At 37.9% G+C, this 72089-nt stretch overlaps 1 protein-coding gene across 5 annotated transcripts; it reads right to left on the reverse strand.

The window, feature by feature from the left end:
• Nucleotides 1–12066: 12066 nt before the first annotated feature.
• Nucleotides 12067–47427, reverse strand: CD36 (CD36 molecule). Of its 5 annotated transcripts, none has more exons than XM_040061218.2 (14): nucleotides 47250–47427; nucleotides 34898–35134; nucleotides 26973–27133; nucleotides 24782–24926; nucleotides 23596–23778; nucleotides 23364–23455; nucleotides 22866–22912; nucleotides 20478–20547; nucleotides 18679–18866; nucleotides 17714–17832; nucleotides 16314–16387; nucleotides 15577–15631; nucleotides 15210–15374; nucleotides 12067–14499 (listed from the first exon to the last, which is right to left on the reverse strand). In XM_040061218.2, the coding sequence occupies exons 2-13, from the start codon at nucleotides 35015–35017 to the stop codon at nucleotides 15210–15212; spliced, it is 1419 nt and encodes a 472-aa protein (XP_039917152.1). In that variant the 5' UTR covers nucleotides 35018–35134; nucleotides 47250–47427; the 3' UTR covers nucleotides 12067–14499. The 5 variants fall into 5 exon arrangements, with proteins under 5 accessions (XP_039917152.1, XP_039917151.1, XP_039917154.1 ...); XM_040061217.2 differs by lacking the exon at nucleotides 47250–47427 and adding an exon at nucleotides 42933–43082; XM_040061220.2 differs by lacking the exon at nucleotides 47250–47427 and adding an exon at nucleotides 42933–42955 and having other exon boundaries at nucleotides 34898–35131.
• Between the last annotated feature and the right edge of the window lie 24662 nt (nucleotides 47428–72089).

Here is a 72089-nt window from a genome sequence, read left to right on the forward strand (position 1 = left end):
TCTCCCCTGTGTGCAGATGACACTGATTGTGGCCAGAACGTGGGTCAAGTGGGAGTTTTGATTTAGGCGTCCAGAGAGAGAGACGCAACATACTAAAGAGACAGCTCTCCTGAAGATAGGTGCCATGATCAACACAAAAGATTCATTCCAAGATAACACCCAAAACTTTCTCTCTGGTGCTGGGCAGCCCTAAACACAGTGGATATTGTGAGTGGAGATACTTCTTTCATGTTGCACTGTGACAGTCCCAGGCCTGTCCCCTGCTCTTGGCCCTGGTCAGACACACAAATGATGGGCTTCTTGCAGGTCAGCAAGGCAAGGAAGAGGCAGGAGTCACAGGGCAGGACAGCTGAAAGGCTGCAGTGATAACTATATTGCTTGGCAGACACACATGAACAATTGTTGACCTCTCTATGTTGCTCCCAGCAACTGCTTCCTCCACCTTATCCAGCTCCCAAACCACTGCTATAAAAGAGATACACAAACTTAATGTTCTTTCTGAAAAGTAGCTCAGACTATCCACCACACCTCTGTGACCACAGCACCTGATCAAACTTGATTTTAAATTACCTAATTTAATTATAGGAAATGGCCTTTGGCCTTATGCCACTGCTTTTAAAAGAATTGCTTCAGCTCCAGTCATTATATTTATGCATGAACCACCCACTTTGATATGGAAATTGTTGCAGCCCGAAGGGATTTCATTAAGTAATTAGGGAGGAGAGCATATAATGTCATTTGCTGTAACTGGATCTACAGAGTCAATCAATAAGTGACCATATGTGCATGAGCCTGGTGCATTTCAATACCCTTAGCATCCTTGTGAAAAAGAAAAACAATGCAAGAGGGAAATCCTTTATCTGTGACACAATCTTGAAGTATAGGGTGTATTTTCATTGCTTAAAAGAACTGCACGAGCCATGCTGTCATATCAAACTGCACAAAGCTGGCAGATTTATTGTCTGCCTGAAGAAGCTCTGCAAGCAAAGAGCTTTGTGGCTCCAAGTCCAAGGCTTGACAAGCAGTGCAAGAATAAAACCTGCTTTCTATCAGAGCTTTCAGAATCAGGCAGTGTTTTGCATTTAAATTCCAAGTTCGCTACTCTTAAAGGTCAGTTTTGTTCTTGAGTCTGAAAGAAATTCATGTTATTAAGTGTTAATGCAGCTGTAAATACAGCTTTCTAGTTTATTATTATTATTATTATTTTTCTCCTGTTCTGTTGGCTAAACCCCTAGACAGCTGGTGTTTGCTAGATTGCATTCTTAGGGTGAAGAGTTTGTCCTACATACACAGAATGTGTTCATTCCTCAGGAATCAAGTGACCACACCAGAGCTAAACAATACATAAAGCATACAATTTATTTTGGACTATGATTTCTCCAGATGCTTAAATCTGGTACATTTATTAACTTTTGACTACAAACCACTGATTTTCAGTAGAAAAGTGCATAAAAGAAAGAGCAAACTCTTTTACTGGGAGCCATTATTTGGAGCTTTGCTAAATTCTTGCTGCTTTCATACCTTCTCATTTGCAGCACAATCTCTGAATGTAGAAAAAAGAAAAAGTGGATGAATTTTCATTTGCAAGAAACCCATCATTAAAGCCAACTGTCTTGAACTGACACTGACTTCACTAAAGGAAAAATTTCCATTGGCTTTTTAGAAGCTGGGATGGGCCATCTACTTGAAGGCAGAGTAGGTCATCATTGCAGCAGTTCAAGTCCGGTTTGCCGTCCAAGTCTGTGCTGTTTAAATGGCATCCATTGCAGGTGGGTTTGGGTTATACTCCTCAACTGCTCTTTGGATTGGGTGGGTGTCTGCAGGCATTATGGACCATGGCCCTGGGCTCACATTTTCGTGGCTCAGTGCAATCAAAGCAACCTGAGCCTTGGGCCTGAGGTCCAGGGGTAACTGACTTACTGTTGTTCAAGATCCACTGACATTATTAGGAGTCATAAATGTGAGCGGTGCTGCAGTGGTTGGATCTCTGTGAACATTTGGGTGTGAATGCCCTATCCGTGGGGGTTTAACCCGCAGAAGACAGAACTGCTGCACGAGGGATGTCCCTCTCCGAGTCCCACCTGCAACCACCAAGAGAAGGGACCGTGGCTTGGAAAAGGTGTAAAGGGCTTTTATCCTTCAGTAGCGCAGTTACAAAACTGCCAAGAAACCTATGACTCTTTTCCAATCCTCTTCCTAATCCTGTAATGTTCAGAAATTGATGACACCAGGAAATGCCTTTTGCAGTCAGACTGCCAGCATGAGCTGCCCATCTCAGACTCTGAAGCCCTCTGTGCCGAAATGTCGTCCCACGCTCTGATTAAACTACTGGCACACACTGAATAAATACTAATACTCCTTGTGGGAAAGACCTGGACACACGTATTTTCACTGAAACTACGGTTTCTTTGAGAAGAGGGACTGGTGGGAACTTAAAGACATTATCAGTCTTGTGTATGGGGCTGCATTATGGAAGGAAAATATAGATCATGTCCAAAAACATGTTTGAGCGTATTTTCTCCTATTGCAATCAGTTTAATTTTGTTTATTTATGACGGTGAAGTTGCTCAAGAGTATGAGGCCAGAGCTAATTAAAGGGACATGATACATTTTATCTTCCCAAATGTGTTTCAGTTGTCTCACTGCCATCTGGCTTAAAACTCCACCCCTGATTATTTGGGGACTCCAGGTAAGGTGGTGCAGGGAGCTGGAGTCATTTTCAAAGCAGTGGGTGGTTATCAAGACAGAAGAAATGGCTGAGGAGAGTGTGATGTAGCACAGGATGAGTGTTTGCAGACGGTGTAGGGGAGAGCTCCAGCCTTGTACATGGTGATGCCGTTTTACTTTTTGTTCTTGTTTATGTGGGTATGCAGCGATGATGTCATGTGTGCAGTGACTTCTGCTTCACAGTATGGCTTTTTTTGCTGGTTGTCAATGCCTGGCTGGAGGATCCCATGGCAGCCACTGCTGAGGGCTGGAGGAAGCAGAGTGACGGGACAGAAGTAGCAAAAGAGTATTTTGTGCATCAGCAGCTGTGTGTGTTCCCTCGGGAGCTAGCAGCTCGGAGATGAGTTCACGCAATGGCAGCTGCCTATGAAACCTCCTTTGGCAAAGCCCATAATGGAGAAAGTTTAATGCACATCATAAATCTGTCGGTTTAAAACACTTCCACCGCATCCTCAGACCTGAAAATGCTCTCCCTGCCCTCCAGGCACCCAGCATGAAGGCTCAGTCTTCATCAGAGAGATAAACTACCATGTGCTGAGCTTCCATCAGGGGAGACTTGCTGCAAAGCTCATTTGTGGAGCTAATTTGGATAATGGATACAAGTTTGTAAATCGTTTAAAGCACAACAACAAAAAACCTTCACGATGGTTGGTACCAGGTCCCCACAGGATTACCTCTGTGCCGAGTTCAGCTTGTATGGGTAAAGGTATTTAAAATTCATTTTTTCTTCAGCGAAAGGCAGGTGTGCCAAAAACTAATTTCAGTTAGTAGTCAAAGGTAGGGGTTTATTGTTTAAAATGTATTAAAATGTCAATGTGGTAATTATATATACGAAAAGGCCATAAGAGAAATTTTATACTAGAATAGAGTAAAAATTAGTATTAAATTCTTAAAATTGTCACCATAAACCTCTATGACATAGAGTGACAAGTGGTCACACTTACATTCAATATGCTCCTCGTACCCTCATACCAGTTGTTGGTCAGCCAACAGAAACCATAAATTTAGGATAGCCACATATGCATGTTGCAATTACAGAGAAGGAAATCAGAATAAGCCCAGCATTTGACACCTTGTCTGTTTATCAGCAGAGAGAACTTCTGATGTAACATCTTGGTCCTTATTTCTCTGCAAAATTACTCAGACTCTACTTCTGACTCTCTGTCTATATAAGCTGTTCAATTTTGAAAAATAAACTGATATACCATCATTTAAAGGACCTTTTGAGTGTTACAAGTAGTTTCACCTGGGTATTAGGATGTCATCTCACCAGTATAAGTCCATAGCCCATGATTTCTCAAGCAGAGACTTCAACATTTCTCTTTGTGTCGGTAATTATATGCAAAAATCACAAACAGATATCTGTATCATCCCTTCACGCATCCACAAAAAATCAGTCCTGGAAATCAAGGTGGTTAAACCCAAAAAACCCCCATATTTTTCCTTATTTGATGATATCTTCAATTCTAATGTGATTGAATTTCAGGGAGGACTCAAAGTTTCTCCTACATACCCTGAAATGTATCAATACTAAAAAAATTCCGTGAAATAAATATATTAAAAATTATTCTTTTGAGGGAAACAATTTTTTGAGCAATCCTTTCAATATTCTTCTTGATTTTTTTTATTTTTTTTTTTTACCAAAATAAATATAAATTTTAATTGTTTGATTTTCTAAGTAAAGGAGACTGCTATCCTATCTCCATAACTCCGTGAATTACATTTATGTTAGGTTTAACTAATTCACAGAGAGGGATAGATAAATATATTATTTCCATAAATAATGGTCACAGCTGAATAGTAATCTAATCATAGTTTCAACAAGACCTGTCCAGCTTGCTGAGGTGTTGCTTCACACCAGAGCTTTAACTATTGATTTTGACAATAAAGGTCAGAAATGGCTCATAGACTGCTTACTCTGAAAAGCCCCCAGAACATTCTGTTGACACATTTTTGAAGGCAGGCTGATGGTCAAGTTTGAAAAGTACTTTTTTTGCTTTGGTTTTGGTTGTTTTTTATTCCAGTCATTCATGACTGTGATCATGGGTATCTTATTAATTAGATATTGTTGTCATATGTTTTCCCAACCTATAACTATCTAGTCATTTATTTTTTGTAAATATGTAAATATGTTTGTTCTTCCCATAAACAAAAAATAACCTCCTTTCTCTGCAACCAAACATGTTCTGCAGTAAAGGCAATATAACATTTAATGGTTAGAGCCTTTATTTGCAACAGAATATCTGAGAGGGGACATTGAATCCATATTTAAGCAAATATCTTAAACACAAAATTACATAAATCCATATAGAGCCATTTTTTTACATGACAGAATTTCTAGCAAAACTGAGATAAAATGCCTGTGATCATGGTCAGGTGTCCTTATAGCCCCAGGAAGGAGGGAAAATCAGAGCAGGTGAGTTTTCTGGCTGAAGTAAAAGAGGAAAAGGGAAAGCTGATGCTCTGATGGTGTGGTAAGGGCTATATAATACCTGCTTCATGTGGAAATGCTGCACATCCACACTTTGTGAGGCAGTGATGAGATGCACATTTTTTTATGCTCTGTATTAATGTTAAATAAGGAGGTCATCAGAAGGTTCAGCGCACCCAAAGTGTATCCACCCAAAACCCGTGCAGGGTGAACTGTTCTGGACGGGATATTCCAGGATACATGGAGAATTTCGGGCTGCCTAGATATTGCATTGCCATCTAGTGAACATCACTGAGACTGCATGGTGAAGCCGGCAAGTTGAGATTCCCAGCACTAAAAAAATGGAAAAAGAAGCAGAGGTTTCAGAAATGTTTGGTTGGACGATCATTATGCAATGGCAGAAAGAAAGTCTTATTAGAACAACCCAGTCTCCTTTCTTATTTTTCTAAAGGAGCACGAATCAGTTTTGTGACGGCACAGTAGGAGAAATTTGAAACTGTTGGCTCTTTTATTTTCTTCTCCTGGATGTTGGAGAACTCAGGGAAGAGTCCTCGATACTCCCTCCCTATAAATACAGAAAGGAAAAGCTGCAGGTGTCGCTTGCACAGTGTTTCCTCTTTCAGCTCAGTATTTGCTCGAAAATCGAATGCAAATATGGAACTCTCATTTCTCATGCAAATTTTTTCACTGTTTGCCTTTGGGATTGCTCCACAGTTTGCACATTACTCCCACACTGCGACCGTGACTCAGGGGGTTGTAAAGCATCGGTCTCTGCCACTTCTGCCGGGCCTGTGACATTCCCAAGCTTTGCTGCATGGAGGCATGGGGACCATCATGGCTGGACATCAGATGCCTGCCAGAGCCAGTCTATCCCTACCTGCCCCAGCTGGGCAGGGGAGAGGAAATACAAGGAAAGTCAAGGTAAGGACTGGAAGAGATCAGTCACCAGTTACTGTCCAGGGCAAAACAAACCTAACTCGGGGAAACGAGTTCAAATTAAATGAAACCAATTGAATCAGAGCAGGGAAATCAGAAATAAACCCAAATCTTAGAAATACCTGTCCCTCACCCCTCCCCTCTTACTGACCATAACTTTATTCCCAACTGTCTACTTCCATCCTGCAAGTGGCACAGGGGGACAGGGAGTGGAGGTTGTGGTCAGTTCCTCCCACATTGCCTCTGCTGCCTCTTCCTCCTTGGGGGAAGGACTCCTCAAAGTCTTCTCCTGCTCCATGGTGGGCTCCATCCCGTGGGAGACAGTCCTCCAGAGTTCTCCAATGTGGTCCTTCCCACAGGCTGCAGTTCTTCATGAACGGCTCCAGCATGTATCCCTCCTGCAGACTGAAGTCCCTCAGGAACACAATGCTACACCCTGGCACAGGGTCAAAAGTCCTGCCAGCAAACCTGCTCCACCGTGGGCTTCCCACAATGCCACAGCCTCCTTCGGGCATCCATGTGCTCCAGCATGGGTTCTTCTAGACTGCAGGTGGATCTCTGCTCCCTCATGGTCCTCCCTGGGCTGCAGAGGCACAGCTGCCTCACCAGGGGCTGCAGGGGAATCTGCTCTGGCACCTGCCACTCCTTCTGTGCTCACCTGGGTGTCTGCAGGGCTTTTTCTCTCAGATATTCTCACTTATCTCTCCAGCTGCAATTTCTTCTGTACAGCAAATTTCCCCCCTTCTTTACCATGTTATCATAGAGGCACTACCACTATTGCTGATGGGTTGGGCCTTGGCCAGCAGTGAGTCCATCTTGTCGCCAACTGGCTCTATCGTATATGGGGGACAAAAATACTCAATAATTTCAAAGCCATAAAATGTGCCTTTTTGTATCTAACCGTGACATTCAGGGTTTCAGGCTGCAAGAGAGCATTTCTTCCAAAACACTCTTTTGGAATTTGCAAGTAATGACTGTGAAAAATAAACAAAAAACAAAAAAATGTTAGAAGAGATTAACAAGAGAAGTTAATGGAAAGCCGCTCCTGAATTATTTAGTTGGGTGTTCTTGTAATTAATTTCTTTTGCTTAGAAAGAGGTTTATGGGTGGTACCGTAAAAGGGCTAAGGTGTGAATAAAGAACAGCAGAGGATTTAAGTTTTAAATACCTGACCCCATACCAGTGAATAATGTAACTTGGTTGCTCATCAAGGGAGGATTGGGGACCTGAGATGAGGATAGGCAAGGCCAGTTTTCTCAGAGACACTCTGCCAAAGCCAGATGTATAGTCTCAGTGACTAACCTACGTGACTTCTGTGGCCTCCTGAACTACTGTTTAAAAACCCAGTCCTGAAAAATGCAGATGTAGAAAAGGACTGTAAAATTATCTAGCAAGACTTCTCACAGGACATCCTCTGGCATATATCACATGAGTGATAAGTGGTATGACATGGACTTGATGGGAGAACCATGGCTTCCTAAACCAGATACTAATAAAAATTGAGTTGTCCTGAGATATATTGCATTTATATAGGAATGCAACTGAGACTATTCTGAGCATTCCTGCTTTCCATGGTTGATTTGCACATGTTAAGCGCACACCCACACTTGGTAGGGTATCAGTAGTGAGCAGTTTGGGGCTGGTGGGCTGCAAATTCACCAGTGATATAAGGTTCATGGTGTCCCAACCTGTGCAGGGCCCAAGGTTTGCTGTGATTAACTTTCTAGTTCTTCTTGTGAAGCTTTTCACCCTGCCTTTCATTTTATAGTTATCAGCCTACACATCCCTACCTTCATCTGCAGTTGTTCTCCCTGTCCTAATCTCCCAGAGTGCTATTACCCTCCTTATTTTGCAAGGGGGTACTCAAGAATTGCTGATGTCCTGTTCAGTTGGGTTTTGTCCAAAGTCATTTCCATCACCATACGAGATGACCTTCATTCTTCCCCACCTCTACATTTCATTCCTCACTTCATAATTTTCACTTTAAAGCCACATATTAGGGTGAAAGTAGAGCATAGTGGATGAGTTGCTGAGATAGACAATTAGCATTTTCCAGTAATGTTCACACACAAGGCTCAGCAACCAATTAGAGCCACAAAATCTGTTCCACACTGAAGCACATCTCAGCCAGCTCTTTTAGCACAATGTGGGAGGGAAAGCAATGGCACAATAACAAGCTAACATATAACTGCAGTTGCTTGGAAAATAGTATTTACAGGCAATGCTTTACTAGAAAAGATGTCCTGAAAAAGATATTCATCTGAAGGGAGCCCTGTCATTTCTGGTAGCCCCACCACCTCCTATACTTCTTTGGGTTTTGTTTTGGAAGAGTTGTTATTACATTTTCTGTATACTATGAGCTATGGACACCACAAATACATCTTTGTGCCTGTAAACTTATTTCATCATCCTTTGTACAATACTGAGAACTTCTTGTATCTAAGAGTTGATGTCCAAATAGGTGAATTTAACCACTTGTCAAAAATTTAAACACTCATAAAACTATGTAACAGGTCTGTCAGATCTGATTGCTCAGACGTAGTTGCCTAAACTGTCTCTTCTGTGTGCTGCATTAGAGAGATTGAAACACAAAGTCAAATGTACCAATTCAAGGTAGAAGCACTCATGAATGATTTAAACTGATATCTGTTTGATTTGTTCCGTCTCAATCCTTTGTGAGAATGTTAATAAAATTCAAATTTCAGATTTAGTGAATAATGAGATATTAAATATTATGGAATAATGGTTTTCATTTGCTATCTGGGAGGCTTTGATGTGGTGTGATTTAACCTCTACTACCACAGCTAGGGCGGCTGACCATTCACATTGCTGAAGTTGTGAAGTAAGGCTTGAAGGACTCTCTTACCAGATGAATTTGAGTTAAATACACACTTGAAGGTTTTCAGAGTAGCATGAGGCATTGCCATGCTAAACCATCTGTGTATATTTGCCTTTCTTTAGTTTGGTGTAAAATTTCAGGGACCACCAGCCTCTTCACTCAGGAACTCCAGACAGAACATCCCCTTTGGGGGTGAAGGCAGCCTTAAATAGAAGTACTTAAATATTTTGGTATTTGGTGTTCCAACACCTAGGGGGTGCTTGGCTCCAGAAAGGGATTCAGGTGAAACACAGGGTAAAATCTGGCTTTTCATCTGGATTCATAAAATCTGCTGTTCCAAAATCAAAAAAACTGATCCACCTTTCTCCTTCCTTGAGGAGAAGATGCTTTAGCACTTTTGCTAAGAGGTTCTGCACCGTGATAAAAAGAGGGGATCGAGAGTTTCTTGTCCTAGGTTTTTGACTACTTCTGATTCTAACTCAGTAAGAATTAAAACTAGCAAAATGAGTCCTCTATCTCTCAACCAGTATCCAAACAAAGCAAAAACCCCCTTTGTCTTTGTGTATTAAAAATCATCTTCCTCTAGGACGTTAGCTCCATGTAAAGGAATAACCTCATCCATAGCATATTCTTCATCTGAGTTAGTGTAATCCAAATGGATTCACATCAGAGTAGGAGCTTTTGAAATGCTTATATTCCACATTCTGGCTGATGCCTCTGGCCATTAACCTACTCCTATTGCTAGAAAAATCGTGTAAGTCTGTTAGACTTGTTCAGGATTGTACCAAGATGACATGTATGCACATCCATTCAGCAAAGCAAGTTATGCTCCTGGGAGCTCAGGAAAGTCTTTGTCTGCTGCCTGGAAGATTAGATGCCTACTGGAATAGATTTCCTGAATTAAGCTCTTTACTGCACTGACCTGTCGTTGAATTAAAGTATATATTTTGCCAGAAGTTCTTTCTTAATGCATTCCCATTGCTCATAGGAAAAATGGAAGTAATTAGTGGCTTCTGGTTACCTTTTTCTCCTTGTTTTCTGTCAGTGTGTCTCTGTGAATGTCAGCAGTGTTCTTCATTTTCTCCTGCTGAAGACAACCAGACTGATCTTGTCAAGACTGCAGAATAAAATGTAGCTCCTGCCACAACACAGGAGGGGGTTTGTGGAGGGGGTGCTTTCATTGTAGTGATAACTTCTGGTTTTGCAAAACAGACCCAGTATCTGGCCAGTATAATGATAGTTATACCTGTGGAGTGAATGTAGAGAAAAGGAAATGCTTCCACATTTCTGATAAAAACACAAGAAATGTTTGTACCCAAGAGCACCTGCACCTCCAACAGGCTTTTACCTTCTGCTGCTGGGTTTAGCTCCTATCATAAAAATATGAAGAAATTTAACTTCAGAAGAATTCATTCTCATGAGGGATTTCCAGTTGGAAAAATTATGAGGGCAAAGTAAGGGCAAAAATGTGACTGTCCCAATCCTATGCATAGGATTGGGAAACATTCTGAGAAAGTTAAAATTGCAAATCTAAGTCACATGAAAGAGCACACACAGAGCTCTATGTAATTCCTGATTTGTCCGCACATCCTTGGTGTTACACAGGGGATCCTGGAGACTTTGGGTGGGCCTACCTATATCAACCGTGTATTTTGTGAAAAAAAAAAAGGAAATTCATAGAACTTAAAGGTCTCAGTAAAACACTCCAAAATATTAATGGCCATTAAAATTTGTCTTAGAGCTGCATTCAACAATCTGTCATCTAGCAGACACTTATGATGGACTTTCTGTTGCTCTGCTTTAAAAGTGTCATAATTGTATCTGGAGATGTTACTGGCAGAGGTAACAAAACATGATTATAGCAGCATAATTTTTGACTGCCTACGCTGAGGTGAGGCAAGCGAACTTGTGAAAACCCGGCTGCCCTTTGGGTGGCGCCTGCTGCAAAGCAGAGAGTTTGGTTTCTCTTCTTACAAAACAGGAATGAGAGCCGTCCCGGCCTGGTGTTGCCTGGGTGGGCTGTAAATCCCTGCCTGCTTCGGGTGCTGCTGGGAGAGGGTGAAACTACAGAGCATCAGAGCCAACTGATAGGCAAAGAGGGAACAGGGAATGGAAAATGAATACCGTTTATTTTCTAATTTATTTACCTATGCTGATTGAATTTGGTATGTGCAAATCACTTGTATTTCTGGTTTCTCTTTTTGTATGGCTACTGAGGGGAGGAAAAAAAAAAAAAAAAAAAAAAAAAAAAAAAAAAAGCTGTAATATTTTATTAGTTATTAAATTTATTTTTTAATTATGCTGATGTGTGCACCCGTGAATAAAACAAGACCTTCCCTACTCTCGCAGTTAAAAGAACACAGAAGGCATTAATTTTCTTTCTTTTTCAGGTTATAGTAACATGTTTATATTACCTTAACAGACAGTGGTAGGCTAGGTGGGAAGAACAGGTTTCAACACATGCTTTGAATGCATAATTACAGCTAGAGATCAAGAGCTGGCACACCCGCTCTTGGGTGTAAGTGTGTGGGCTGTTAGATCTTTGGTCTGATCCAACTTTCAAATTGACCAGCAATTTTCACACTAAGGATCCTGGGTGGGTGGGGTATGTGGAGGCATGAGCATAGCCAGTCTTGCCTCCCACCCAACCTGCTGGGCCAGCAGAGCCAGCAAACTGTGTTGTACTGTGCAGCTGGATGTGCTAACACCTGCCAACAGGTCCAGCTCAAATATTTCTTCAGTTTAGACATGCTGGTGCTTACCTTGTTCCACAAAGCCTTGTCCCTTTTGTGATCCAGAATATAAATCACAGAATGAGAATACTCTGAGGTGGAAGGGACCCACAAGGATCATTGAATCCAACTCTTAAGTGAATTGCCCACACGGGGATCAAATGCACAACGCTGGTGTAATTAGCACTGGTTTCTAACCAACTGGTTTCTAACCAATAAATGTTGTATACCACTGCTCTTTCTAATGTATCACGTAGCAACACACCCTTCCAGGATGCTGTGGTGTGCCAGAGTAAAATGATTTAACAAGGTTAGCTGCAACCTCCGTTATTCATCAATTTATGAAATCAGTTTCTAGAAAAATAAAATACCCCAAATGCTAAGAAAAGAGACACAAGAACTTCATTATTCAACACAGAAGGCTTTATTTACAATTAAACATAAAGATATCAGAAAAAATATTTGAGCTTTATTTTATTTGTATTTTCATTGTTTCTAATGGAAGTTTACCCTGCCCTGTTTGAACAAATGCAAATACTTAACATTAGCCTTAGTATCATGAATTAACAATAAATGTAACTGATGCTTTGGATAAAGTGACTACAAATTACAATTCAAGTGCAGTCTAGGTACTGGACATAGTTTAAAAGCCCAAACCTGCTTTGAGATCAATGAGATTATGCATATGGACAAACATATCTTTCTGTCCAAATAAAATTTGGCCCTGAGACATTTAAAATCATGGCCTGACTTGCTGTATCACTGCTGCTGGAGCACCATACAGCACTACTAAAGCAAACAGTTACTCTACTGACAATGTACTTGAAGTCAAATAAAATGAAGCTGAAATGTTAGTGTATCAAAAACTACAGGAGCGCTGCTGTTGTTCCTTTCAAGATAGATCCTGACATTTTATTATAAAAAGTTAGTGTCAGATCTTGAACCACAGCAGAACTGTGTCTATCTCAGAAGAGATGTGGCTTAATGACTTTAGCTGTCCTCATACTTTTTTTGACTAGTCCATAGGACTCTAGGGATGGCTTCAGTTGTGTGAAAATGTCCCCAGGTTCATATGGGAACACAGCATCGCGTATGACACCAGCAACAACGTGGAAATGAGAGGAAGGTGTTTTTCATTGACTAGCCAGCACCATGTGTAATCAAATGCAGGGGCTGAGAGCAGCCCTTCCCTCGAGGGTCACACCAGCTGCTCTGGTAGCTGGCAGTTCCAGCTCACAGCTGGAAGGAGAGTGCAGCCATGAACCTCCCAGACCTCACCTTCAAGAATAATGTCTTGGGATTTCTGTGACTCATCAGCCCTACTGATAGCTACAAAACTTTGTCCACGAGGAACAATGGAATAAAACACCAGCATTATAGTCAGTTGGATTTTCCCTTTATTTCCAAAGGTAAGAACACCTTACTAAAGATACCCAGCCAAAGACATTGTCCTTTATTAGCAAGACAAACTTTTCTGGTTTAAAGTCCATTGCAGCATTGTTTCCATACAGCAGGATATGAGGGGCTGACCATGTTTGATTTCCCTTTTTCTTTGCAGCTCTTAAATAAGGATATAAAAGATCCAAAAATAAATCTTAGAAAATTGTGAACTTAGGCTCTTGTTCTAAATTTATTGAATCCATGGAAAAAGAAGAGACCCTGCAACACTCCGTATTTGCTCTATTTACTCTCAGAATAAAATACAGCATTCAGATCAAATGAAAAACTCAGCTATTTATGGAGATGTCAGTGTTTCCTACCTGTCTACAGGTTGATATTCATCATTAAACAAATGGTTGTACAAATTTCCTTGGGGCAGATGGTTTATCAGTAAGTAAACGGGGCTACCTGTTTTAATTTATGTGCTTCTATAGCAAGTGGAACCCTCTTATGTTTGATCAAAATCATTATCTCGGTCTTTCCTGTTTCTGAAGCATTTTGGGATATTTTCTCTTGGCCTGTCAGGTGACACATCAGATCATTCTCCAAGGGAGGCCTTGGGCTAAGTGGTCTTAGGGCAGCGGAGAGGCTGGTGTTCAAACAAGAGCCAGAAATAAAAGCCCACAGGAGGCAACAGGAAGAGCAGTGGAGCAGGTTAGGAGTTGTTAGGGAGTGGTTCAGATTAATAAACAGCTGTGGAGCCAAATGCTGATGAGGTCCATCAACATATGGATGACTGTGGTGATCTATGGACCATCTCCATATAAAACATATGAACCACATATTTTAGTAAGTCTTCTATAAACTTCATGTATGACAGTTAGTAACTTTACATAATAAACTTCACATTCAATGCAATTCACATCCCTGAATAGAGGACAGAGAGCAGTTCTATTGCAGCAGTTTCCATTCCTTGAAGGAATAGAGAGAAATATTACAATGAGAGCATCTAGAGCACAGCATGAGCTCCAAATTGTTGTCATTCCCAACCTGTGCTCAGAGACGTAACATCAGCAAGCGGCTTTCATTTTTCTTGCAAATCCAGAAGTAAATGAATAGCAAGTCACATAAATGGCAGAAGGTGGACTAAAATCCAACTGCACCTCAACTTCAGTCTGCTTGAATGCAATTTAAAATGTATAACAAGTTTCAAATAAAGTCTTTTGATAGTGTAGTTTCCACAGTGGCTTCTTTAGTGATGTCAGAAGTGTGGACCTTCAAAAACATCAGCTTATTTGTGTTAGTAAGCTGTTCTTCTCAAAATGGAAAAACATGTTGAATTCCATAGCTCATGGATTGACTCTGCCTTGAATCACACCTTTTGTCTCTGAATTTTACCAAGCTGCTTAGCTGAAATTTCAATTAAGCATTGACTGCCTCTGAAGTCTTTTTACCTGTTGTGAAATAAAGTCAGAATTCAGCACATAGTGAGGCTAGTCTTCAGCTTAAGAATACCTCTTTAGTATAGCATACTTTTCACCATAATGTTCATGTCTCTGCACTTCTTTTAAATAACTCCAAAAATGTGTTTGCTTCCCCAGATATCAGCAAATTAATCCACCACTTGGTCAGCCTGCCCCTGATGGGAATGTATTTGCCTCTGTGGGCTAGGTGCTCACCAGGAGGTGCTCAGACCAACAATTCAGTGATGCACCTCTGAGAGAAAGAAGTGAGAAACCTGCACTCAGTAGAAAGTGTCATTTATAGCGGGTTCTCTGAACCTTAGACAGGGGAATGTCTTGGGAGAGCACAGCAATCTGCAGCTGTGTGGCTTCTGTCTCAGAAAGGTGCTAGAGGACACTTCTGAGCAGTTTAACATTTTTGCACAAAATATTGATTTTAAAGAAATCGCAACAAACAAAATGGTTGTTCTTCTGTTGTAGCTCCCAATGCTCTCCCCTGAGTTAAGAGCATCCTGAAAGATTTAGGGTGGGAAGAGAACTTGAAAATATTAGGCCAATTATCTGGATGATTTCCTACGGAACGACTACTGAATTTTCTAGCATGTAAAAAAAATAAAACAGTGAGATAAGGAATGATTCTGAACTCTTGAATCCCTGAGGAGAAGTCACTGCTGAGGGCTAACTGTTAAGTGCTTACTTACTTATTTTAATTTCTTTGACCTGCATATGAAATAGGAGCCCATGAAGGCCAGGAACAGCACAGAGCCTCCGATAATTAACGCCATCTGCAGCGTGCTCAGCAGCTGGAGCCGACCGGAGATTTTAGTTCTGAACATTTCTGCCTTCTCATCCCCAATAACAGCAGACTGAAACAGCACAAGAAAAAACATCAGTGAAATGTATGTATGCAAGACCTCGCTTGCCAAATATAGTCTTGGAGTGGTGCAAATCACAGCATGAGTTTAATTACCAGTTACAGGGCACCAAGCCTGAAAAAGCTAGGTAGGTTTTTTTGTTTATTTGTTTGTTTCAAAACAGAGAATATTAATGAACATAAAATATACTAACCTCATTTAGCCAAAGAAGAGGGAACACATAGGCTTTTTTAACTTTTTTTAAAGGCCTGAAATAAATGAGAAAATAAATACAGCATGTTACCTTTAGTTTGCTACATAAGCTCACTCTCTTCTTAAATATTTTTCTTCTCTATATTTCTGGCTTCCAGATGCACCTTTTAAATATACTTTTGGAGTGAAAAAAACCCAAACCACATCAAAACTACAATTAATTAACAGCCATTTTACATATAGAGGGCAACAATCATTTTATGTCTAATCTTCTGTAAATGGGCAGTCAGATACAGAGAGGGTTGTGTGGTGTTCATAATGCACAAGATGCCAAAGGTATTTTTAGCCATGTACGTTTGGGCCAATGAAGAGGGGAAAAAAACAACTAGAGACCCATTGACCCTTGTGATAACATCATCTAATGACAGGGAATACATAAGTTCTCTTTCTCATTGAATTTATTACAGAAAATACATTTTGGGGTTTTTTGTTCATCCTCATGGCCCCCATTTGGGTTTTATAAGAATGGTATTTTTAATAACATTTTTCCTTTTAAGCTTCTGTAGGGAAATCAAATGCGTGTTAAAATACTTGGGCAGTGTCCTACTCAGGAAGATTTACTCTGAACAAGCTTTGGGGAAAATATCTTCTACTCCAAGATATTTCTACTGATGCTCTCATAGATCAATCAGTCCACTTAAAAATTGTTTAAAAGTCCAACAAAGAAGTAGCACTTACTCAATTCTTGTTGAAGGCCTCACAAGGAGGTTTACTTGCAGCCTTTTTGCAAATCGCAGTGTAAAACCAGTCACCTAAAACCAGTGAAAAAAAACAACAAAGAGTTAATTTAAATTTCTTAATTAGATGCCAAAGTCTGTAATATGGACTGTGTCAAAAAGCACTTTGGGATTTTTTTTTTTTTTTTTATGTTTTGAAGGATTAATTTTTATGAAATGGTAATATTTCTAAGGGTTTCTCATTTCACATAGAAGTTCTGATTTTGTGGCTTTACTATAGATACTTTTGTAATTTACATTTAAACCTGAAGACAAAGTTAAAAACTATTAAATCAGTCATGGCATACTTCATTTAAAAATATGCTTCCAGGTCCTTTTCCACCAAAAATCAGCTAAATTTTCTCTTCCAAAATGAAGGATATTTAACTTGCATAGGGCAGAAAAAAAACCGTTTCGTATCAGGACAAACAGATGAATGCAAAAGTAAAATCTCTTCTTCATATCTTTCTTCTACTCTCTGTCCTTCACACACACACACACACACACACACACACACAAAAAAAAAAAAAAAAAAAAAAAAAAAAAAAAAAAAAAAAAAAAAGGCTGTGATTCTTGAAAATTTTGTAATATTTAGGAAAATCTGGTTGATATCTTTATTCCAAATAAGGTGAAACAAAGATTTAACTTCATCTCTCCTCATTGAAGTTACATAGCTTAACTGACTAATTTTAGTGAGAAATTATCAATTTTACCTTTTCATTCAAAATAAGGCCAAAATAGAATTTTGGAACCTTTGAATTCATCATACAATTCAGAAAACTTTGGTAAGTATACTTAAAGATCTGAATCACTGAAACAGAAATAGAGGTAAATTTGTAAGCAGTGAAAATAAATTCATTCTGTTCGGGAGATCTGCTGGACAATTCAAGTCAAAAAGACTTAAATTTGGTCTATTTGAATCAGACTGTTTTAGTAAAAAGAAATAAACTCATGCTTATTTAGTTTCAATTGAGATAGTAATTATCCAAAATGGTAAGTTATAGAAGATGTTTTTTAAAATTAAGTGTAGAGGAAACAGAAGTTTCATAGAATATGATTTCCTCAAAGTACCTGAAGATCAGAGAAAAGCTACAACATACGTCACAGTTCGCAGAATCTATTTAATTCCATGTTCCCAACAAGTAAAAATCAAAACAGATTTTCCAAACTTTGAAGGTCAGAATGAGGTAAAGCTCTGCTCTAAATTTCCCCTGCTGAAACAATACCACTTAGACCTTAGAAAAGCAGTCATGAAAATATTGTATCTTCTGGTTGTCCCTCTGGTAAAAGGCCAACACTACTACTATTAAATTTAAACATTGCAAGTTTCCCAAGGTACAGGAATTAAATACTTGGACTTACAGGCTCTATGTCCAGATATGTCTCATGCTCTTTTTCATTTGGGCTCAGGCCTTCCACGTTATGCAATATAGATTCACTTGCATGAAGAAAATGAGGAAGAGAGATATATACTGGTCTTTCTATTAAAAAAAACCAAAAACAATACAACAAAATCTCTTGAATCATAAAGCCTTGCTTTGGCACTCATCTTCACAAGTCATTTTCCAAACATAATTTTGTTATATAGATGTACAATTCTGATAACAATGTTAATAGTCTAACCCCATTCTCTACTCCCCAAAAAAACTCCAACATAAACCAAACCAAACCAAACCAACAACAAAAAGAAAAAGTGAGCATTTTTGTGGCTTATTTTTTGTCATGAGGAAAATTTGCCTAGTGAAATAAACTGCAGTAAAAACTCTTTCTTGCTTTGTGTCTGCACTGTGGAGCTGGCAGTGCTCCTGGTTTCATGCTGAGGTGAGGACATGACTGTCACTGTCTCCCCCCGCTTTCATGATCTTGTTTTAGCCTGAAGGGCCCTCTGGCAGTTCACTCTGCACCAAATGCAAACTCAATAATATTTATTTTACCAACAGCACACTAAGCCAGTACTGTCTGTGTACATGTATACAATTGTGGACATACCCACCCCCGCCGTGCCTGTGAATTGCCACGGACACAAGGTGCAGAACTATCTCTGTCTTTCACACTGTGCCCCTCCTTTCCTTTCTCTACATACATTCCTGCAGTTTCAGTACACAACCTGTGGCACCCCAACTTTGCATAGCACTGTGCAAAATACAGAAATATTCCAGCCCTCATTTTGGGCAATGAGGCTACAGAAATGCGAGTGGCCTCACAAGCAAGCTGTGGAAGAAGTCACAGACAAACATCCTGGATATCAGAGGAACAGCTCAGCTACAGGACAAGTGCCTTGTCCCCAGTTAAATGGCTTGTGTGGCAGTACTGTGTCACCACCATACTTGCTTTGCAGGCACTGATGTCCAGGACTCCAGCTAACGTGCAGTTCTCTGATATCTCTTGATCTGTACAGAAGCAATAATTGTCTCCGACTTCCGTTGGTGACGCAAATGCTTCGCGAGGAACTATGAAACGATAGAGTGTGATTCCCTTCACAACCTGCTTGCCGTGGAAAACTCCATAGATTGACCTGAACACAAAGGAGGAGAAATGTGTTTCAGCCATTTGGATTAAAAGCCTAAATTCATGGCAATGCTCCTGAAGGGTCCCCCAGCTGCCTCTCAAAAGAAGCAACCCCCCAGGGACCCAATGCCCAGGCTCCTGCCACACTCTTGAGTGAATTGTAGAGGTAATGGAGAATATTCCTCACCTTCACTAAGGATGTACAAGCTCAGTGGTGAACATGACAATACACAAAACAACAGACAAAGGTTCGAATACTAGTAATAAACAATATAGACAAAATTAACAAATTCATTGAGCTCTCTTTTCCCTACAAACAGCTACGCCCACAGTAGGTTTTTGGAAGTTTTTGGACTACAGTAGAGATGCTTATCCGTATAGAGCATCTCTGATAATGTTTTTTGCTGACCTCATGATAATCTGAACTTTATGATGCAGACAACACCCTGCATACAACCTTATTCCATTACATATGAACCTGAATACTCCTTAAGCTTATTTTTGCTAATTCATTATAAGCTGATACAGAGATATGGTTGCTACACAGTGATGTAACCAAGATACCAACACTTGGTACTGCAGCCAAACAAAATAAGGGTTTTGCAGCATGGACAGAAAAATTTTCCTGACCCTGTTTCTGCAGGACCTTTGGGCAATTTTTATTGCTCTTTACTGTTCATGAATTGTGAGAAGTAAACGTCTGGTGGGATCTCTCGGACTGTGTGCAATCAATCCGAAGAATTTTATCATTTTTCCCCTGCATAGAATTCCCTTTTCTATGAATTGGGAAATGTTTTCCAGTTTGTGGATCAAATTGCTTCACAAAAACCCCCTTTAACTTCACATAAAAACACTGATCTTTGAAAACAAACACACTGCAAAGCAAATTGCCCACTTTAAGCCCAGTAAAAAGGAAGCATCTGTTTCCAGGCAGCAAAATAAGGGTTTGAACCTCCCAAAGGTAAATACCCTGTGATGCACTTTGAATCTTTCACATTTCTTTCAGTGATCCCATTGGAGATTTTGGGGACACTGGGCAGCCCAGCAGAAGCAACAGGCTTAAAAGTCATCAGCATGGGATGTATTAAGCAGGCTTGTTTGTTTGTAAATACACAAAAATAAAATAAGTAAAAATATCCTGTGAGAAAACAATTTTGAGTATCTATTGAATGACAGTAAACACTGTTCTGCATAGATGATTTTTTCCAGACATGCCAAAGATGGACCTAACTGGACCCTGCTGTACCTGTTGCCGTCTCAAACCAAACAAGGCTGGGTCCTGATCTCAGAAGAAATTCAAGACTTTGAACCCTGTGGCCCTCAATGCCTTTTACAGATCTCTAGCAGCCCACAATGTCATGTTTTCCTGAATATACATCTGTAACTGGCTGAAACAAAGTACATTGCATTAGCTTGCTACTTGACATAAGAGGGGGAGAATCAGGCCCTGAATCATGAGCACAGCTCACAACTTTACTTGTGTTTTAGATTAAAGGTTTATGTCGCACTGCCTGGCTGACCTGAGCCCAAGCACAGCCGCTGCAGCCTCCCTCTGAAAGCAAAGAGCATTCAGTGGCACACTCAGGTATGAACACACTCCAGGAAGGGAGCAGCTTACCTGCAAATATCAGAGGAGAAGAAGCGTAGTACCTGATTCTTCTTAACAAATGGTGGGAAAGATGCTCCATCTGTGAACAAAATAAAACAAGAGACTGAAAGCAAATCTACTTAGAAGACATGATTTAATTTCTAGCTCAATACTCAGTTGTTACTTTCCTGTAAAGCTGTGACAAAAGTAAACAATATGAGTCATTTGTGGGGCAAATGTTTATGTAAGTTATTGCACATTGACAAGCACTTCACAGATAAGATGTAATTGTTTTTGAAAGTGAGCCGAGATACAGCAGCCTGTTTTTTTGCCCCCAGATTTGAAGCTGTATGACCAAGCCCATTTAAAAACAGAGGATATTAAAATATATATATATTAATTCTGTTTAATATGAAGCAAAAAACCTGTTGCCATTGCCTCAAGATTTATGCAAGGTTATTCAAGGTTAAGTCCATAGACCTAAATCTTCCTAGAGATGCCTGATTCACCTGCAGTTATGACACTCAGTACTCACAAGAAACACAGCTTTAGACTTCAACATTGTCTATTTAATAATCAGTGCTAAAACTTTCCCATCAAAGATTGCTCCAGTGGGCCTCCAAACTGAGGTCTTTCTAGAAATAATGGAGAGGAGGAAGCCACTTTCAGAGCACAACCCACCTCACCCCATGGTAGACATGCGAAATAAGCCAGAGGAGTAGGACTTTGGTGTTGTTTCTCTCCACTAGCTCTAAAAGAGTTCAGACAATCAGATTTGTATTTCTGCACTGCAAGCACCCAGAGTTATGTAAGAGGAGACTCTCCTGTTTTCCCAATGAAGGTGTTGTAACAAACCTTTAACCAGTACATTTGTTAGTTTTTGTGACAATTTCTGTTTGGTTTCTTAGGCAGCAGCCATAACCAAACAATTGCAAACATCTGTGATATCTCTGAATCCAGCTGGCTGGAGCAGGAAGGTTAAATTACATACAGCCACTTGCCCACTGCTGAGAGAAGCACTTTTTTTCAAAGATTCAAGATCATCCTAAACACACACTGTTTCTAAATCTTGGCTTTTTTGTAAGGCTGGCAAACATGGATTCATGTCAAGCCCCATACAAGTATACTGGTTTATATTTTCATCTCTATTTTCTTACACTATATGTGTTGAGCTTTTGAGTGAAAGCTTACAAGATAAGGTAGAATTCTCACACTTGCCAGACTTTTTAAGCCTGTTGCATCTCCAAACACAGCAAAGTCACGCTGAATGACCTTGTAATCTGTGCAGCAGTCTTTGCTCACAAGTGAAAGCTCATTTTTGCTTTACTGGAGCACTTAATTAGTTAGTGGAGTATGTTTATTCCATCAATTACAGAAGAAGGATAAACAAAAAATTGACCATGGCTAAGAAAAAGATGCCAAGCCCCATAAGAAAGAAAGGAAGTCCTAGAATGTAAGAAAATATTGTTTCTTTAAAATTAATTACATGGTTTAAAAAAGAACTCATCTTTTGTGGCTCATAGACTTTTGGAAAATCAGATTCTTGTGATGTATTTTAAATTCAAAATACCTTGTTGCACAATCTGGGTTATAAGAAAAATTATCTATGACAGGTAAAGCAGAATTGAAAATGGAGGGAAAAAACCCAAACAAAACAACCCAACACAAAGCCTTAATTTACTAAATGTCTGGAACTCCCTGCAAAAGCCTCCACCAAGACACCTGCCAGCCTCAGCTCCACAGATTATGGTGTCCTCACAGCAATGCTTTCACTAGTCAGAAAGAAAAATACCACCCTGAACAAATGTATCTTAAACAACTCAGCTGTTTACCTATGCATTCCAAAAAAAAATTTAAAAATATTTGTCTATAGTCTATTCAACCCAGTCTAAACGACTTTTTTTCTTCATCTCTTTTCATTTTCTACTGATTTACAAGCCATTCATCTGACAGCCTCTTCCTCTGTTGCCTTCATTTCTTTACATATATCAGGATGTCCATTCTGATGCATTTAATTAATTTTTCAACAGTGTAAATGAATGCTCATTATTAAAATGCCAAGAAAATTTTCAACTACTATAGCAAAGAAAAAATTCTTAATTATATTGTACTATGAAATTAATTAGTAGAAACAAGAGAACTGGATAATTTTGTTTCTCTTCCACATTTACTCTAGATTAAGAGGCTGTGTGCATGTGTATATAAAACTATGTACAGTAATAAATCATTCATATATTTTAAAATATACACACATATGAATACAACATACTAGTGCTATGTCTGCATATATATAGATACTTAATACACAGAATACAGAACTGGCAAAGCCCAGGGGAAATAATTTAAATATTTTATCTCAATGTTACTTTGAAATATCAAGAAAAGTGTTGAAGCTTTAAAAAACTTTAATAGGCTCACCTGTGCCATTAACCATATCACAGTGACCTGGCCAGTACGAAAGAGTCCTGGAAGATAAAATTAAAGTCATGCTGCATGTAGTAAATTCTGCCATGTAAGCACTTTAATTACCTGTATTACCAAATATAACTGTTCCAGGATAAACCTGACCTGTCAGCAAAGGCAACGGATAGAGATGTTCATTTATGCAGATAAATTACAGGATCCATTAGAGGAGGATAAAAGGAATCTATCTGCTCAAGAATGCAAAACAGAAGCAAATACTTGTATCAAAGGATCAATAACTGCCTAAAGTCCAAGATCCTAACAGAACTACTCATAGTTGAAAGAAAATTATGGTTTTGCTAAGCCCAGGGCTTGATCCTGCTTCCTTTGATTCATTAAAGTTTCTTCTGTTTATCTATAGCTCCTAGTGAATCAAGTTTTAAAATCCATACCTTGAAAAAAAAATATATATATATATATATATATATATTTTACTCTACAATGTTACAATACCTTTTATTTTTATAGCTTTCAATTACTGCTGTTTTTGTAATATCTTCTGTCCCAGTATACACACTGTAAGGTCCATCACTTGTCCCATTATACTGTAACAGATGCAACAAGAAGGAATAACAGTTAGAAATATTAAATAATTTTATGACATTTTCTTCCTCAGGGCAGCAGTTTGAACTTTTATTCACAGAATGATAACTGAAGGCATTGCCTCCTCATTGCTTTCACTTACCGGGTAGAAGACTCCCACAGTTGGGTTCACACCAGGGAAGGGGACACGGTCTAAGAAGGGATCTTTGTAGCCCCACAGTATTTCTTTGACTGTCCTGTTCTGCAGAATGGCTGAATTGGAAGATTTAATCCAAGTGTTTATTATCGATTGCATAAAACCACTTGGGAACACGGCAGGTACAGCCTACAACAGCAATGAATTCAATGTTTAGCATAAAATTCTGCATGTGCTTTGAATTAAAAACACAAAGACCGACTCCAAGAAATGTCTGCCAAAGCCAGTTCCAAGATTTGCAACTCCCTTGAAGTTAAGTTTCTACATAAAACTGACTCTTCTTAACAAAAAAATTACTGGCCATAAGTAACACAAAAGTAGGTATTTTTTCTTGACTGATTGCACTATAACAGCCCTAATCATGGAATGACAGAACAGCTAAAGTTCATAGGAACCCCTGGTGACTGTCTGGTCCAACCTCTGCTCAAGGATAATTAGGAGCTAGTTGCCCAGGAATATGGCCAGTTGAGCTTCTGAACAGCTACAGAAAATGATTTCACAAAAGCTTGGATCAGCTGATCTGAAGGTCCCTCCAACATGGTCTCTCCTGTGATTCTGGGACTGCTGGTATGGTATGCTGGTATATGACTTCTATTTTGTATTTGCACCAACCGTCTTCATACTCTGCCCCTTGCAGACACCTTCTCACAGCAAACCTGAGCACTCATGCAGACACCAGAAAGTTGGTGCAACACAACCAGGGCTGAATATAAGTATGAAAACTGTAAATATTAGTCAAAGGCAAATATTCACAGCCCATGAAAAAATACCTAAAGACCCTAACACTACTTTTGGTGAAGATCCCTGTGCTCTTCTTTGAATAACTAATGCTCAGTAGGACAGGAGAGCTCCAGGATTGTACCATGGGGCCCAGGCTCTGTGGTGGCGAGGGTATTATGAAATAATAACACCTGAGGGTATTATGGAAAGAGCATGGCAAATCCACCCTGTACTGTTCATGCTGTACCTCACACACAAAGGAAACCCATCCACAAACTCTTGATTTATTCCCTTGCTAAAATTTAAGCTCCTTTCCAACCCAAAGTATTCTATGATTCTATGAACTTCTCCCCTATTTCCTCCAGTAGCTCAGCATTTGTATCTGACACTATGGCTTTGTCTCTTTACTTACTACAACAGCGAGGTTGAGGACGGTCATGTTGTCATTTTCTGTCCCAACAGACATATTGGGTTCAAAATTAGCAGCATTAGGCAACATGTAGGATATTGTGCCATTTTCACCTTCCGTGACATTTTCTTTGGGTAAATATCGCACCCTGGAAATTCAAAACACAAACAAAGAATGTTTTTAATCTTTGACTTTTGAGAAAACACACAAACCATGCCTGACTGAAGGTTTTTGAAAAGTTGATGAACATTTTAGAAAAATGAATGTTGAACATTTTATAAACACCAGAATGTTTATAAGCTTTTTATGTGATTACATGTAAAAAATTCAATTTTCTGCAATAGCGTCCTTTTGGAAATATTTCCTTTTTCCTTATAAATGGAAGAGTCTTTCTTGACACTGAAATGAAAGCAAGTATTTATTTTTTATTTTTATGTCATTAATGGACCTTATATTTTTTAATATGTTTTTAATTAATTATGATTTGTCACATTTAATTAGCTATCTCATGGTTGCATGTAATTAGAAGGGGGTGACAGACATAAAACCTCAGATTTTTAATCTGATAGACATATGTTGCAACACATCTGCTTAAACACATAATGTTACTTTGGTAATATTTAATATGCATGTAGAGATTTATAAGCAATCTTTCAGTCCCGCTGAGGTTCTGCCAGTCATGGCCTGTCAGCAGATCTCTAAGATAAAGGTTTCTTCTGCAGTTGTAGCTTTAGCTCCACTCTTCAAGTCCCATCCTCTTGCTGACCCCTCTGTGGGGCAGCAGCCAGCAGGGATCAAGTAACAGCCTGTGCTGTGGGTCCAGAAAGCGGATCACAGCTCCATCCTGAAGGCATCTTCAGGATACTTCAGGATCAGATCTTCCAGCATGAGTGTAGGGGGCTACAAAAGGTACAGAGAACATTTTCCCATGGTACAGATGTAGCCAGTGCAGGTGGGTCTTATCTGAAGAGCAGCTGGATCTTGGCTTCTCAGAATTGGTTTGTATGCATGTAATTTTAATTACTAGCCTAATGTATAGAGCACCTACCTGAGAGTTGGAAGATTTTTCTTTCTAATTAATGCTGTTTTGAGTTTCTCTACACTATAATAAATTATCAAATATTTGAAGGGAAACAGAGAGAGAGAGAGAGAGGGAGGGAGGGAGAGACTCAATGTCACAGTTACTCAGGTTGACCAAATATCCCAGGAAAGCATGAGTGCAGTGGTGAGAGAAGCCTTCATTTCATAGTCATAATTTCTTACTTAGTCTTATTTAGGCTTCTGGCTGAGATTTGTCCCTGAGGAAAAAGGCATCAGCAGCAGCACCAGAGTAAAATATTTCTGTTTGGTAGGAATTCACCTTCTGCAGTGTTTCTTAACTATCTTTTTTCTTGATTCCTATGTAACCCTTTCCTCTGTCTTCCCAGGTACTCTGTGAAACAAAAGTTCTCTCTTTCCATTGAGAAATAAATAAGCTCTTAAGCATCAAGGCACTTTGGCTGAAGATGTTGAAATGGAAAACTATCTTGTGAATATAATATACATCCCTAAAGTTATTAAGAAAGAACTATCCTATCATCACAGGAAAGCAATTTCCTAACAAGTGTGCCAGTGATAGCAAATACTGGGCTTAATAACTCAGGAAGCATCAACTAGTCCTACTGTCAACATCACATTTAGCATTAATAAATAAATAATAAAACCTCCTTTGAATGTGGGAGGACATCCTAGCTAGCACACTCAGAAAAAGGAATGCTTTTCCAAGCAAAATTTGAAAAAAGAGAAGTTATTGATTAAAAATGTCATAAAGGAGAAAAACAAAAACAAACCACATCATTAAAATATGTATTAGTGATGCATGGATGATAAGATAATCTCTTGGTTTTAGGTCATCTGGCACCTTCTCTCCTGTTATAAAAATTGTGAAAACGGAACAGGAAGGAACACAACTGTCTCTGTGATATTGTGGCTAATGAATTATTGGTTTTTTGCAAGCACAAGCAGGTTCACATCCAATTACCTGTTTCTCTTTGTGTTTTCCTTATGTTAGACACAATCCAGAAAATGTTTGGGATTGCTGTGTGTAGCAGAAATTTAGGCATTTTTGTCATTTCTAACTAAAGTATGATGCTAGGATTTCAAAAACAAATTTTATCTCAGCAGACATGTCACGTATTAGAGGGTCTTTTCCTACCTGTATGTATAAGGTCCTCTTTGTTCAAATTTTGGTTGAGCCCCCTCATCAATAACCTCTGAAGGATTTAACACATGGAAAATCCAAAATTCCCTGTAAACTGAGCTTCCTGGCACAAGCCAATTTTGAAAAGCAGCGGTACCATTGACAATGACAGCTTCCTGAAAGTACAAAAATCAAAGTTAAAATTATCTACAAAAGAAACAATTGAGAAGTTGCATTTACTTTTTAGATTATTATTGACAATTTCAGAACAAACAGAAAAAAACCACCATTTTAGCATCAGTATGAGATGAACAACCCAGCTGGCCAACCTCTGGAAGCAGCTTGACATTCCTGCTCAGTGAGAGCAAAAGCGAGTCCCCCTAAAACAAATGACCACAAAGCTGATGAAACTGCTGATGTAACTGGTAGCAAAGCTTTCCTATAGCTGTGGTGGAGCATTCCCTTAGTTCTCAAACACTTGCCAAAACCACTGATTATTTATAAAGGGAAAATCCTTGATAACAGAATGATACCCGGAAGAAATTTCATACCGGTCACAGAATCCATAATCTACTTTTCATACATTGCAAATAGCCCAAGGGAGGAAATGAGAGTTATGCCTGAACACTTTTCAGGTCATATTCAGAATAATAGATAACGTTGCACCCGGAGAAATCATATAGTACTCTTGAAGGTCGGTTCCTTTCACAGAAAACTTCTGTCACCAAAACTGAGACTTTCTAAGAAATCTCCCTAATTCCGATAACATTTTATTAGGAAATTTTCCCAGATCTAAGGAAGAAAGGACAGAACATGTATCAGGAGACCCACAAGAGGAATCAACAGCTTTAAGGCTGTGCTACTCAGCCATATGGGAAATGGCAATTCAGGGCTCCAGACTGCACAGTGAGAAGGAGAGTTGTAAACTATGTTACCTGTATAGTCAGGGGAATGCCTGCTTTGCCTGGTCTGCATCAGGCCTATTCTATAGGATTTTCCCAAAGTCTTGGGAAAATGTACTTTACCCCCTTGGTGGTAAAAATTCATAAAAGTGTTTTCCAATAAGAAGAAAAATCTAGGCTGCATATCTCCAACATAAAAGATGCTTTTCCTTATTAGAGCAACTGAAGATGAACTAGGTAATTTGCACAACTCATAAAGTCCAGAAATTAAAAGGCTCTATTTTCTCTAGAGAGCAAGGAAAGGCATTTTAAATCAAATGTTGCTAGATTTTTTTTTTTTTTTTCCCTAGTTTTAGTTTGTGCTTCTAAAGTTCACATAGCAATCACCGGATAAACAAAATTGATACTGCCAGTTACAGGCTCCTGCAGTTAGAAACAGATATCTCATCTTGGAGAATTTGTAACACAGTCAGGGTTCTGCCTGTGAAAAGCCTTTGTACGGTGGAGTTGCAAACACCTTGCTGGTGGTGTAAAGCATTGGGCTTGCTGCCTGAATGTCTGCTATAATCTATGTGCCTTTGTGTGGGAGGGGAGGGAAACCTTGCTGCAGTAAGTGTGTTATCATCTTGAGGTCTTGCATTCAAACCTGACAAGGCCAAAGACTGTCCCAGCTGTGGACCAGCATGGGGGACCCCACCTCCTGGATGAAGAGGGAAAAGCTTACATGGCTCAGAAATTGCCTCCTCTGTTTTCACAGAGATTTGCTTCCAAGAATCTGGGAGAAACAGGATGATATAAAAAAGTGCAACTCAGTCTGCCCAGAGTCTGTCTGTGATCTGTACTCAGCAGGGTCCTGAGATGGGGACAGAAGTCAGGACTTGACCTCCTGCTGCATAACTGGAGTGGGAAAATGGTTAAATTTCTGGCAGATATATGGTCAAGAAGACAAACTGATCTCTCTTAGAAGACAATACTCAGGAACAGATAATAGAGAAGTTTCAGTCTCGTGACAACAGATCTATTTAACACATCTTAAAGTGGCTACTTACATTTTTAAATTCTTCCCCTCCAACCATTCCCCCTCCCCTTATAGCCCTTTGCCAGGGGTTGGAGTAGTGCAGATGATATGCCAGCTGTGCCACTGAGCTCTGCCAGGTCACAAAGAGTGGATTTGCAGCCTGTGAGCTAATGTCGCTGTGGAAACTCTTGGGGAATGCTTCAAGGGTACAACTGACCTAATCTGGCAGTGCTGCAGCCAAAGGGACAACTGGCTCCCACAGTCCCTGATCGATGTGACACCCTCTTCCTTTGCACCATGCTCTTATGCCTCTTATGCCTCAGGGAGCTGCTTCTGCCTGCCAGACAGGAGGAATATAATTCTCTTAGTGTTTTGCTTTCTGTGTTACCTTTCTACCAGTTAGCCATTTGGCTCATGGAACTGTGTGGAGAGAATCAGCATTAGAACATGGGAAGCAGCAGGACAAAAGAAGGAGGGGGAAGGAAGATAACAAGACCATTATTTTTGGTGGCATTTAGCCATTATTGTTAATATTTCTCCCACAAAAGAGGTGTGTATGATTTGCTGTCACGTGCTTTGAGAGTACAAATGGTGGGTTAAAGTGGAATAAAATCTAGAGCTCTTTTTCATGTCTTAATTTAATAAATGAATACCCTCACATCAGCAAGTCCTTTTTTTTTTGCTGTTTAATCACTGGTGATCCATCCCTAAATATTGCCCTTCTCTCTGGCTGGGCAGTTACATATTTCCCTGTTAACGCCACTGTGCTCACTAACTCTGATGTTATGAGAGGAGTGATTTTGGAAACTAATACGCAACTGACAGTACAAAACACCCCTCAACTCCCCGGTCCATCTGCATCAGCTCTGATATCTCGCGCTATAGTTAACTACTGTCAGCAAAAGCAGCTGCACAAATGTGATTGCTACACAGCCAAGTTTCTGCCATGACCCAGCTGTGCAAGACTGAGTGAAACCAGTGGGAACTTTGACCCCTTTTTTTCTCGCAATTTTCTCCCCACTAGAGGTGGGTCAACTAGAGATATATAAATTCAAGAAACTCTGAGCAGTCAGCAATAGAAGCTTGCTGTACTTCCTTGACTCAAAGTAAATTAAGCCATCATGATTTCTGATGAAGAAACACAAAAGATGAAGTTTCTGTCTTTACAAAGAATCGGGCCAGGTAGATAAAAGATTCCATTTTTAGGGAACAGAGAAGTGACATGAATACTCTGGACTGTAACAAAATTGTGTGTGTTGGACTGCCTACATAATCTGGAGGAAACAAAAAATACAATTCTGTAAAACTCAAAAAGTAAAGCTCAAGAAAAGCAAACAATCTTCTCCCATTTTGCAGCTGGAAAAATGACTCTTTACTTTTTAAATGATGATTATTAGCATATTACTAGCCTTTCTACTCAGGCTTTGCTGGATCATAACTTCTATTCCTTTCCAGTCTTTTATAATAAAGAATTCTGTGACGCAATAAAGCTTAAAATTGCTTATGTGGGAATAGCTGTGGTTAGATCCTTTGTGTTCTGCTGAAAACCAGCAGTTGATTTAGCTTCATTAGTTCATATAAAGAAGTGGCATACAAATGTCACAAACACAGTTTTAAATTAGAGGTGTTTCCGATGCCTCCAGTAGCCGAGGAGATAAAATCTGGCCAATCATAGATCACAGATATGTAGAGACAAATGAATAAACATGATAATAACTACAATTGAAAGCTTTATTTCTAAAAATAATTGAGACTAACCCAGTACAGCACTGAGGCAAATCATTCACCATTCAGTATTATCAATTCATCAGGAGTTTGATATATTAGGTATTATAATGTGGCTTCTGTTCAGCTCCTGAGCATATGTACTCAGTTAGAAAGCAGAAGAACTTAGAGAGGTGGTGACAAAGAATTTTCTAGCAAATGAATCCAGTAACAATAGCTTTGAGTGGTTAAACCTAGCTAGGAAAAAAAAAAAAGAAAAAAAAGAAAAAAAAACACAAAACAAAACCATAACTGAAGTGATGGGACTTTTGCCTAAAAAGATAATATTGTTTTAAGGAGGGAAAGACAAATAGTAGAAATTGAGACATGTCAAAATATCTTTTTCCAAGAATGTCAGATAAAATCTTTCTGATGTGTTGTTTTGAAAGCTCCTTTCCTTTAACTTTTTTTTTTAGACATGATTATATTTAATATTAATGACAACAGACATGATAATGTCCAACTGAAATGTATAGAATCAGAAAAAATATGTATTTTTATAATCTCAAGCAAAGTACTTCCATGTAAAGAACTCTGAAACTTCCAAGTTTCACTCATAACTCATAACCATGGTTAATTTCCTAAAGCCCTAAGACCTTCATAGAAAGTTCTCTCCCCTCTGAACAGATTCAACGTTTGTAGAAATTAGGACAGGACTTTTGCCCTTTGGTCCTGAAATCAAAGGCACCTTTCCATGAATAGTATCAGAGCTGAAATAGTTTAGCACTGATCTCCTTCTGTGGATTCCTGCCAAGGTGCTGTTGCTGTGGGTGTCATTTGGAGTGCGCTCTTCAAGTGAGTTTCTTTAAAGAGCCTTGAAAAGTATTCAGAACATACATACATACATACATACATACATACATACATACATATATAGACACGTGTACTTTTTATTTCTATTTTCTTTTTTTTTAAATTCAGTCCTCTTCTGGAAGTTGGAGTTGAAACAACTTATCCAAATTTTTGGAGACACAGTTAAAGAATTCTGGGGCAAGAAAACATAGCCATGTGCTCTGATTCAAAGCACAGATGTTTGATAATAAATTGGAACAAATGAAAATGTGACATCTGGGTGTTTTGTGTTACAAGGAGTTTGTTTGGGTTGTCCTCTCATGGGCTGCTCATGGGTGGAGCACAGCACCTACCCTCCAGGAGATAACAGCTGATAGACTCAGAGTTTTTGTCCACTTCCTAAGGGCACCCAAAGTTCTCTGTACACTTACAGATGCTTTTCTTTGTTTCAAAACCAGTTTGCAGCCTTCCAGCAAAATATACCCTGCCCATGTTTACTCCAGCTAATCTCTCAATGACCGCAATAAAGGAGAAATGAGGCTGGTAAAGTGTAAAGATGTGTGCTTAAGGGAAGCTTAAGAGAAGCATCTAGCAGAAAAGGATAAAAAAACCCCCTCTTGATTACATTGATTTTTCTAATTAAAGTTCTTCCAGTTCATTGGGGGATGCAAAGAAGTTCATCTGGACTTGATTGATCATGCTGTAGAGTAAATTGACAGTAACGTTATTTGACTAAACCTTGATAACAAGTTAATTTAGGACAATTTGTCTTGGTATAGTACAGAGCGTCCTAAAACTATCCAACGTTTGTTATTCTAATCCAGCAATTTGATTGCAACTTTCATTTTCTCCAAAGATATAGAATTGGTCCTACTACCATGCAAAAGACTGGAATTTTTTTCTGAGGTAGGATAGGTAGAGGAAAAACTGAGGGTTTTTTTCAAACTTTGACTGTGAAGAATTTAAGACAAGATTTTACCTTTACTGGTTGTGTCTGAAAGAATTTTTACCTTTCACTAGAAATATGGCATACTGAGTTTTGTTTTCACACAGTGGGTGAAATGGAAATAGCATAGATTCAATAAGGTTGGAAAAGACCTCCTAGGTCATCCAGTCCAAACTTTGACTGCAATGTTCACTAAACCATATCTTGAAGTGCCATATATACTAATTTTCTTTGCACTTCCAAGGCTGGTGACTACAACACTTCCCTAGGCAGACTGCTCCATGTAAATGCTTACAAGCCATATCTGAAAGAACATCTCACTCTTTGCTTTTTCCCTGTCCTACAGTCATTATTCTTGAGAAATTCCAAACAAATTTGTCATAGAAACTGATCTACTTCTACCAAAGATTTTCCACAAAAAATTACATTTCCAGAAGTGAAATATTTCAGAATAAAAAAGTATTTTGAGCACTCTCTTCTTGGAAAATCTGTTTCCTTTGCAGTCAACTCTATATTTATCTTAAATATAACTGCAAAGAATAACAAATTTATTTTTATTAACAGATCTTTCATCAACACAGCAAAATCAGAGTAAAATTCAAGTCCCTCTGGAGCTTTTGCTGAACTGATCACATATTTCAGCTGTTGTAGGCCTATCTTGTACCTTGTCTGAAACAGAACTGTCTCAACAGTCTTATGGTGCCACTGAATAGTCAGCACATTAAACAGAAAGACAATAGTCTGGTATGACTTGTGCTTAGGAGAAAACATATCAATTTACTTAAGTAAATACAGCCACTACACATTTACTCTTTTATGTTTTAAGTGATTATGGTACCTTTTTTTTTTTTTTTTTTAATATATATATATACACATCAAACAAGCTGCCTTGAAATAGGTACAAGCATCTGAAACATGATCACAATGCAGAAAATTAAAAAGTGGTTGAGGGGAAAATTACTCCCTCTAATGCTTTACCACTATGGACTCATGCAGGTATAATTGAGTATGTAGACATTTGCAAACCATGCTGTATAACTGGTTCATTACGGTTAATAAATGGATGTACACATAACACTGCGAGTATTTCTAATTTGCTTTCAAAATACTGAATGGTATGAGACAACACTTAGGATTAATTTAAGTGAGTATTTGGTATAAGGAGATATACATTTTTAAATTTATATGTTTTCTAGAAAACCTGTCATTTCCTCAAAATGGCAAACAAATCAAATTGTTTGCAAATATAGAGAGTCTGATTCTTTTTTGTAAAATGTTGCAAGGTGGTTGAGTCATTATCTAGTGAGATATTATTTTATTCTCTATAAATTTTAAAATTCTTTAAATTCTTGAAAAATACAATAGCAGTTTGAAAATTCCTCTATAGGTTGGTTTTCATTAGGTTACCTGAAAAAATTTAGATGTTATATAGGAGCCATTTTTCCAATTTTTTTTTTTTTTTTTTATTGATATCATAATATAGCCAGACCCTCAACAAACAGTTCAATATCTCCTGACAGTCCATGTATTCACCTCCTCAACTGACTTCAACAGCTATTGAGCTAAGGCTACTCTTCCAGAAGAGCCTTTGGATAAGTGTCTCTAAGATGTCCACAGTGTTCAATACCACAGCAGATCAATAGCAGGAGTAAGCAATAGCCAAAGACCTGAAGATTTTCAGATTTTTAACCATCAAAGAACCAACCTTGGCTGCAGTTACCCCAAGGAGATTTTGTGTCACCACAGTGGACATGGGCAGACTTCCATTCCAGATTGCTTCATGATTTAAACCCCCCGTTGTGCACACTTTTCACAGAAGATCTAATAAATTAATTTTTTTCTGTTTTCTTTACATAAAAGTCTATATTTTAGGGACACAAAGTAATCTAAAAATCAGAACAAAATCTTTGTCTGCCAAGTTTAAAACATTCTACTTCAATCAATCTTTACACTCAGAATGGAGAGATGCATTTTTTTAGATCCTCCGGTCACGTGGAGAGCATCAACTCAGATCATACAATCATGGAATATGAGCTGAATACATCAAGTGTAGGATTAGATTCTGCAGCAGAAGACTCTTTAGATTATTTGTCGTTTATAAATATAACTGCATGGAGTGAGTACCAAAGTATGATAATAAAATCAAAAAAAAAAAAAAAAAGGACAAGATAAAGAAACATGAAACAATCATAAATACAATAAAAATAAAATCCAATAACTTCTAAATTGCACTCCAAAACCACAATATTTTAGCTTATAATATGAAGCACAAGAGAGAACAAAAAAGTGAATGTGGCAATATAATTAATATATATTTTTAAAAATGCCATTGAATATATTTCTAGGGAAGTTTGGAGCACCTAATTTATAAAAACTATGTTTAACAAAAAAAAAAAAAAAAAAAAAAAAAAAAAAAAAAAAAAAAAAAAAAACCACATAATCAGAACTTAAGATTTAAGAATGACTATCCAATATCCACAAAACATATGTCCTGGGGAGGTGAAAATAAAGATAGTACCTTTTTTACTGCTTTGCCTATAAGATTATCTCCAAGTGGTATTAGAACTCCTCCGAAGATAGCCAGTACACCACCGATGATGGCCCCAGTGAGGAGCCCACAGTTTCTGTTACAGCCCATTCCTCTTTTTACTTAGGGTACAGGTAAACAGTGTGCAAATATCCTTGCTGTAAGGCTTGATGGTTTTTCCTCTCTTCTTGGTCCCAACAGACTCACTAATCTTCTTCAGAGAAGCTGCTAATATAAGCAGAAAGTGAACAAAAATCAAATTCCAAAGTTCAAAGTATGAAGTACATGACGTGAAGCTGGTAGGAAGATAACAAGTCAAAAACAGTCAGCTAGTGGCCAGCTGGCCAAAAAAACCCCAAAAAACAACAACAACAACAACAAAAATATCAGGTAACTTTTGGCAACTTAATTGCTTATTACGTCTGATTATCTTTCTTCATTCCAGTTGCCTAAACAAACTGGTAAGTTTTTTTATCAGTCTTTCTCTTCTTTTTTTTTTTTTTTTTTCTTTTTTGGCTCTGTTGCATTAGGGCAGGCTGACATTGTTATTATTCACATGACATTCTTCCTGATGCAGACATCTTTACATCTCCCTCTGCCAAAGGAGGAGGCTATAGATAGCTCTGCTTTTGTCTCAGCCTGCCGTGCCCCTGGCTCCCACTTCAGGCAAAAGCAGGAGTTACACTCCTCTGCCATGAGCTCCCCGGGCTGTTTCTGCCTTATGCCAGTAAGAAAGTTCTCAAGGCCCTTCAGCATCTCAGTGGAAAAGGAAGCTTCCAAAGGGAGGCACCCACAAGAAGCCTCTTTCCAGGTCTCTATCAGTCCACGGTCCTCTACTGAACAGGTAGAACTTTGTTTCAGCAACTTCATGACAAAGGCATGACTGGATTTTTCTTTTACATGTGGATTCTTGCCACTAGCTGATTTCATCAATCCAAATTGCCTTATAAAACATCAGAGCTTTTAAAGCAAGAGTAGAACTTCATCTTTGAAAGAGGTAATACCTAAAATTTCAAGATTATTCAGTTTCAGAAGACAAATGTCTGTGATTTGTCATTGGAAAATAAGAGTTGCTAATAAAGTATGTTAATATATCTTACAAACTGGCCCCTAGCAAAAAGGGTTACAAAGAAAATCAGATTGACACTAGTGCTGAAGTGGTAAAATATAAGCTCCCAATGATATTTTTTTTCTGATTCTTTAGTTGTTTATGAATAATTGAAACAAAAAGCTGCCTAATTTACAATTTATTATTTATTATTATGTTTTTATCACATACACAGAATTTTCAGGTTTGTTATTTGCTTTAGACTTCCAGTTAACAGAAAATCTGCTCTTTTCTCTTTTAGATGACACTGTCCTTGTCCTTTTTATTCTTACTAATTTCTGTTTGTTAACATGTGAATATCTCTAAATCAATTTTAAAGCATGTGTTAGTTAAAGGTTGATTACACATTCAGGGCCAAACACAGAGAGAAGGAAAAGAGAACAATGAAGTGGAAGAACAGCTCAACCAGTTGCTCATTAGAAGACTAAAGAGCCAGAAGCACTTCATGAATTTCTAAATAGTAAAGCAGGTATAGGAACAGTGTGTGTTTTATTTTCCTGATTAGCTTTATGATCATTTTATCACATAGATGATGTACAACATGCCTTAACAGATCAGGTACCATGGTCAGCAGACCACTGATACGTCCTCCCTTGTCATCACAAACTCAAAATTATGTCACATCTCTACCTGGCACCAGCCACCTCCCTTTAACTGCATTGGAAACCAAGTTTTTGCCTGCTCTTGTACTGGCAGGAGGTTATGGCTCCCTTGCCTTTAACAATGTATATTTCTGTACATTTGAGATCGTTTGGTATGTTCAGAATTTCTCCTTGGATATTTTCAAGCAGAATGACCAAAAGACTGTTTGCAGTCTTGGAAAAATATCCCTACTAACCCTGGTATAATAGTCAACCTGTCTGTCCACCTGCCACCAGGTCATTCCATATGGTTCCCACTCCAAAGACACTAAGGGCTTTTTGCTGTAGTGGATGTGTTTAACCACAAATTTCAAAGCATATTTAAGTTAGAAATTTATTAGAACTTATTAAAATTTAGAACTTAAGTTGGTTAGAACTTTATTAGAATTTATTGAGGAACTTTCAAGTGGAAATCACTCACTAGGACCACATCACATATCACTGTAGCCAGGCTGAGATCAGGATCTTTAGTTTGGCAGACACAGAAGGCAGCTAATTGGGTAGGTGGTGTGGGGATTTGAAAATCTGATTGCTGTTATATATTGTAACAAATCTAAGGAAAAACAGACATTCTCAACTAAATCAAATTCTGAATAATACCTAACTCCATTTGATTTTTTTTCTCCCAATACAAGCAGATTTATATATATATATATATATATATATTTTTTTTTTTTTTTTTTTTTTTTTTTCTTCCAGTGTGGAAACACATTTTAAAATTTAAAAGGAAAATCAGTTATTTCAGAAATGTTTAAGGGGGCCTTTTAGATATCATCAGATTTTTTAATTGACTTACATACTGAAGATTTTCAAATTCCACAATAATACACCTTGCACCAAAATTAATTTCCACCAAAGTTTCTACAAGCTTTTTCAATGATTTTATTTTGTTTTAAGCAGAGTAGGCATCTCTCATGAGCACTAGCAATAAACAGCTGGTAAGCCAAGTGACTGCTAACAACTTGTGTCTATTCCAAGCTTCTGCAAATTGAAAAATATTCACCCTTCTCCCACCAAACACAATGTAATAGCAGTCTAGACATACCAATTTATGCAATTCAAATTACAAATTACACAACTGTGAGTGAAGAGCATAACACTCAATTCATATAGAAGTCAACACACTATTCTCATCTATCAGAACTGAATTCAAAATATGGAGATTAAAGTAGGAATTTCCAATAAGAATATGCTTTCTGGGAATTTATATTCAAGTTAAAAATATAGAAGAAAATACCATAACAAAATTAGCTATGGTCTATGAGGCTGTTGTATCTTTTAGACTCAGATTTGACTACAGGATTAACAAGATTATTCAACCCATTCTAGAATGTTGACTATGTACTTTTTAATATTGTTTCAAATATCCTTAACAGAATATTAATTAATAAAAATTTAAATGGTCCATTAAAATCTCTGAAAGAAAATTTACAAGCAACTGTATAGAAGGAGATGTGCAAAATGTTATTACATTCTTTCTTGGCTATTTAACTTAGACTTCTGTACACCAGCTTAAAGCAAATCCTTATAAAATACAAATAATCTCATTATATATTTTATGTTCTTTGAAATGATAGTTTTAAGCTTTTGAACTGGAGTAGTAAATACTAGAAAAATTACTTTAAAATCTGCATTTCCTATAAATTCACATGACTACAGAACTATATTTTCAAGAATATTAAATTTCAAAAGACAGAATGCAATGGGGAAAGCCATCCATACTGAATATTAAAAAACACTGTTATCATAGCAACAAAGCATTTCACTAATCTATGTAAAATGTCACTTTTTTTGCAAGCAGCTTTGTAAAACCCTTATTTTTTTTTTTTTTTTGCATTAAAAATAAATATATTCAAGGGCTTCCATCCAACTGACCTTAAAAGTATTCCTGAGGAAAAATCTCTGATTTTAAATGTTGCACCACATGACTCACCTTGAATAAGGGCGATGGACTTTTCAGCTGAACATACAAGTCCTTAGCACATGACTTGCATCAAGTTACCAGCAGACAGGCAGATCAATGTCCCCACCAAGCACACAGGCTGTGAACTGCGAGGGAGTGTTTTTATATTCCAAGAGACGTCAGTTCCCTCTTTATCTTTTTGCCAGAAGAAAAAGTAAAGTTGTACTGCTGCTGGAGGAAGGGGTTATTTTTGCAGCCTGACTAAAAGCCACTACCTACATCGCGTGGTAATATACTTAGCAACTGCAATCTTTATCCAACTTTGATCCAAGTGAGTCAAAGGTCAAGGAGACAAAATGGTAATTTACTTACTTGGTTTCTGGTCACTTCTTCTTTCATATCTGCATATTTGTATTTTACTCATCATGATCGTGTATTTTCAAGTAATAAAAGTTAGGAAATTTCAGAATATTTTTATTAGGATTTTTTTTCAGGTATCAGATACATTTCCTTGCAAAGTGCTAAGGTTCCTCCTATTTAACTGGAAGTTCAATAAACATCATCCCAGAAGCTTTTTTTTCTGAATGTAACTAAAAATCTTTTTTTTTTTTTTTTTTTTTTTTTTTTTTTTTTTTTTTTTTTTTTTTAACACTGACATCTCTCTGTCAAGCAATATGTTACTCTACCACAATGTCTACTACTAAATAATAATAGTTTGGCAAGCTTTCGTAGAAATACTTTATAAATACCTCTTTATCTCAGGTGAATTCAATGAATGGATTTTTTTAAAAGATTCTTCTGGCAGCTGAAAGAGGAAGTGACTATGTGGCTTAATTATGAGAGAGAAAAGAGTCCTAAAAATAAATTCTTAGGTTGAGGCTTTCATGGTATAGCACTGAATAGTTAGCAATTGACAGGTTTAGTATTTTCTGTTTGTTTTGACTTACTGCTGTTCTGTTATTTTATGTTGCTCTACTTGAGAGTTTAGCTTTTGTGGAAAATACTGCCTTTTTCTATATTTCTCCTAAGTAAATATAAGGTGGATGAGAATTACTAAATTTGAGGGTTTTACCTCCTAGTAGCAAAGGCAAGACTGAAAGTGAGACTGATCTTTGAAAACAAACTTTTGGGCAGTTTTCAGTACAAGGCTCACTGCCAGGACAAGTGTGTGACCCTGAATAACTCCAGCTTCTCATCCTTGAAAAGTGCAGAAAGTTTGTTTTCCTCTATTTTCTAATTAAAGAGGGATGCTTAACTGCTGAAAGTTAAGCAGTCCTCCACACTGTGCTTGCCACAAACTACTTTTATTGTCATTAATTACTTCTATTGTACACGTCCTCCTATGATGGCCTCCTGAGGATGTTCTTGTTTGTGATCCTCCTTAACTGCTGCCTGCAGAGATGTTCCCTACCATGCTCATTTTCATTTTTCACGTTTGCAGCGCATAGCAGCCAGTGTGCACCTTTCATGAGGAAAATATCTACTGGGGGTTTTTTTGTTGGAATCTGCTACTGTCAATGTAATTATATTTTCAACATATGCATGCTTAATTGTATCACTATGTTATGATTTGCAATATTCTACTATCATCCTGCATAAACACAATCTCTTCTAGCAGCAGTGCTTGGCAGTGAATTGAGAACTGCCTGGGTCAACTGCAGAAATCAGCTGAAAGGACAAGAAGCTGAGAGAGAGGCCGCAAATATTTGGATGTCAGTCATTTCTGTTTCTTAAAAACAAACTAAAACAAACCATAAGTATTTAATGGTCCCATGTCCTCTGGCTTCATATCAGAGTTCAGAGGTTGTAGAGGAGAAAGCAGAGACACACAGCAACAGAGGAAGGACACAAAAAAACAAACAGTTGTATACTTCATCTGAGTCCTCACTGGGGCAACAACAAACTGCCCCACAAGGAAAAGATGTGAAAAAGGAGGAACAGTGTAAATGACATTCACATGCTTCATGAAGACAGGAAACTGCAGGAAACAGAAAAAGGGAAATGCTGTTGCTATTTCCAAATGAAGTCCACATACATTTTCTGGAGTAAACGTACTACTCACAAGAAAATGCTGGAGAGATGAGTGTTATTCGTGGCTTTTATACATATCTAATAGTGGGCCCTTTGGAAGACACTTTCTTTGGGGTGCTTTCTTATATGCCCTGAGATCCCTAAATAGGTTATGTCTCCCTTTTTTTTTTTTTTTTCTTTTTTTTTTTTTTTTTTAATTAAGATCGATTCTATCAGGCATAACTTTATGGTATATATAATTTGAATTTTCAAGATGATTACATTCATGTAATCCCACATTACTGTGGGAATTCTTTGCTGTACACTATAGCACAGCATGAGTTTATTTCCTGTGTTTCCCAGTTATTGCACTCAGAAGTTTTCTTCTACTGCTTATCATGGAGATTTTAAAAACTGGTGTTCACATTAATTCTTTTTCAGATATGGAAATGTTAGCATATGTTCAATGATGTTAGGAAACAAACTAGAAAACTGCAGGAAAGTCATATCTGTGCTTTTGCACCCTCGGAACATTTTAAGGACAATAACTGTAAAAAAACACTAAATAAAATCTACTTCCTAGTCGTAAGGTAAAATGCCAACCCCTGGGGCAAGAGGTGAGGTTAATATTCTCAGCATCCAAAACATGATTTTCTATAAGTTTTTGGATACTCTCCCTGGTTTTGAGACAAAGGTGGGAGGAATTACGTTTACCTCCTTTTCATGGTAAGTTAATGCACAAATTTATTGTTTATCGAGGTTATTCTACTAGCACCATTTTATGTAGCTTCTATTGTCTCTCCTCTTGTCACCACTCAATGGCTCTCTGGCTTCTTCACAGGAAGTGGAAAAGTCCCACAGGAAGGGTTGTACCTTGCTCAGTAGTGGAAGATTAAATCATTAAACCTTCCCCCCTCAAGAGAAAACAAACCATAGACACACAAAAATAAAAGAACCCATGGCTTCTGTCCCCAAATAAGCTCTTTCTGGTTCAGCACACTTGTGTTCACCCATGTGCCCTTAGTTCTACTGAGAAGGAGAATTATGGAAATGAATCATCTGGAGAAGAAAAAAGAAAATATGCAACATGCCACCGGCTGGGTGAGACTTCTGCCTCTCTATGTGTACTGGAGATATTACGAAGTATTACTTTAGAGGGAGAAAAATTTTGTATTCATGGAAGCTACTTTGATTTTCTAAGGAAATTTAAACCTTAGATATATCATCACATCATCACATAGTACATGAGAAGCAGCACACGAGCTATCCACTCAGACCAGCTTCAACAATTCACTCCCACTTCACAAGAGCCATCCTAGAATGAACATGGCCTATCTTCAGGTATTGCACATAAAGAGCATGAATATAAAATACAGAAATTATAAAATAATAATACAGAGCTAATATTATTCCTGAGTTGCATGTTCACTATTTCTGTCTCATGTATTTTCACAGCGACTGCTGTTTTGTATCACCTCATTTTCCAAAAGCCACAGGATAGAACAGAGTTTTATAGGTCAGGTCACCTCACATAAAAAGAACGAAGAACAAAGATATTTTAGTTGCTTCAGTTTTCCTGTTACTATCTTATCTATAAGGCTCGAAAATAAAAGAAAGACATTGTTTCAAATTGTTTTTTTTTTCTTGTTTAAGTTAATCAAAATATTTGTTACCAGTAAACTTATTCAGCTAAAAACAGGCATCTGCCCAAAAGAGAAAAATTGGTTTCCTTTCCTCTCATCCCAAGTGCCTGAAATTTTTTCTTAGGCAAAAATATATAGAATCATAGAATCATACAATCATTAGGATAGGAAAAGACCTCCAAGAACATCAAGCCTAACCTTTGATCAAGTACCACCGTGTTCACTGAACCATATCACAAAGTGCTACAGGCACTTATTTTTGAACAGCTCCAGGGAGTACATATCTTTTAGAGGTACTGATGTCTCCCCTTTAACTGCAAAGCATCTAAACAATGGACTTAAGTTAGGCATATAATGGTTAGAAGGTTAATGTTAGAACAATTCCATTCAAAGTCCCCAAAAAGGTCTTTCACTTCCTCTTCACTGTACTGATGGTACCAAGACAGCTGCACAAGGTTCTGGTAAATGCATACAGGTTGTGAAACAAATCGAAAAATCAAGAATAAAACTTCAAAATATTTACCACCTGGCATCAATGGAAAGTTTGGACAAAGATGGCATGGTATAGTACTTTTTTTGCTCAGCTCACATCACAGATTTTACTGCAGGTCTGTTAGTCTTCAAGAATTGCCAGTGCATGTCCTGAGTCACACTCCATCCACTCATATCTAGCATTTTTCAACGTCCTGAAAAAAAGATCCTCCCCGACATGCATTAATACCTTATTTCTCCTCACAAGAGTTTGGAAGACTCTTTTCAAACTGCTGGGTAGCTCCTTCATTACCCACCAGAGACTCTCAGCTGTAGCTTTCCCAGCTCCGTTAAGTGTTAGGTCCTAAGGTGCTGTCCCTTGTGGTTCTCAATGTGTCCTGACGATATGGAAAAACATCCTAAAATACCAGTGGCTCAAGCCAACCTGGCAGCAATACAGTGGAAACAGTGTGATATATTTGGCTCCTGCCACTGATGAGTTCCTCCATCAAACTGTAATGAAATTCTTTAAGGGGAAAATGGGTGATGGAAAACCCAGACATTGCTTCGGATTTTTCCCCTGGAGATACTGCTTTTGAGCTCTTCTTCACTGATTGTGGCATGCACAAACTGCTGCCTTTCTCAGTCCTCAAAATTACTTAAAATTTGTTTTCAAGGAATTTTAGCAAGGGGATTCAGTGAAGAAAGCTCAAGAGCAGCAGGGATAGACTAGATTCTGATTCTTCCACTCCTGTGGGTTCATGTGAGAGTAACTCAGAATATAGATAGGGAGGAACTTAGTACAACAGAATCCAACACAGAAACTGTAATATTATAACACAGACTTCTTGTGAGTCTGGAACAGTGAAGGGCTATGAAAATCTCTTACTGAAAGAGTTGAGTTGGTCTATTAATGCTAGAGACATCTCTCACTGAAACCTAAGTGTTGCCCCAAAAGTTATGGTCCATCAACCAGTGTGCAGTGTCAATCGCACAAAGTGCAAAGCCAATCCCACACAGAGACAAGAGCTTTGTTATTTTGTATTTGCACAAAGATGGGTGACTCCACAAAGCTATCACCCTAAGTAAAAATAATAAGGATTCTTTATATGCTGTTAATTTTTATATGTTCTGCTTATCTAATATATTCAGTGTTTAGTATTTGACTATTTCTGAGTTGTGCTGAGCTGGCTTCTTATCTTGCATGGCCTGGTGCTCCTCAGTATTTACAATTTTATTATTGTCAGGCTGGCTTTATTTATTTCTTCTTATCTTGGGTGTCCTGCAGCAGCAGATTCTTCCTCCCAATCTCTGTAACTCCCCCGGGTCTATGACATTTGAGGTGGGTTGGGCCCTGAAATGTATTGAGGCAATGCTACTGAGGAAAAAAAATTGTCTTAGACATCACAAGGAAGGCACAGAGAGGAGGATCCAATGGCAGAAGACAAAAAATTTAAAGCAAGCATCTTTTGAAAGCCAGGAGAGATTTAATAAATCTTATCCCTACTTGGATGTATTCCACTACTTGCAAAACTCTTCTCCTTAGATCAGAAGTCACAGAATAATGGAGTAATTCTAAAATCTTTCACTAGTGCAATACCTGGTTGAGAAATAGTCACCATAATGAATCATCCCAGGCAATGTCAGTGGTTTTGAAGAATGACTGGGTAGTCCTTATGTTAGTTTTTGCCTACCAGCTACACTGTAATTTTGTCTCTGTAACAATTAAGACCAACATATGTACAGGAGATTTTTCCAGTTGTGAAGGCCTAAGTTTAAGGTCAACTTCTTGCTTAAGTACTGAAGACCTGTCAAAGGGCTGACACACTTATCTTTGAGTTTACATGTTCCAGACCTGGAGACATGTCCTTGGTCTGAACAATGTACAGGAGATCTTCCCTGGGGCTTCAGTCAGCCTCAAACACCAAGCCAAACCATCAGCCTACTGCTAGGAAAAACCCTGCTCCTCATCAGGCCAACATGAAAAGAAAGTTCTACTGAAGCTACCCTTGGGGCAGCTGCCAGCTCCACTTCGGAATTCAGAATCAGTGGCTAGCAAAGAGAAAAACTTCTTTTGATACAAAAAAGGACTTTTTTCCTTTTTTTCATATTTTTCTTGAGAAGACATTTAATTACCACAAAAAAAGAATCAAACTTTATTCACACGCAGGCAAAAAAACAAAACCCTAACACTGAAAAATAAAATTACCCCTGCCACAGGAGATCCCTTGGCAGCAGCTGGAGATCCAAAGAGATGATAAAAAATTGTGTAATATCACGGTATATTGAGAAATATTAACACCTATGAAGAACAAAGCAGTAGAAAAGATACTAGCAAGGATTTCTGTGCACTAGCAGTAATGAAGGAACTAATAGATACCCTGAACTTCTCAGATCATGTAATTTTCAATCCTAAAATATGGCATTATTCTTTCAGATGAAAACATGTTACAGAAATATGCATATAACTACCAGTTACAGAAAAAGAAATGTAGCTCCAAAATACAGTAATTTAATCCCAACTCCTTACATTTCTGATCATTTTCCTGGTTGTGCCAATTATCTAAATGTTTTTGAAGTCTTACTTGAGGACAGGAAAAAAAAAAAAAAAAAAAAAAAAAAAAAAGGAAAAACCCCCCCAAAAACCAGCAAAGTAACTACAGACTACACATCTTTTATGAGTAGAGTATTTTTGCCAAGTTTAAAAAAAAAATCATTGAATAAATAGAGCTATTGTGTCAATAGTCAAGAAATTAAATTATTAAAATATCATATGCTATTTTATTTGGTTGCTATTTTATTATGCTAAATTTATTGGGTTGATCTCAGGACTTCCATATTAAAATTAATTTATGTTACATCAACATACATATTGCATATAAATTATAGTTTTTGAAACACACAGAAATGCATATATATGCTTTTTCCCTCTAATTAATATTGATACAATTCCCATAATTAATAATTATTACAGTATCTTTCGTATGTTCTTTTATATCACAGTTATTAAATGTATACAGCCATAAACTTCATATCTCTGCTCATATTTTTATAACATATGTATTTAGTTGCTTATATAATAGAATTATATACAAGATAATGATTAACAGACAAATTATTAATACTTTTTTGCAGTTAAAGTTTCAATATATTTATTTCTAGTTGCAATGTATGATGAAATATTACCAATAGACACAATATTTTCAAGATAGGCAAGTGAAATAATTTGAATAACAGTATATTTATTTTTTATAAATTTTAGTGAATGGACTTAGATTAATAGTCAAGAAATAGAGGCTGAACAACATCTCTCTTTGCTTTCAATAACTAGCGGTTAGGAGCATTTTGCAGGTTATGGGATGCAATAATACACTTACAAGAAGTGTATACAGTGTGCAGCTGTGTACTCAGAATCTGCCTCTAGCCCAGGAGCAGGGTCACATACCTGTATGGAGGGAGAGCTGCTCTCACAACTCTTGCCACAAGGAGCTGAAGAAGAGCCTGCAGACTTCCCTCCTTATTTAGAGAAAACTAGAGTTTCTGTAGCAACCCTAAGCAACCCTGCTTCCCTGTGCCCCACCAGACAGTTGATCTTGTATCAAAGAAACAGAAAGTTGCACAGACCTTTTAAACCCCCTTGTAGCTAAACTGTCTCAAGTGATAAGCAATTGTGAAACCTCTGGGCCTAGGATGATACCCTCTCACACTTAGGCTTTGCAAGAAAAGACCAGATCTAAGAAACCCTTTCAGGAGTAGCCTTTGCCTCTGATCCCTTTACCTCTGCAATAGCCCTGCACTTGGAGGCAATGCACAGGATTCCTGTTGCCAATCCAGAGCAAGTTTAATTGACTTTGCTCTTTGCAGTAACTCTTTGCAAACACAGTCTAATCCCACTTAATCCTCACAAAGTACTTCAAGCCAGGTAATACGTGTCATATTAGAGATAATTCTTCAGATTTGGGCTTATTCTATTTATTTACACAGGGCATAGAGACAGGTCAGGATGAGGCATCCCAGCTGTGGGTACAACTGTTCAAATTCATGGGACTCTTGCTAACATTTCCACAGGCTTTGCTTCAGAAATTCTTTGTCTAAATAAACATCCAGCCAAGTGACAGTGCTATTGCCTCCTCTACCTGTCTTTTTGGATCTTTGCTAAATCCTTGTATCATAACAAGGCTGACACTTTTCTAAAATTATTACATTATTAATAATTTTGAACAGCCTGTACAGGAGGACCTCTTTCCAGAAAGTTACAGCAAATAGCAACAGTTATCAGCCTGTCTGCCAAGTGCTTTTATAATTAAGATAATAGCTGTCAAAGAGGATTATCAGGACCCTGGAGGTGAGTCATTATGAGTGGTGCTATAAAACTCCATGTACTAACTCAAGGGGCACTCTACGGCATAAATCTCTTAACCGGGCTTTCTATGAAATTTCTGCTTCTCTAAAGTTAGACAGAAAATCAAGTCACAAGGAAAAGGTAGGAATAAAAAAATATTCCTGGATTTTGCATTAATCTGGTTATTTTCAGACCTATCCTCTTATGTAAATGCTGTTGTTCTACCTTTGGTCTTCTTGGAGTCCTGTTGATTGCTTCCTGTGAGCCTTTCACAGCTGCAGCCTCCAGCTTGTTGCCAGACTTCTGCCTTCTTTGCTACATGTGCTTCCTTTCACCCCTGTTTCCTTCTCCGAGAATCTCCTCCCTCCTCCAGCTCTATGTATGTCTCTCACCTTCCACCCTATCATCTCAGCAGTCACTCCTCCACCAAGAATCTCCCCTAGCTTGTCCCCTCCCTCCTTGGATTATCCCCTAGTTTTTTTTGCCACTCTTCCAGAATTTACAGCTTTCCATCAATTCTGTCCTTGTTCCTTGACATTAACATTTATTTTTCCCCAATCTCCCTTGATACTTTTTTTTTCTTCTATTTCTCTTCTTCCCCCTCTGTATGAAGTTCTGGTATATAACCTTCTCACACCACCAGTTAATCAAAAACTGGTTGCAAATGAAAACCATATTTATCAGTATTCTTTGGTACACAGACAAGTCTTACCTGAATAGGATCATTATAAATAATAATTTAAGTTTGGTAACAACACTGTGTTCTTGTTTGTGCTCCTTCCTAAAGCCTCAGAACAGTAAAGCCCACAGTATTTCCACCCACTATCTATTTTCTGTCCAGCTATCATTCAACACTTTTTTGAAGTCCTCCCACTTCTATGAAAATGAATATTGAGCAGCTTCAGCCATACACAAAGAATCAGAAAAGAAAAGAAGCAAAGCAAAGCAAAGCAAAGCAAAGCAAAGCAAAGCAAAGCAAAGCAAAGCAAAGCAAAGAAAAGAAAAGAAAAGAAAAGAAAAGAAAAGAAAAGAAAAGAAAAGAAAAGAAAATCCCTCTCTTACCTGCACCAGAACTGGGAGAGGATCTGTGATTAGGCTGGGAACAGCTCAGAGTTTTCTGAACACTGTGCCAGGCAGGTTCAGTGGCAAAGCAGGCATACTGGGCTACCAAAACCAGTGCTGTGCACTTCCTTCCAACCCACAACAGCTAGAAAGGAAATGGGATTTATTCTTCATCTCTTTCTCATGATTTGAGAAGTCAGAGCACTCATTAGTGCTAAACATAAAAAAAAAAAAGAAAAAAAAAAGAAAAAAAAAAAGAAAAAAATCCTTAAAATTATATAGGATAAATATTACAGAATTGTAAACATGTCATCACAACATGAAACACCCCAGGCATGTTTGTGGCAAAGCACACACCCTCTGTATAATTACAGTCAGGCTTCTCTGTTTTTAGGCAAAAAGTGACAATAGTCACTTATCAGATTCTCAAAATGGTATTGGAGAGTATTCAGCAGGACACTCCCAAGACTTTCTGGGTAGTACCAGCCATAGGACTGCAGATACATAAATCCTTAGTCCCTCCAGTTTCTGGAAGTTATTCCTTCCATGCTGTACTCTGCTCTATTAGGGTTTTCTAGTTAGTTTTTCACCAGTCTATCTCTCACAATTCCTTTTCTCACTCTGCAATTCTAGCTCATACTTCTTCTTTCCCCAAATCTCACTACAAGGCTTTCTGCCCACCTCTTCTCAGAGGAAAAATCTTGACCAGATCAGAATAATATCTCTAAAAGTCTTGTGTGCTAATTTCAGCATTGCACATTCATGCAACAGGGAAGCTTTTGTTTTTTTCTGCTGTACTTCTGCATGTGAAACTGTTTTAACAGCAGCTCCACATTCTAGGTCTTACTGAACATTGTGTTTTCCGAAGTCTGTGTGCCCAAGGGAGTATTCAGGTATATTGGTCAAACAAACACCATGGACACCTATCAGCTATTTATGATGCCTCTGACTATAGTTTAATGTGCCTGTGGTTCTGATGCACACATACCTAAATAATGTGTGCACATTCCAATAACATGTATGGATCTCCTTAAAAGAGACAGAAACAACTGCAGTGGAGATGGTTTTTCACAGCTTCCCAACAGCATTCATGGCAGACAACTTCCATCCATTGGCCTTATGAAAAACCTAATAAAAGACATTTTAGACCCAGCAGATCCTTGTACTTTGATTCTTCATTTGCAGGTAATGAGAATATGTGTCTTGGCATGACAGGCATATGTTGACTCATGAACTGGTGAGGCATGTGAGAAGACTTTTTCTTGAATAGTAAATGCAAGGGCATATTTTCCTGTGGATATTTTACTTTCCTTTGACCTAGCAAAATGTGAAGACCCTCCTCTCTGAGGTCAACAATGTTCCATTTTTGGCCAACTAAATACTTTATACATGCTTTCCTGTACACATGAATATACATGCAGGTGTCTTGTTCTAATTTCAAAGAATCTACATGAAACTTAGTGGCAAGCTGAGGTCTTTTTTTGCCTCTTGCAAACTTGTCTATTGTCATCTTCCACCATGAAAGTACCCTGCAAAATACTACCTTTTCCTTGGAAAATACCATGTGTGCCTCACTGAAATGCATGTGGCTGGGAGGACTTGTGCCTACCTTTGAACTTGTGTTGTGATTCCTTGCAGAGTCATGCTTTTCATACCATCCAGGTTCCTCACCTGAAGAACATGGCAGGAACACAGACCTATTTCTTTGGCATGTTGCCACACTTGGTGTACTGCTTAAAGTGAGGTGCTTTCTAGGGTACTACAGATCTTTTTGATGTGGCTACTGCCTTATATGTGTTCTTCCCTGTCTTATGATCAAGTTCATCCATGAACAGATTCCCACTTTTACAGCTATCCCTCCTCTAAATACCACTTCCATGCCTCACATTTAATTCATGTTGTATACCAGGCGAGTATCAAGTGAATCCAGAGCTTCTGAAGGATTATCATGATTTCAGAAATACCTCCTACTTAAACTCACAAGGCCTTAGAAGGGAGCAGAAACAAAATTATAATGTAAGCTTTGTCTGAGTTGTTCTAATCCTGATTTTGTAATTCAGACTTATTTGATTTGGGGATTTATTTCCCTGAAAAGAGTTTAGTCCTGAAAAGGTGACTGAAGTTAGTGAGACTTGATACAATGACTAAAATTTAAGCAGCCTGTGAGCATTGTCCCTGCATTTTACTCAGGGTAAATTTCATCACAGTTCAAAGAGCTTATATGACCCTTTATTAAATAATCACAGCATAAATTGTCATATTCTACCAAATTCATTGAGGTTTTATTCTCATTTTTTTATGTTCTTTATTCCACCATGTTGCAATCAGTAAAAAATAATTTAATACACAGTTGATTAACAATTAAAACTTTTCAAACATTCTGTGTTTCCAATGTATGAAACCTAAACTTCATGGAGTGCAGATGGAATTCCAATCAATGGTTTGTGTCAAGTGGTTTTAGAGACACATAATGGAGCCATCACATGAATTAAACATTTATGACTCAAAATCAATTAGTGACTAAGATATAAATTAGTTACAATTAAGGTTTATCAAGGAACATGCTAACCTTGACAGACCACGAAATGATGAGTGATACCAATGAAGAAATATTACAGTAACAAATATTTGACATTTATATCTGTCATAACATATCTCTAATAAAATGAAAAAAAAGAAAGGATCTATTGAGTATGTCACATTCCTTTTCAGAAACCACAACAGCATTATGCTGTATATTATGTGAGTAATTGATACTTCAGGTAAAGCAGTGGGATAGCAAGATTATTTTTCTAAGGGAAAATCAAAATAGTTCATGAAAAATTCAGTGAGTCAGTCTCTGACATGAAAAATAGATTTTCATAGAGTATATCAAGTTTAGAGCCCTTGGAAGTAGTGTTCTATCTGCTTTTTTGTCAACAGAGAGCCTAACAAAGTAATGAATAAAAATGTAAAACGAGATTTATACCACGTTACTCCTTTTATACATGTTCCAAAGTTCAAAATTAGTCTAAGCTTAGAAACTACAAAACGGTGTGGTTCCTTGTTCAAAGACAGCCTGTCCCTGCCGGATTTACTCAGGTAATTGAGTGTTCACAGCGAGTCCCCACAGAGCCTGGGGGAAGCCAGTTCCAAGTCGAGGTGGTGAGACTGGAAACTCCTGTGGTGCAAAGCAAAATGTCACAGGAGGATTTTTAACTTGTCCTCTTGCCTGGGCCTGCTGCCTACACGCCTGGAATTAGTGACAGCTGTTGTCCCCTTCTCTGACTGAGTCTGGACGTACTCAGAGCCATTCAGATGTAGAAGCCAGACCAAGTGACAGGTCATAGGGATCAGAAGTATTTACATTATTGGAGTAACGAAGTCACATAAATCTGAGGCAGTGGAAAGGCAGAACCGCCTGGCTTTATTTAAATTTTCGGAGATAAAGCCTGTTTATTTCCATTTCTGCTCTATTTCTGAAAATGAAACACTACAATATGCTAATGTACATAAATCCTAAAACTTATTCTCAGAAGTCACAAATTGTACTGGATGCCTTGAAATTTATATTTTTTGATTTAAGAAGATTGCTATTTGTTCTTTGAAAAATCAGATACCTTTCAACTGAAATTTCCATGTTTCTCAAAACAGAGTAATTAGCTTTGCCAAAATACTTTTAAAATAAGAAATTGATGGTTACTTAAATAATGAGAGTGTTGTGTTTGTTTATACGGTGTTTACACAGTGAAAAATAAAGTTGTTTTGGATTATTTTAGTCTTGCCAAGTAGAAATTGCTGTAGTCATTAAAAAAAAAACAAAACAAAAAAAAAACCCCAAACCCCCTAGATCTAGATTGCTCAGGTGGATAATTCTTTGCTTTTTCTTAAAACATAAGCAAGAAGACTTTCTGTCTGGTTTTTATCCACTCAGAATTTTTTCCACCACAATCAGCTGGATTGTTCCCAGCAGAACATTCACAGTGCCTAGCTCCTCTCCTTTTGCAAAGATTCTTAAGATTTGTTTGTCATCTCAGGAGACTTCAATTAGCTTTCATTTCTTTGGCCTTTCACTTGTATTTTCCAAACAAAAGTGCTGTGTCTATGAAACACCTTCTGATTAAAGTGTAAGACTGAATATGCCTTATGTCTTTTGAATGAGTATTGGCTTCCAGTTTAGCCCAAGCATTCTTCAACACAGCTTCCATGGAACACCTGTTTGGGAGTTCTTAAAAATCAGGCCACAGGTCTGTCACCAGAGATACTATTAACAGCTTGTAAATTCATGAATTTACTATTTTAAACTCTTAAGCTTTAATATTAAAGCTGTCAGGTTCACCAATCTGGTTGTTACACTTCTGAAATAAAGATGCTTTAAAAAGGTGCATTGGTGCCTGGACTGCTCTTGCTTCCTTGAGGCAGTGTTCCCCTGTGAATTGAGCAGTGGTAAGAATTTGATCTATTTCTCTCTTGAATGAACATTCTTTTATTTCAGCATTTTCAAACTTAAACAGATAATTACACTTTTCTTTTATGAGATATGAAGTCTTTCTAATTAGTAAGTGAAATTATCCTAAGTAAAACCTTGTGTTTAAAAATCAGCTGAAACTTGCATTATTATCAAGATAAGAATGCAGAATCCTGTGTGAAGACTGAAAATGTATCTTGTGCTCAAGGACCTCTTGCCCTACTGAGCAGTTGTAACAAAAACTGATTGCTGTTGAGTTAGAGAGACGCTGAACAAAATGTCACAAGAATGCTCCTTGCACTCTGTGAGGACTTGGACTCACACATGCACTTTGGGTCTCTGATGGCTCTGGCAGTAATTGTGGGAAGAATAGCAGCTATGCCAGAAAGTAAGAACACAAGAGCAAGAAACATATTGGGACTGAGACAGACCTTGACATTGCACAAGTCATACTTAGATGAGTGCCAAGAATGACTACTCAGAGGCCAGTAGCCCAAAGATACTTGGCTTCTCTTTTCACTTTTAATCATTCTTTTCCAGACACGTATAAACAATACCTAATTGTAGGAAAGCTTGGAGGCAATTTTTAAATCCAAGGAGTATGTAAAAGGGTAAAGGAAACTCTGATGTTAATAATGGAGAACAAGGCTTAAGATGTACTATCTGAAAAGCCTCAAGGGACTTGACAGCAAATTGACTAACAACTCTCAAGCATGAGTGTGCTGTGGAGCGAAAGTAGGAGAAAAGTAAAGGGTCAAATGGGATGCTAAAAATAACCAAGGAAAAAAAAATCCAGAAAAGTGTGGTAGGTTGGCTCTAGCTGGACACTGTGTGCCCATCAAGCTGCTCTATCACTCCTTTCCTCACCTGGACCGTGGAAGAATGCATTGAAAAGCTCTTGCTTTGGGATAATGACAGGGAAAGATCATTCACCAGTTACTGTCACAGGCAAAATAAATTCATCTTAGGGAAATTATTTTACTTTATTGCCAATTAGGCAGAGAAGGGTAATGAGAAACAAAAACACATCTGAAACCAGCTTCCTACACACCTTCCTTCCTTTCTTCCTATTTTTCTGGACTCCGCTTCACTCCAAACCCTTCTACCTTCTCCTCTGTGGCACAGGAGGATGGAATGGGGGCTGTGGTCTGTTCATCACATGCTCTCTCTCCAATTCCTTCCTCTGCAAGGAAAGGACTCCTCACACTCCTCTTCTGCTCCAGCACAGGATCCCTCCCATGGCAGAGAGTCCTCCATGAACTTCTCCAGCATTAAGAAGAACATCCTGCCTCATCATGGTCTTCATCAAGGGCCACTGAAAAATCTCTTCTCTGGCATTTGGAGCACTTCCTTCCCTTCTTCTGCACTGACCTCAGTGTCTGCAAAGTTATTCTCTCGCATATTCTCACTACTGTCCCTTTTGTCTGTTGCACAGATATGATACCACTGTCTCTGATGGGCTTGGCTTTGGTCAGGTGACAGTGACAGGTCCCTCTTGGAGCCAGCTGCAGGTGGCTGTGCCAGATATGGGGACAACTTCTGGCAGCTTGTCAGAGAAGCTCTGCTTGCAGCCTTCATCCCCTGCCTACCAAAACCTTGCCATATAATCCCAATACAGGAAGGAAAAAAAAAAAAATATAATAGTACTGTGGACTCATGAAATTGTAAAACATCAGGAATACTCCAGGTAGCTTTGAGTCTTATGAAATCAGCATTACCCAACAGGCTGATCATTTCCCTGTAAGGCTTACAATATTTGGGACGGTATGACTCTCAGTTGTTGAGTCAAGCTTTAACAGGAGCACCTCTGTTTTCATTTCAAAAGAAAGGTTTCTCACTAATAGAGCTATAGAAAAAAATCGAGAAAAAAATTTGCAGTCTCTTAATTCTAGGGCTGTAGTGGGCTTGTGTGTGTTGAAAATTTCCAATTTTTGCAAAAATTTATCATCATTTTTGGAGAATTCTAGTGGCTGTATTTTAAATATTAGAATACATTATTATTACAAAATTCTTGAGGGAAAATAATAATTTTTAAAGACATTTTCTCTTTCTTTAATTCCAGCACATTGGTATAAAATTTAAGACCTATACTCAGAAAAGAATACAATCTTTACACATTTTGTGTAAAGAAATAAAAAGGTAATTACAAGAGTCAGTGCTGTTTCATGCGTTTTCAAATAAGACATATATTTTTACTTAAAATACATTATTACAGACTTCCAAAAAGTGCCTGGAGAGGCAGATTTCCTCCTTTGGTTTTGTTAATGATCTGTTACATTTCAGTGAAGGGGTTCTGTGTTTCAACTCTTTTTTTTTAACTCAGAATACCTTTGGACACCACTTCTGAATGTCCTCGAAAACGAACTCCTTTTCCTACAGTTTCTAAACACACAAATGCAGGAAATTGTTATAAGAAATGTTCTAAAAACAGAATTGTTTTAATGGATTAACATTCCTGATTCTTCTAACCCTACACTGTTTTTCAGACACTAATCTAACAGAAAAAGTAAGGAAATGTTCTAGAATATGCAGCTGTATCAGTAGCATTTAAGGAACCAGTTACTCTTTTAAAAGAATCTGAATAAAAATAAGTGAATTAAGTGAAAAAAAAACAAAACAAAAAACCAAAAAAACTTTGCTTACAAGGAAAATGTCCTGCAGTGATTCCCCAGTGTCTCAGGGTTTCTCTGCACAGAAAAGTACGTGAACAAAACAAGGAAGACAACCTTTAATCATGAATCTGACAGGCCTGACCTTGTATGCGTGGTTAGGATGAGATCAAGAGAGGATTTCTCAATTGCTTTGTTTCATGCATTGCTATTTTGGTGTCTCATATTCCATCTAGCAATTGCAAATTCTGTCACTTACAATGCTGCCTAAATAAGTAATTACTTCATACCACAGAGGTGCTTTAACACTGGCCTATTTAAAAAGAATAATTCAACTGAAGCAACTGAAGGCTTGATGACAAACCTATAAATGCAGTAGTTGCAGTCAAGGAGTACAGTGTAGTATATTAGCCCTTCTAATAGCAATAAAACTGCTTTCAAGGACTATTTAATTCTACCTTAGCAAGAGCATAGATGTATTACTGTGAGGCAGTTCATAATAATTTTTATGACAATACAATGGATTGCAGGCTCTTAAAAAGGAGAGGTTGCATTCATGAGTTATAAATAGACCCATGTAGGTTTTGATTGTAAATCCTGGGGTTTTGCTCAGGGACAAGGCAATCTGCTGCGGGCTCCTTTTCAGGAGTTTAAATTCCCCAGCATTCAGGTGGGTTTAGAGTCTTTTTTGACCTCTGCAAAGCTCTGCGCCAAACCAAAGGAAGAGACGGAGGCTTCAGGTTTAGATTTTTCAAGGTTGCATACTCAGTTTATTAGTTCTTATCTTACAATTTTCTCAGTCCAACAAGATGTTTGCCACGGCTTGGACTTCTCACGTCTCCCCCCGAGCTGGGTTGTCCTTATCTTTTATACTAATTGCTACGTATTTCTTATTTACTGTTTCTCGCCAATGCCTATCACTATTACTAAAAAGGTCATCTTTACTTTGACCCAATCCTCACTAACTACTTTGTGCCAACGTCACTGCAGAAATGGAGTGAGGGAACAAGGAGGAAAAAGGAGACAACGCCCCAAATTCTCCATCTTGCTCCATTCACTTCAATGCCAAAAATCCCAAACCCACTGTTTTTTCACCCTGTGATATACTAAACTACTATTTTTCACACTCTTTGTGGCCTGCAGTGCTTCCTGCAGTGCAAGAAGCCTCTCCCATGGACTGAAATCAAAGCCAGTGTCTCTCTGAGCTCTGGGCTCTGGGCTGGGGTCCCAGACCCCCCTGCCCAGGTCCCTGACCCTCCAGGGCAACCAAAGGAATGCCCTGGACTCCAACAGCAATCAACAGGATTTTGAGGTTGTAATTTTGCCATATCTTGAGAGCTTCCAGGCGGATCTGGTTTCATGACATGCCACAGTCATCATCACTTTTTTTCAGGCTTCCTATGGTGTTTGTTTAATGAAAATAAGGCTAATCTGAATGGCATTAAATATCTTACTCTTCTCCAAGGTTTCCACATTGGTCATTTTTCCTCTTATCCCAAGTTGTGCCTTCATTTAAAGAAAAGGTGGGCTGAACTGACACCTCTGACTGATGACTGCAGATCCTGACCTTCCTTCCTTGTTTCCCACTTCAGCACACCCGCTTTCAGTGATTGATTTCCTGATAGCTGCTGTGAAGAAACCACTGGAGTAAGTGAGGCTGAGCTAATGGAGATGAAAACTGGCTTAATAAGATTGTTTTGCTATTCTGTACACTTTATTAATGTTTGGAGAAAGCTGAAAGCTCAGTTACATGACCTATAGTTGAAGAGTCTGCTCTGTGTTCAGATGTGATTGGTAAAGAGGTAGAGGTGCTTTTTTATTTCAGAATCTGGGCAATTGTTGAAACTAAAATTTCTGTCTGGGGTGTTTAAGTTGCAATTTCTATGCTAAATTATACAAAACAAAAAACCAAGCCCTTTTTATATAGATAAAAACTAGTACAACTAATGCAATCACCTTTTGAGAAGTATGTGTCCTTCTGTGCAGGTAATGATCCTATTTTTTAGCTGGCATAGAAGTTTCAATCTATAGTAGTAAGTCCAACACTCAGTGCAGTGAATATCTGGTTGGGATTTTTCCAGTTTAGTCAGCATACCAAATGAATACACTTGTACACATCCTCACTTTATTTGCATAAAGAAATCAATTGTAAGGCAAAGTCCTGAAAACCTCTCTGGCGCCAGGAATTTATCTGAGAGAGGATACAATAAAAAGTGTTCAAAGTCTGTCCAAATTGAAGCATAGCCTAGAAAAACATGATCAAAAATGATTAGATGAAAAATTCCTTATCAGAGGCAGGACACATAGATGTCATCCTACAGTACTCCATATCATTGTGAAGAACTTTTAGCTTATGTTGCTTTACATGGACTGTTAAATATGCAGCACAAAAAGGACCTGGACCACTTTTTATTATAGCTCTGGCCTTAGAAATAAACCAAAACAGTAGAGAATTAATCTGTTGCTTAGAATTCGGTCCAAATTATTCAAGTAGAGGATTAAGATAATATTGTCCTACTTTAAAAAGTGAGACAAAATTTTTATCGTGATTTTATCAAGAACTGAAAGTAAATCATACCATTAGAGCTGCAGTTATAATCATTGAGCAGATCTCTTCTATCTGATGCTGTCTGCCAGCTTCCTTAGTGGAGATTAGTAATAATCCAGGAAATTGCATGAGCAGCACTGACAATCTGGGACAAATCTCTACAATATTTAAGTGTTGCTGGCTGCTGGTGGAAAGGAGGGAAAAAAGAGAAAAATATGCAGGGGAGAGGCCCAGCTACAAAGCAAGCTATATATTCAGTGAGAAACTACCTTACTTCAACACTGTTAGAATAACATAGACACACAAGCATGGATCTTTACAAAACTTTAACTAAAAAAATAAAAGAATTCTCAAGTTTTACACATAAGCTTAATGGTTTTTCAGTGAAAGAAGATGACTGCTATGAGCAGAGATCAGGGAGGGAAGAGCTAAATATATATATATATATATAACATTAATAATAATTAAAAGGGAAGGAAACTCACAGCAATGTGAAAGTGGAAAGGGTTTGATAAAAGGTTTGCCTGACCTTACAGTCAGTATTCTGTTAGTAACCACATCTTCTTCTGCCAAGGTGAAGTCCTTCACTGCTACTCTAAAACCTTGGATTCTTGTCTTCAATACATTTTCAGTTGGGTGTATGATGGTTAAGTCTTGTCTTCCTCTCTGCTGTACCACAGGGTGATATTTTTGAACAGCAAAGGAGTGAAATGAGACAGGATGGGAGAGAATCTGAACCCTGCTCTCCAGACCCTAACTCTGAATTCCTAACCACCAGACTCTTGCACACAATTAAAGTACTTTTGCCAAGACTGCATCACCCATCACCAGTGCTTAGGTTCACCCCATTCGCTAAAGGTGTATACGCTAGCAGAATTAATCCCACTCCTATCCTGTTCTAGAGCCTGGAAACATCAAAATTTTCTTTATAATTTGGTTTTACATCAGAATATGAAGAGCTGCTTCTCAGACTACTTGTGTTTTTTCTGAATTTCTCACCCAAAATTTAAGTAGCTGCCATTGACAAGAACTGTATTTCAATGGTTAAATAGTTTGAATTTTTTAGAAGTATGACCATGTTTTTGAATAACCAGTCTTCCAGGTCCACATGCAAGAACTAATCCTATAATCTGAAACCGGTCTTAGTACACAGAAGATGTCTCTGTTAATTTGAAACTGGGAGGTGATATGAACTCTGTTCTGACATAACTCAAGGAAATACGTAAGTCCCAGGAAAGAACTAATAAATATCTCCCTTTTGCCAAGGAAAGTCATGCCTCAGAGTTTTCTTTTAAGAAGCAAGCAACAGTGGATATGAGAAACGTGCGTGTCAGATACTTCAATTTGAAAAAGTTTTTTAAATCAACTGTCCACCAAATATTGTCCAAGAAACTAAAGTGGAAAAGCACAAGAAGAAAAATCCTTAAATGAACAAAGAACTGTACAAAAGATGGGCAACAGACTTCAAGTAGAAGTAATCAGGTTTTGTGGGGTTTTTTGTTTGATGTCATTCTTTAATTTTTACATCCTTATGAAAATTAGTAATTTCATGTAATACCAAGGAATCTGACTGATTCTGGTCCCTGAAATTAAACTGAACAAAATAATCTTTCTGTTCCTCAGTTATGCTCCTCTTCTGGCTGTTTTGAGTGAAATGGCATGGTTCTGGGGAACAGAGTTGTACTTCTAGAGGAAGACAAGAGACAATTAATAGCAAGATGAGATCTAGAAATGCTTTGCTTGTCTCTTTTGTTCACTTGTTCCACTGCGGACAATTTGTTTCTTCTGCAGGTATATATTTTTTTCTTTTGTTATTTCAACTCATTTCACTTTGGGGCAGTCTGAAGAGTAGTTTGACTAGCCAAAATTGTGAGATACAAATATTTGGCAAGATAGGTCTTGTATGCAGATGTTCTTATTGCTGCCAGCTGTTTGGCACTCTGATGCTGATTCCTTGTGTAGATATACTTCTTTTCATGTATGTAGTGTATAAGGAATCTCTAACCCCAGAGGCTGTGATAGTTATATTCAAACTAAGTGGATTAATTAAAGGAGTCACAAAGAGTTTCTTCATTCACACAGCTGAATGAAAGCTGAGTTTCCTCCTTGTTTGAATATGCATTTGAATTTGAATTACAAAACAAGCTACTTGCATATCTTAATAGTGAGGTAATTTTTTTTCACTTTTACAGGTTGGGTTTTTTCCAAAGGGACGCAAAATTATAATTAGTCAAGAATCTTAAAGCTCTGAGAGTGTGGCTTTTGTGACCAATTTTACATTTTATTTCCTAGTTAGACTTTCTTAGAAGGGGAAGAAAAAAACATACAAAAAGGAGTGAAGTATTCAGAAAATATTTTGGCAGCATTCCAATAACCATTAAGATTTATAAATAACTCCCACCAATTTATTTTCCAATCTGTTGTTCTATTTTCTAGTAATATTTGACCCTTTAAGAGTAAAATATCTTTAATTTAAAATAGATTTTTCTTTTATGCAACTAATAGTTCTCTTTCTGTACCCAGGTATTTGTTTTCTCCCATACTATTAACCATTCATATTGTCTTTCCTTTCAGCCCTGAATTTCTACAAAGAAATCCTTGTTTACCCAAGGTAATTCTTATTTTCTGCTCAATAGCATGATTTTTCTAATATTTTCCATATCTTCTTTTGTATTTTTAGTACCAGTCTCCTTGTCCTCTTTGTCTCCTTGCTGGTATGATATTTTGTTACTTGTTTACACTGACCTCAGCAAATCAGTGAGTTCCCACAGTCATGCTTCCCTTAGTTTTAATTCCTTAAAAAAAAAAAAAAAAAAAAAAAAAAATTGGAGGATTTCTGACCAAGATAACTGACTGTGATATCTACCCTTGAAATAAAGGGTGCAGAAAAGACAGCGTAGACATTAAAAATGCAGGGTGGTGAGAGCACCAGAAGCTCTTTCAGACCCTGGTTGTGCAAAAATCTTCTGTACCTTTCCCACCAGAACATCTTCTCCCACTTGTCATCCTCTTGCCTTTGAGCTATCTGTTGCTCAATACTCTGATTCTTAATCTGATCCCAGAAATGTCAAATAAGCATCATAAGGATCAAAGTGGGAAAGAAGGACTAAAGAAGGGCGTGCCAGTGTGAGGTACATAAGGAGGTACAAAATTGGCTCAGTTTTAGGAGAGGCTTCCCTCTAGTGTGGAAGATTTGATTAAGTTACAGATTTTACACTGATTTCTTAATTGTCACTTTCAAGTTACTTAATTCCATACCTTCATAACTTCCCCCTAAGTGTTCCAAGGCCTTGAAATAATTTTCCTAGTGGGAACTATGTGTCCTTTGTACAAAGCACAAACAAGGGAACAGCTGCATAACTTAGCCAGATGATGCCTTAAGATTTAGCTTTCATATTTTCAGATTCTTTTCTGCCTAGGGGTGCAGTTCTGAGCCTCATATTAAGTTCCAGTAAGCTCTCTTCACAGAGTAGGTAGACAAAACAAATCCTTCTCCTGCTGGAGACCAAGGACAACTTTCAGTCCAAAAGCACAAAAAATGGTGGACTGAAGGGAGGAGCAAGAAGGATGGGACTTCGCAACCTGAAGCTGTAATTGGACAATTAAACCCCAATATGCAAATGGACCAAAACTTATAAAAATGTGAGATCTTGTGACCAGTCAGCCATCTTTTCTTTTGTGACCACCCTGGGTGCAGCCTTGGTCAGGCTCCTGTCTTGCCCAAGGTGGATCCTGGAGGCCTTTCAATAAATATTTTATTCTCCAGCTCTGTCCAGTTTCAGGTCAGCCTTTCTAAGGCATCACAGAGAGGAAAATCAAAGCAAGGGTCTGTATGTTAGATACATTCCTCATTCATCATAGGATGTTTAGCTATGAACTCTCAGCTCTGGAGATGGACTCCTCCATGGGCAGCTCCTCCTAAGTGGGATTGTTGTACAGATCACCCCCAGTTCAATATTTGAATCAACTCACATTTCCCACCTAGCTCTGAATGACAGAACTTTTGCCATAATGCTGCTCAGGGGACGCTGAAAAGATTAAGGTGTTGATGTTTTTTTCCTACCTGATTCACCAAGCCTGGTTCCATCGTATATCTCAGCAGCTTTCAGCATGTTCATTGACAGCCTGTGTGTCTATTTAGAGAAGCAGGGGTAGCCTGGGTTGCCGTGAGCGTGAGCACTGACTGTCCATGTGTAGCCCTTCATGGCTCCTTGACTCTTTGGAGCCACTCCAGCCAACTGTAGCACTCTGCATACAGGAGAGTCAATGCTGCTCAGCCCCAGTATTCCTCACTTGGTTACTGTACCTTTTGATTTTGCAATATCAACAGAGTCTTAGAATTATGTGAACGGCATTTTTTTTTAGGGAAGGATTCTTATAATGTCTAAATGTTAAAGGTACCTAAAGCATCTCTAGCTCAGCTAAGTTTATCTCCCTCTTTACTCTTTGAAGATATTTGGAACATGGGAGAAACAATTTAGATCTTTGGGAATTAGTCCTCTTCTGCTTTATATACAGTCCAGAGGGAAGCTGAACTGACTGCCTTCCTAATCTCACTGAATTTTCTAAATAACTGCATTTGTTTCCCAAATCCTCTTGGGTGTAATTTCCTAATTTATAATTATCCTCACGCTAGCACAGAGGATGAATGTATATGTAGGTATTACAAGCAGAGTGACTGAAACCAGAGCAAAGAGTGAGTGCTCTGTGTGTGGGTAAGGATGAGAGATTGTAACGGTGGGCAGTGAGGCCAGGGCTCTTACTCTATGCCTTCACCAAATCGAAAAGCCACTGGGATCTCCTTTCCTATGTGAGGGCTTCATCATGATATTCCTTTTTAGTCTTCCATTTCATTTACTTCAATGCTGAAAGTGCCTCCTTGCCTTCATAGCTGGACACAAGATCCTCTTTTTTTTCCCTAAAGCATGTTTGACCTAAATGATTCTTACAGCATATAATAATAGTTAAAGAAAAGAAAAAGCAGTGTAATCCCACTAATTAAAAATAAGTACCTACTATAATTATTCCTTAAGAAAAAAAACTAGGAACTTAAATGTTCCTAGTTTGCACAAATGTTGGTTGCACCCTGTTTGCACAAAATATTCTTTAATTACCACAATGCTTCCTAATCCAGAATTGCAGGCTGTGAACCAAATATTCCACACCTCTCAGGCTGCATGTTCTGGACCTTCACCACCTTCAAAGCATCATCTTGGCAAATGGTGCAGAATCTGCAATCCTGCTTCAGCTCTTTGGAGGACAGTGGTGAAAAGCTCCACTGTTTTGTTGAGGGGTTTTGGTTTTGTTTTAATTTCAGAGAGATTTTTTCTTTGTATGTTTCATAAACTGGACCAATGCCTACAGCTAAAGACACAAATGGCAACCTGTTACCTGGTACTTTTTGAGGCAATGCTTAAGTCTTGGAAGTCTTGGGAGAACACAGTAATCACCCATGTCACGATTTCCAAGGAGGTGGCATCCCTATGACCTCTTGTATGGAATGACTTTTTTATAAAGTTTCATGAGTTTTCTCATTCTGACACAGAGTTTTAAAGCAGAAAGCTGCATAAATCAAGGACCAATATTTAACCACTAAGGCTGAAAATCTTCTACCTCCAGCAATAGTGCCACTGATCTTAATTTGTCTTGGCTTTTGAGAGTCAAAAATATTTTTTGCATAAAATTAACTGATATTTATAAACAAACAGTCATATTTTGAGGAGGGTCAGAAAAGTTCACTGGCTTGATATAGCCGCTGTGTAAATTGTTCTGCTTCCTAATTAGTTATCTGTTATTACCCATATACATAAATTATAATATATGTGATCCCCCCAAATCATACCAATATAAATTATTTTGCTTTGTCTGTTATTTTAAAGTATACTTTAGTGCTTATGGATCATCCCAGAGTTTCTGGTAGATGAAACAGATAAAACAGTTAAATCCTTGCACAGCTGACATGACCGTTTCACCTGTGCTGTTAACAAATATGGGACTTAAGCTCCAAAGCTAAAAAATAGTAATTCCAATATTGAGAATACAGCAAGCATACAGCTTGGCTTAAGCTGCATTCAATTCCTCTTTTCAGGACACATGGACTTTCTCCTAAGTCACCACAATAGCCTGTGACTTTCCTGGTTCGATTTACAGTATCACAAAGACTTGAAGCTCAGGAGACAAGCTGTACCAAACACATCATGGGGACCCTCAGGATTTGAGGTTAATCTTTAGAAACACATATAAGGAAGACTGTTCCAATTAAACAGTCTCTAGTGTAAATGAACAAAGAACTATTTGCAAGAGGAAGTATCAGAAAAGACACAAAAATAGCTTGTGCATTATGAGTAAGAGTCATGACAGGAAAGCCACAAATGAGGTGTCACATGAAGAATCTACTTACATACACAGTCAAGGAAATCCTTCACCCAGAGATGATAATTTAGATGTTCTGGATTAACCTCAGAAAGAATATAAGCTTAAACCAAGCAAAAATTGCTTTTATGGATCAAAGTATTCCAAGTGTTGGCTTTCAGTCAGATGGGCCATGGCAGAAAGTACCCAAATGGCCACAGTGGTGGTCAACACTTGTATATTCCATTTCTAGGACCAGAGAAGAACAAACCCCCAGTGGTACTTGTGTATGACAGCTAATTAAACCAAAGAAGTCTTCTCACTTCAGAAGTCCTTTAAGTTAGCAGGACCAGAAATCTTGTTCTACAGTACATTCCTGACAGCAGAGAAGGTCAAATTTTCTAAATCCTTAAATTCACATTTGTAGATAACATTGCAGTCAGCATCTTCTCATGAGGAATTTCTCTGTATTTTCTTACAGACTCACTCAAAACTCTCTTGATGGAAGAACCACCCTTCCTAAGATTATCCTTTTTGACTCCATAATTCTGCAGCTTTGTGCACTGCACAGTTCTACAGATATCTGTACTCAAAGAGCAAGACTGTGGCCCACAGAGAAAGACTTGAACTCATCTTTCTAACTCTTTATCTAGTTTTCTGAAAAGTTTTGGTCAAATTAAGAAGTCAGCCCCACTATGTTTGCTGAACTCACCCAACTAAATTAATTTCTATTGATACGAGCACCAAATGGCTAAGTTCATTGTTTCTGGTTGAACTTCAAATCTGTAGTTAGGCAAAATTTGTTCCTGGACATTAGACAAGGAGTTTATTCTAAAAGCTTTTGTAATTAAAAAATTAAAAAAAAAAAAAATCTTCCCTCAGTCACAGTGATGTTCTAAGGATTAATTTCTTAAAAGCTCCTGTAACCTTCTGTGAGATCATTAGAAAGCGCATGCTTAATTAATTGCTATTATCATCATACATTGTCCTGAAGGCTCAGTGGAGAATTTACATTTTTCAAAACAACCAGGTTTTTTGAAGGGAATAAAATGAGAATGTTTACTTCTAATCATGAAGTCTGTGGGCTGATAGATGTAGAGGCCACAGCATAAAGAGTTGGTCTAAGCAGCGAGTGGCAATACGCATTACGTAATTGTGTGTTACAAGCATTTAGGTGGTGATGGCCACACATTTTTTTAATTAAGTGGTGAGACAACTTACATCAGATGGTCGGCTTGGACACCATCCCTGCATGATGGCCATGTCCCTTCAGCACATGTCCACCTTACTGACTGCTGCAAGTCAGAACTGAAAAATGAGTTCCTGGGAAGGAAAGGGTTTCTGCAAAGGAGAACCTTGAGCTGTTCCTTTTGTAACAGAAGATCTCCTAGAAAAGCAGTTCAGCACTACAAAAAGACTTGAACATGCGTTTTTTCTTTTGCTGTGTTATTTTAAGCATTCCTCATCAAACACCAGGTCGTTGATCTCAGCCCTTGATCTGTTCCTTCATCTTGATCATTACAACCAAGCCCCTTTTAATTCTTTGATTAGTTTCCAGCTGGATATGTTCCCTAATGCAGTAAACCTGAAGCAGTACAAACAGAGGGAATAAATAGAATGGTAAAAGTGTAGCAGTTGCTTAATTATTTCAAATGCATATTTATGTCAAATATCTAAAAATGGCATGTGGCAGCTGGATGGGAAAGTTAACCCCCTCCTCACAGTTAAGTTTGGAACATAATTCAAACACTAGTGGGGCTTCTTTACCTCAAACAGAATCAATAAGGATCTCATGGAAATCTCCTGGAGGGAAACCCATGTTCTAAAAATTCATGTTTAATGGCTTCATCACCCACTGTTGATTAAAATTTAGTTTTTATCACAGCTCATATAAAGGCCAGCATTTTATTGCTGAACTGGGGTTCTGATCTAGAAAGAGATTTGAATCCAAAGTATCTAATTCAGGGACCAAAAAAACCCAAAAATACCACCAAAACAAAAACAAAACAAACAAACAAACAACAACAACAACAAAACAACCACACCACCCCCCCCCAAAAAAAAACAAACCAAAAAACAAAAAACAACCCCCCCATACCTGCATATGCTGTATATGTTGCAGATGATTGTCTGAAGAATAATTTTTGCAAGGCCAAACTCTAGCTCATGGTTCCATGGGTAATCTCCCAGCCTCCCAGCTCAGATTGCTTAGCCCAAGTATGCTGGAATTCAGGATTCAACTGATTCAGCAATAATTTGTCAGGTGAAATTCAGCTCCTAATGGAGGCAAAGTTTGATTTAGTAAAAATGAGAGTCCTCAAAACTCTCAAACAGGAAGAGTACTCTTAAAATTGAAAGTAAGAGCATTTACAGGAAAAAAAAAAAAATAGAAAAAAAAAAACCAAAAAAAAACTAAACCTAAAGTAAAATAAGTAAGAATATGAAGCAAAGCAATTCATAATGATGCACTTAGTTTTTTCCACACAAGCATTAGGCATGTGAAACTGTCTTAGGTTTAAATAGGGAGAGTTTGCCACTACGAATTTGTGGTATCTTCTCACTACTGTTGGAGTCTTAAATTCGTATGTACAAAGTGTGTTCTTGGGTCACATTGCAAAGTGCAAACAACAGTGGCAACTTGAAGTCAGATACAAGTCATAGGACAATCTTGTAATATCTGAAGTGATTTCCTACTCCTTTTCTTTAGTGTATCATCTTTAGATAAACCAAATAAATAGACATTCATTTCAACTTGAGCTGAATGAAGATCCACAAGAGAAATTATTCACAGAAGTTTTAGCTGAAAAGGGTATGTTCAGAGGTCTCAGATCCAACTTTCTGCTTGAACCAAAAGTTTCACCAGCTGTAGCTCTCATTAGCTATGCATTGAATATCTCAGAGGACAGATTCTTCATCGTTTTCCAATGCTGCACCTGTTAAGTAAAGAAGGTTTTTCTATTGTTCAAAACTTTTTAGCTTCCGTCTCTCTCAAGCAGTTTTAGAATGCAGTTACATTTCCCCTTAGACTCTAAAAACACATTTGCCAGCAGTTTTTTGTGGTCAGAAATTCAAAACTAATACAGTTTCATACTATCAAGGAAGTTCATGCAATTTTGTACTATAATGACAAATTGGTTCTACATTTAGGGGCTGAGATTTTCTTAACATAGACTTATATGGATTCTCTAACTTTCTAAAGAAAACAGTGCACTGGAACTAGAACATTTTCACCAGCAGAATCTAAAGATTTCTTAGATTGTGTGGACAAACTAACTTCCTCTCCTACTAAAAACCTCCTGCAGAAGGCTGAGGTTGTGATCAGGATTTCTGCACTAATTTTCATGACATTTGCCCACATTTCATTTCAGACTTGAAGCTTATGGGGCTCTCACCACAGCAGCATCTAATCCTTTCAGAATTGCATTAGGGCATAGATCATACAGACAAACTAAAAACTTTCAGTTTGGTGTTGCCTCAACAGAAGCTCTTGCTAGTGAGCACCCAGCATACCAAAACTGTCAACTCTACGACTCTGCTGTGACAATGAGTGCAGGGGAGCCACAAAAACCAGTCAGAGCTCTGTGGAATCAGATGTCCTATCTCTCTCTTCCTTTCTCTTAGGGTTTTGAGAAAAGTTCCCACGTCTTACAGCGTGTTTGCCACTTTGTGAGTAGTGAAGTGTGAGTACACATTTATTTAGGTTCACGTGAATGGCACATACATAGCTGCTGGCTAAATTTGTCTCCATGTGTTGTCATAATCTCATCACCATTCATTCCTTTCTGTTTCATGTATCACTTCAGCCTTCTGCTGTGAATTGTCCTATCTTAGAGCAACTCTGCAAAAAGTGATTATCCTTCACTGGTGCCCTTGCACTGGATTACTTCAGAACTGGCATCTAACCAAGTTCATGTCATCTCCAAATGCCACTGGACTTTCACTTCTCTGCTAATCCAGCAGCCTGCATTTGAAGACACTTTTTAAAGAAAACCAAATATGTTTTTGTGACACCCAAGTTATTGTTCTGTCCCTGAGAACAGCCACATTAAATTCTGCATCTTGCAATGTGCTGGGGTTTGGGTGGTTGGTGTGTTAATCACAGCTCAGCCTCACCGGGTTGTCACAGCTTCCACCAGGACTTCCCAGTCCAGAGCCCAAGCTTCTGGTGCCAGAACTGACAGCAAACCTCCCTTTGCTGTGTGACCAGTGCTCCCCCATATTTTCGACTGGGATGGCACTAAGTATATTGCCACATGAAGAAATGTGGGTATTGTTAAATTTTACAGAGGCACAGACAACATGCTGTCTGTGCCTTTCTTTTATCTCAGGTCACAAGAAACTAACCTAGCAAGGAGAATCTAAAATAAATATTTTTTAATATTTAACTAAGCTTATCAAGAATAGTGGTTCTGGTAAGCAATAAGGTGCATGTCTAATATTACCTGTTGTTATTACATAATCCCTAATCCCTATTATTTTGTCATATAAATGGCAAAGATAAATGGAAAATATAAAGATATATATAAATATAAAATTTGACTATATAAAATAAAAAAACACACTAAAGCTGTATATAAATGTAAAATATATTTTATTACATAAAAATAGATATAAATTATAGGTAAAATAATAAAAAATGTAATTAGAAGATACAAGTTAGACTATTGATGTGGAAAAAAGCTATTTACATTCTATTATAGAATATTTTCTGAAAATCTCATTGTGTGTATGTATTTGCTCTGTAAGGGGGGGTTTATTCTGCTTTATGTTCATCAACAACCAAAAATAAAGATAATTGTTTATTATTTTTGGTCAATAGCTGCACATGTGACAAGGATTTCTGAGATATTTTTGGCACTTGTAAAAAAAAATGTGTGTGCAGAACTTTTGGTCAAAATCATGTATTTAGAAATGCTTACAATACATTTGTTGTTATTGGAGTGAATGATTAATTCTATACAGAATTCAAAATTTTATACATAATTCAAATATCTATATAGTAAACTTCAGAAAAATTTCCTATGGCAAAAATGAGTACAAAGTGCTGACAGAAAAAGGCTGAGAGCAGGACGCCATTAAGATGATCAGCCTGGAGTTGTTCACCTACTTGATAGCAAACTGGAGAGCTTTTCATTTTTAGCATCAGCATTTTCCCAGTGCTCTGCTACAGCAGAAAATTATCAGCTGCTCCAACAGGTCCTTTAAATTATTAATCCAGCGCACTATTTTCTTTGCAAAGTGACACAATTAGAGTACGCAAAGGTTTGATTTTTGATATCTTGTTTGCCATAGTGGAACATGGCCAGAAAGAACCCTTCACATTAAGGAGGGCAGAGACGGTTATGTTCTGGTACACGCACTGAAATACTCTGGATCAAAATTTAGGTGAATTATTTAATATCACGTATCTGAGGCTGAAGAACTCAATTCTTCATTTCCCCAAGCACAATGAATTTCCTTCTGCCATTGGCAAAGGCTTTTCACAGATCCAGAGATATGTGAAAGATGAATTTATAAAATTTTTTCAATGGCTGTGGTGGATCACTGCAGGAATCACTGTTTGCAGGGAACTGTGGGGGAAGTAACATGAGTTTGCTGCTGAGTCAGACATTTTGAAATGTGTAATCCAACAATTGCACAAGTAGCCTTTATTCTAAAATAAGTATTTTTTAAAGGAACACTGACTGAAATTCTCAACAAAATGGAACTGTGGTTATCATTTTAAAGAACACATGATAGGTGACTGCTGTGGCCTTTAAAGTAGCAGGCTGTCTGTGAAGTGTGTGGTGGAAGCAGGTTTTACTAAGCCTCTAGTTGTGCCTCTGGGAGTGGCACAGAACTCCCAGCAACCAGCTGCATTTTGTGTAGTGTTGCTGAGAACAGCGTGTCAATATTTGTATAAACAGTTTGTCCTTGTTGTTTTACTGAGAGGAAAAAAATAAATCGCAGTTTCCAACTGTGTCTAAACTTGAGCCTTCCTGCATCTTGAAGAGTAATCACATTTTTGAGGTAAGTAAGCAGGAAGTGGCTTCTAATCGCTGAGCAATCAGGGGAAGGACCTGTGCTCTAGTAATGTGCCTGGGGTTTGCTGAGCCATAGCTCTGGGAAATGTGGGGATACCAGGATGACTGCTCCTCTGAAGCACTACCTGTGAGACCATGCGGTAGCAAGAATTAACTACAAAGAACTTAAACCTCCTTATGTCCATCTATAGTGTAATAAATTTCTCAAATTCACTGTTGCATTTAGTTACAGAGAATGAGGGAGAAAACTGTTCAGTGGCTGTGTTTATTACATATACATGAGCATGTTAGGGATAATTAAATATCTTCTGCTACTCCTGCAGCTCCTTCACGGAAACAATCCCACTGATGTTCTTGATCCTTAACAGTTAAGGGCATAGAGGGATATTCCACACTGATACAGAGCAGATTTGGAAGAAATTTCCTAGAGTGAGTAGAATAATATAGTGTAGCAGTAATTCAAAACTCTGGACCAGCCTCCCATTTTTTTCTGTTTCAGAAAAACACTGCTATGTTTTCCTTCTGTATCTTTTTAGATTTCACTTTCCTGACTTGGATATTTTTGTTTTCATTACAGGTCACAGGAATTCTTCTTCCTTTTTTTTTTTTTTTTTTTTTTTTTTTTAAGACTGCTTTCAAAGGTTACAATGAAATGACAAAGTATAAGAACCACAGCAGCCTCTGTCTCAGTCTTGAGAAAACATCTAAAAAACCCACAACAATAATATATACCCTTCACCAAGCTTTGTGTTCCTCTGGAAAAATTCCATATCCCCCCCCCCCCCCCCCTTCTAAAGAGAAAACCAAATCTTTCAATGTCTTTTTGATCTGTTTGGTTTGGGTCTTTAGTAGGGATTATTGTATAAATGACAAAAAATCAGTGAGAACAGAGAAGCTGCTGGTTGTGCTGGACAGAGGACTCCGGACAACAAAAGGTTGAGTGGCTGCTAGTCAGAGGGAGTGTAAGGAGGCACGATCACATGAACCCTGTCACATTTACAGACAGCAGCAGCTCCACTAAGCAGCATTCTGCAAACTAAAAGGTCAACATTCCTCACGGGTAACAGCAAAACAAAACTCGGAGGTCCTTTTACAACTGGAAATGGGTTGGGGGGTTGGTGTTTTGCAGTGGGTTTTTTGGGGGATTGTTTCTTTTTCACCAAATCATAGTATCTACATTGCTGACACAATGCAGCAGAAGAAAAATTCACAGGCATAGTATTGAAAAGTCATTCAATTCAAACTGGTAACTCAAAGGGGTAAAAAAGTATAATTTTTCACTGTCTAATACCTGTTTCTCCTAAAGAAGGTTTCAAAAATTCAGCCCAGTGAGAATTAAAAGACTAAATTCAGAACTTGTTACCTAAAACACAAAAATTAAAGCATTCCTAAATAATCTATTCAAAAAGACATTATAATAAGCCTGCCTGCCAATAGTTACAATATCATCAAAGTTACGGGATTATTTTGAAGGCAAATACACATCTTGCATTCAAAAAACAGATTGATAAAAAATTAAATTTTCACAGAAAGGATCTATATTTTCAAGGAACTTCTAATTACTTCATAGGCTTTCATGGTACAAATCTATGCCAATAAATCAGAAGTGAGCTGATACTAAGTCTAATGACTGTATTAGCTTAAATCCAGTTTCTATACAACTATAATATTAAATCTTGCTAGAAATTATATATACTCATCTTTTAAACACAGTTCAATAATTTCTTTTGTCATTTTAATATTTATTTATTTATTGAACACAATACAGCAGTTCCACAAAATAAAAACATCAGGGCAACTGTGTTTCTCAAAGTAAAAGCCATGTAGCCTCTCTCAAAAATACTTAAAGACCTAAACATGAAATTATATTGCTGTCAGGAGATGTAGCCACTGCTTAGGTGAAGCAGTAGTATGAAAAATTAGGAGGAGTAACATTTGAAATTATGACTTTCACAAAGCATCTCAGGAAGTACATAAAATATTCACTATGACAACTAGAAAATACTAATAAGAAGAAATGACCAG

This window comes from Hirundo rustica, chromosome 4 (assembly GCF_015227805.2).
Source record: "Hirundo rustica isolate bHirRus1 chromosome 4, bHirRus1.pri.v3, whole genome shotgun sequence".
Taxonomy (NCBI): domain Eukaryota; kingdom Metazoa; phylum Chordata; class Aves; order Passeriformes; family Hirundinidae; genus Hirundo; species Hirundo rustica.

Bases quoted from the DNA above. Each gene is read 5' to 3' on its own strand.
- CD36 (XM_040061218.2), bottom strand. From the start codon at position 35,017: ATGGGCTGTAACAGAAACTGTGGGCTCCTCACTGGGGCCATCATCGGT. The intron at 17,833-18,678 runs GTATGGTGGTGA...TTTTTTTAATAG, and splicing joins CATCAGTGCCTGCAAAGCAA to AAAGACCAGTATATATCTCT. The intron at 16,388-17,713 runs GTAAGTCCAAGT...CACTGGTTTTAG, and splicing joins CATATCTGGACATAGAGCCT to GTGACTGGTTTTACACTGCG.